The sequence below is a fragment of the Sceloporus occidentalis genome, unplaced genomic scaffold (assembly GCF_023333645.1).
Source record: "Sceloporus occidentalis isolate IW3139 unplaced genomic scaffold, rSceOcc1.0.p SCAF_282, whole genome shotgun sequence".
In the NCBI taxonomy this organism is placed as follows: Eukaryota; Metazoa; Chordata; class Lepidosauria; order Squamata; family Phrynosomatidae; genus Sceloporus; species Sceloporus occidentalis.
Window position 1 is genome coordinate 757,970 of NW_028317262.1, and position 71,321 is coordinate 829,290.

Below are 71,321 nucleotides of genomic sequence, written 5' to 3' on the forward strand. Positions count from 1 at the left end.
CTTTGGGCTGGCTATGGCCAATTATCGTTGGGGTGCGAGGGGGTGGGTCTCGGCACTTTTGGGTGGGGGGCGGCTTAGGTTTTCCGTTCTTGTTTATTTTCCTTTGCGCTGACTTCTCAGTATTGCCCTTTGCCCTCTGCTGTGCTACCTCTATGTGAGTACAGAGTTATGCGATTGCTCACTTTTCGGTCATTACGGGTTATGCTTATGCTTGTGTACTGGGGGACACAAAAAAAAAAAAAAAAAAAGTCTCATTTGGAGACATACCCCCTCGATTGCTGACCGTGCCTTCTTTTGGTTTTGGGGGTGGGGCTGTTCTGGGTGGGGGGGGGGATTTGCGTTAATGCTGCGATACGTTACCTTGTATACCGGGGACTGGTGGTTGGTCTCATGTTCTCTTTGGTTACTTTTGGAGTTTTTGTTTTGTTTTTTGCCGGATTCTTTTTTCGGTTGTCACTCTGCCTCTTACCCTAGGCGTCGTGCAGTGCTGGTGGAACGCTGTGGTCCTGCTGAATCTTATCCACTTAGCTGGGCGTTCAGGGGCCAGGTCTATTTTGCTTTCTACAGACGCCGAGAAGGCTTTTGACCGGCTTGACTGGACGTTTATGCTCGCGGTGCTTCGGGAAGTGGGTCTTGGTCCTCATATGATGGGTTGGGTATCGGCTTTATACTCTAGGCCTTCTGCCAGGGTCCCTATCTCCAACGGCACTAGGCAGGGCTGTCGGCTCTCCCCGCTGCTCTTTGTCCTTTCCCTGGAACCCTTTTTGGAGGCGGTGCGTACTAACCCGGATATTTCAGGGGTGATATGTGACGGTTTACAGCACAAGACGGTGGCTTTTGCGGATGATATGCTGTTTGCACTTATGACTCCCCACGTTTCGCTACCCGTGCTCTTCGAGGAATTTCGGCTTTATGGTTGCCTCTCTAATTTAAAAATTAATTTCGCAAAATCTGAGATATTAAACATCACCTTATTAGAGACCTTGCCCCCTTTGAGGCTTTGCACTCTAGGAACGCCTTGCCTCCCCACGGCGTTTCTTTGTTGTATCAGCTACTATTGTGCGTCGATGATATTCCTCTACCAGCATATGTGGGTAAATGGGAAACAGAGCTTGCTGTCTCGCTGACTGCGGCGCAGTGGGGTAAGATTTTTACTTTGACACATGGCTGTTCCCTAAACTCTAAGTCGCAGGAGATGTCCTTCAAATTTTTATCGCGTTGGTACTGCACGCCGGTCAGATTGCATGCTATGTTCCCAGAGAGCTCGAATCTATGTTGGCGGTGTGGACAGTCGGTGGGGACGGTGCTTCACGTTTGGTGGGATTGTCCTCTGATTGTCCCTTTTTGGAAAACTATCCATGGTATCCTTCCTCGTTTCACCGATTCCCCGCCTCCTTTCGCCCCTGCTAACTATTTGCTAAATCTTACCTCCCGACCTGTTTGTGTACCGGTGCTCGGTGGTTCAGCACCTGCTGAATGAAGCTAAAGCTCTGATTCCCCTTCATTGGGGTGCGTCATCTCCGCCCTCTATACGGGAATGGGTGTTGCGGGTTGAACATGTTCGGGAAATGGAGGAGCTGGTGGCCAGATCTGATAGTCTTAGCGAGCGGCATTGTCGTACCTGGTTCTATTGGTCCCAGTTCCTGGCGGATCCCTCTTCTCAACTTCTGTTTGGCTGATGTTCTCATTATTATTGGTTCCCTGTACTCCCCTCCAGGCTGCAGGTGTTGAGTCGTCTGTGCATCTTATTGGAGATACCCGGTGCCTTCTCCCCGTGTTCAGCACCTCAAGGAGCGAACCGCTTTCGGTGCATTCCGTTGTTTTACCCGCACTGTTCCCTGGGGGCGTCTTCCTTTTCCGTTGTCGCTATCCGGGTTTTTGATGGCCGTATTTTCTGCACCTCGTGGTGCCAGGGTATTTCTTATTGAGTTCCTGTTCCGGCGCTCTGGCCAGACTAGGCTGAGGGACGCGGGTATTACTTATTGCTTATTGTTTCTGTCTCTCAGGGTTGTTCTCTATTATGTCATCCTTGTGTGCAACGCTGTCGTAATTAATGTCATTGTTATATGCACATTCCTGCTGTGTCAGGATTTTGAGATTTATTGCTAGTCTTCTCAGTGATGTCCCCCCCCCCTCCCTCCTGTTCCCTCCTATTCCCCTTCTGTCTTGTATAACTTGTTTTAAAATAATAAACTTTGATAAAAAAAAAAATCAATATGCTAATTTTTAGTTTATTTAAAATAAAAACGTATAATTTACATTAAGATGTGTCATTAACGCTTATCTCTTTATCACAATGGCATTTCTCTATCCGCCTTCTTATTTTACTGACATAATTAAAGCTACAAGAACCCAAAACACATTATTTCTCAAGCTAAGTTTTAATACCAAAAAAAGTTCTACTAATAAATATTCATGTAAACTATTTTTTAATATTAAATAAAGGCAGAGAAATGCCTCCTGTTTATATTTTCTTTTATTTGCCAACCTGCACATCTCACCCCCCGCTTGCCACTCTTGCCCCAGCACTTTGCCCTACACCCACACGCTGCCCTGCACCCAGTCTCCCACTCTGCCCTGCACCCAGTCTCCCACTCTGCCCTGCACTCCCACTCTGCCCTGCACCTAGTCTTCCACTCTGCCCTGCACCCACACTCACACTCTGACCTGCACTCCCACTCACAGGTCAGGGAGGGAGAGAGCAGCGAAGTCTGTAAAACAAGCCAATAGGTCGGGATAGGAGAGGTCAGGAACAACGAATAAACGGCAGCGATACCTAAGTAGCTCTATCAAGCACAATAACTGAGCACTGAGTGAAGCTGAGGTTGCCCCAGGCGTGATGCCGTCGATGCACGTTCCCCGCCTACTCCATTCAGGAATCCAGAAGAGGAAGGCGGGGCCGCGCCCGTCTAAACACATTCACCGGCGCGGGTAAAGGGACGATGGAGGCAGCGGCGGCGTGGGAGTTAGTACCCGCCATCCGTGGGTACTCAGGTGAGTTGCTACGTTGCGGACCCTGACAGTGTGATAGCATGGATGTGTAAGTGGGGGGGCAAAGCTTGCCACAGGCAGGCTGTTTTGGGGGCAAAGATGGCAAATCCTATCCTTCCAATCTGGGTCCTAGGCAGGTCTGGGAGCCAGATCTGATTTGATACTAAAGGGGGGGGGGGTGTAGCTGTGGGCAATACGCAAGGGTGGGGGCATTAATTCACAAGCGGGTGCTGGCTGGGGCATCACATAAATCATTACTAAAATGGGGCTGTTTGGTGGGATAAATATACAATGTGGGGCTGGCTGGGGGCATAAATACGCAATCGGGGGCTCTCTGGGGTGCACAAATACATGTGGGGACTGGCAGCATCAATACACAAGAGGGCCAGCTGCGCCATCACATAAATCAATACCAAAGGGAAACCGTCTGGGTGCGGGTGTCAGTGTGGCAGAGCCTGTCCTGTTGTGTGTGTGTTTTTGGGTGTCGGTGTGGCAGAGCCTGTCCTGGTGTGTGTGTTTGGGTGTTGGTGTGGCAGGGCCTGTCCTGGTGTGTGTGTTTTGGTGTCGGTGTGGCAGGGCCTGTCCTGGTGTGTTTGGGTGTCGGTGTGGCAGGGCCTGTCCTGGTGTGTGTGTGTGTTTGGGTGTCGGTGTGGCAGGGCCTGTCCTTGTGTGTGTGTGTGTGTGTGTCTGGGTGGCAGAGCCTATCCTGGTGTGTATTTAGTCATCTGTTTTCTGGCACTTTACTTTCTGTAGGAATAAATTTAACTATTTAATTTTTACTTATCCAGAGATAAAACGCCCTCCTGAATTTGTAGTCACTTCAGAGGACAAAACATTCTAGGCCCAGAGATCAGTGAGAGCAAAATTGTGTTATTTACTCTATTTCAACCTGCATATCTTATTAAAAATGATTAGTGGCACTAAATTGTGGCTTCAGGGGTCCCGTGTATGATTACTTTTTTTTTATTGTTCTGATGTACTCCCGCTCCCATCACATAAGATTCTATCTTATACTATCTGCCGAGCACTGATGTTCTCTTTATCTAGTACACATGGATGTCGAGGAGTTAAGATTCTGTCCATTCTGTCTATTTTATTTCTTTCCAAAAAAGGCCCACCAAAATCCTCAGCACCAGGCCCATGATGCTCTTAATCCGGCCCTGGACTTATTACCTTTATAACATGCAAAAAAACAAAAAACATTGTGTATTTCTAAACTCAGGACACATATTAGAATTTATTTTGTAGGTTTTTTTTAGCTTTGCAGATAAGTAAAAGATTTTTCAAATAAAAGTGAGAATTTTTTAAAAGAAAAATAAAATCATATTTTATAATTTTGTATAGTAAAAGTAAATGACATGATACGATAAAAATAATAGTATCTAAAGAAAGCCTTTCCTTTGTGGATGCACTAAATGAGAAAGAAGAAAATTACAGCAACACTGCAAAGGTGTTACAACAGCCTTTGTCCCAACGTGTACTACAAGTCATTAAGGGGTTAATATTAAAGATTTAGCAAACATTCAAGCCAAATTCATATCTGTTATACTTTTCTCCTTTTAATTATTTCAATTAATTTCCTTCTAATCAAATCCTCGCCCAAACAGCCTCCTGCTGCTTCTTAACCCTTTGTAGTCCAAAACATTTTCACTAAGTACGCCGAGCAGGTCTAATTTAGTTTTCATGAAAAAACAAAAAAACACTTTTAAATTTTATACAACATAGTTATATTTTCTTATAACTACAAAGCAATTAATAAACACTATTCTCAAATCATATTTTATGTTAGTCTTGATATCTTTATATAATCATCTTAATCACTAAAATCACATTCAGAATCACTGTTCTAATAGTCTGGCTAGCTCTTCAGAATCCTCTTTTGTGCAATGCATGGTATAATAGCGACATCTAGTGGTCACCAGGAAATCCAACATTGGCCCACAATCGGTAAAATATATATATTCCACAAAAGGATTAATAGACTTTTTTTCTTCAGTTGAGGTTTTTGCCCCAAATATAATATTTTCAGGCTGCTGCATATTAGCTCTGTTGTCTGAGCCCAATCTACTAGACAAACTCCCCGACTGGATAAACCCGTCAGCTGTCTGCGATGAAGGGATCGGGAACAGACTCTGTATCCTTGATGTACTAACACTGTAGCTGCCGAGACGTAGCCAACGCAGCGCTGTAATTGTCCTGCAAAGGACAATGTGTGATATAGCCGGTACCTCAAACATTAGATGAGACTAATACATGCAGGGCCGGCCTTAGGTGTTCAGGCACCCTGTGCGGACTAGTTAATTAGGGAATAAATCTAGTTTTAATTAGAGATTATTTATGTGCAACATACAATATTAATATATATATATCGGCAGCAGGGTCTAATAATATATATCGGCAGTGGGGGCTAATATTAATATATATTGGCAGCAGGGTCTATTATTAATATATATTTCGGCAGCAGAGTCTAATATAATATATATCGGTAGCAGGAGCTAATATTAACATATATCGGCAGCGGGGTATAATTTTAATATATATAAGCAGCAGGGGCTAATATTAATATATATATCGGCAGCAGGGGCTAATAGTAATATATATCAGAAGCAGGGTATAATATTAATATATATCGGCAGCAGGGTCTTATATTAATATATATTGGCAGCAGGGTCTGATATTAATATATATCGGCAGCAGGGTATAACATTAATATATATCGGCAGCGGGGTCTAATATTAATATATATCGGCAGCAGGGTCTTATATTAATATATATTGGCAGCAGGGTATAATATTAATATATATAGGTAGCAGGGTCTAATATTAATATATATCGGCAGCAGGGTCTAATATTAATATTGGCAGCAGGGTCTAATATTAATATATATATGGGCAGCGGGGTATAATATTTATATATATCGGCAGCAGGGGCAAATAATATATATCTGCATCAGGGGCTAATATTTATATATATCGGCAGCGGGGGCTAATATTTATATATATCGGCAGCAGGGGCAAATAATATATATCTGCAGCAGGGTGTAATATTTATATATATCTGCAGCAGGGTATAATATTTATATATATCGGCAGCAGGGGCTAATATTTATATATATCGGTAGCAGGGTCTAATATTAATATATATCCGCAGCAGGGCATAATATTTATATATATCAGCAGCAGGGTGTGATAATATATATCGGCAGCAGGGTGTAATATTAAAGAAACTGCAAGTTCAGCTGTTATTTTGAAATCATATTTCAATCACAGTCTTTACTTCAAAGAGATAAGTATATATATTATATAGTTAAAAATGCATGTCTAGCGCATATATATATATATATATATATATATATATATATATTATAAATCCACCTGTGTGTGTGTGTAATGCACTTCATAGTGTCCTGGAATGGCAGAAATAAACTGTGGTCGCCCTATCAGCACCCCATTATAATCCTCCCCCCCCGCCTCATAACACACAGAAAGACAACTCCCATCATCCCTATGCCCGCAAATAATGACTCAAATTCCTAATAATCCTCTCAGGAGAGCAGCCAGTCCGCAGCTTCTCAATTTACAGGAAGTACTGTAGGGGCTTGGAACGCAAACCCGGAAGTTAACTGGAACACAAAACCGGAAGTAGTCTACTACATTGATGCTTGTTGAAACGCAGGCTGGGCAACCGAAAAGATTTCTCCAACTTACTTCCGGTGTCTGGATTTTTGGCGGTACCTGATCCTAGGAGCTGACACTCACCCTGTAACCCCTGGCAGGTGTGTGTACAGGTAAATGCTGGGGGAGGGGCAGTCTGGGCCCAGGAGCTGACACTCTCCCTGTAACCCCTGGCAGGTGTGTGCGTGCAGGTAAATGCTGGGGTTCTGGTTATACTCAGCTTTGTAACCATACTCAGTACTGATCTCCGCTGTGGCCGCTTTCTCCTTGATTTCTCCGTTTTCCTCGTTCCGGGGCAGGATATCGCGGCCGGAGCTCCGTCTGAGGTCTGTGTTTTCTTCCAGTTAGACCCGGACAGTCCCAGAGGCGGCTGCCGAGGGCCCTGATCTGGTCGAGGGGCCAATGCTCCTTCCTCAGTAACCCGGAAGCTGACAGGTGAGTGTCAGTCACGGAGGAGACCGCCCTATACAGTGACCCTGTGCCGGGTGATGTGACGGCTGCTGCGCTCTCTTTGGGGTTTTGTCTTTTTTGCCGTCACGTTATTAGAATTTGTGGTACAGGGAGGCGTCTGAGCGCCAAACGCGGTGACCCAGGAAGGAGTCCGGTTTAGGGCTGAACATGGACAAGGATCCGGTGACTGAGAAGATCTTGAGCCTCACCCTGGAGATCATCTCCCTGCTGAGCGGAGAGGTGAGGGGCCGGTGTCTCTGGGGCCAGAACATGGATGCCGTTATGTCCACAAACTGCAGCTCAGTTGTTTCTTTGCTCATCGATATTTCAATATCTTTCCCGATATACAGGATTATATGATTGTGAGGAAGCCCAGTGACTGCGTCCCACCCAGCGACGGCCCCCGTGTGTCAGACGGACCCCCCGGGACCCGGAGCCCCAGCCCGGTGCCTCCACCTCACTCGCTGACCCACGAGAGGAACCGCGAGCAGAAGATCCTGGAACTGACCAACAAGATGATGTCCCTGCTGACTGGAGAGGTGAGCGCTGCTGGGAACGGGACGTTATACAGTAACACCGAGGCGTGTGTCTGGATGGTGACGGCTCATTGTGTGTCTCAGGTTCCTGTGAGGTGTGATGATGTCACCGTCTATTTCTCCATGGAGGAGTGGGAGTATTTAGAAGGACACAAGGAGCTTTACAGGGACGTGATGATGGAGACCCACCAGCCCCGCGGCTCTCCGGGTAAGAGGTTTAATCCCTGCGGTCTGTGTGTAGATATTAAGGCATCTTCACTGTAACAAATAACGTGTAAAATGTGAGGTCCGTATAATAAATACTCGGCAATAAGGCAGCCGCGAGAGATCTCAGGAGCCGGGGCCGCTGTTACCCAACAACATGTGAGAGCCGGGGAGACAGCGGGGAGCGAGTTTGTTTCCGAAAACTGTTTAACCCTTTGTGGACCGGGGATTATTCATGCCCTAGTTCTGTAGTTTTTTATTTTGTGTTTATGGGCAGGTGTGTAGGAGGTCCTGGGAGGAGGTTAACATTAGCCTTTTTTAATCTCTGTTGCTATGGACTACTCTTCCAATGATGCTCAGCTAGCATTATGGTGGACACCTTGCTGGCTGAGCATCATGGAAATTGTAGTTCATAGCTAGTATCTGCAGCTTTAATGCTGCACTTCCCATTATGTGATTGAGGATTCTACAGGCTCTCGTGTCAAGCACCACTTTTACATGATAGCCAACAGGTCATTTAAGAGACTGATCTGATGTGACAAAGTACCGGTATGTCATAAAGAGATCTGTCCCTTTTTTCAAATCCTCCACGTTGAATCTATATGCTAAACCCACGTAAACCACAAATTAAAGTAACCAATATATATGTTTGTGTGCGTACAAACATTTATTATACATATATAATATATATAGATATATATATATAATTTCAAAAGTATTGTGACACTTCCTGTTGCTCGATGTTGTTTGGTTGAGGTGGCCTTTGTAACGGTGGGGAAGTAATGTGTAGAAGTTGCGGCGTCTCCGCAGGTAGAAGACATTTATCTGAAAGAGACTCTGAAATCTGCTTGTTTGGGAAAGCGGCTGCTTCACTTAATTTGATGATTTCTCTCCGACAGACGCGTCCGAGGTCAGAGATCGAGCCCCTAATTCTCCGCTGGACTGTAAGACGTCTCATTTTATTAAGGAGGAATCCGCCTCATGTGAAGAGACAGACATTTGTGACCCGGCGGAGTCTCCACAGACAGAGCTCACATCGACTCGTAATGAGGACGGACCCCCCTCAGATGAAGACGGAAATGTCTCAGCCCCCGATACGCACACAGAGCACGACGGGGGGGATAATACGTCTGTCCACGTAAAGGAGGAATCCGCTTCCAATGAAGATTATTGGATCCCAACCGAACCCAAGGGATCTACTTCTACTGATAAAACCCAAACCAGTAACACACATTTTCAGCGTGAAACACCCCCCGATGAGGGTACATATAGCTGCCCCGAGTGTCAGGAACGGTTTACCAGCGACTCTGATCTTCTTCTACATCAGACCATCCATGATAGATCGGCGGTCTCCTCTCTGGACTGTGGGACAAATTATCACTCTGAGCACATTGTTCATCAGCGTATTCACACGGGTGAGAAGCCTTATACTTGTTCACAGTGCGGGAAATGTTTCAAAAGGAACGCCAACCTTCTTCGACATGTCAGAATTCACACCGGGGAGAAGTGTTATTCCTGTGCAGAGTGCGGGAAGTGTTTTGCAGAATCCTCAGGGTTTGCCCTCCACCAGCGGACTCACACAGGAGAGAAACCATTTTCGTGTTCTGTGTGTGGGAAATGCTTCACTTGTAACTCGAACCTTCTTATGCATCTCAGAATTCACACCGGGGAGAAGCCTTTTTCATGTTCCGAGTGTGGGAAATGTTTTAAGAGTAACTCACACCTTGTTAAACATGTTAGAATTCACACCGGGGAGAAGCCTTTTTCGTGTTCTGAGTGCGGGAAACGTTTTAAAGAATACTGGAGCTTCATCTACCATCAACGGACTCACACAGGAGAGAAACCATTTCCCTGTTCTGTGTGTGGAAAATGTTTTAGCTGCAAATCAAACCTTAGTCGACATGTTAGAGTTTACACCGGGGAGAAGCCTTTTTGCTGCTCAGAATGCGGGAAATGTTTCACACAGTCCTCGAGTTTTACCGTCCACCAGCGGACTCACACAGGAGAGAAACCGTTTCCGTGTTCTGCGTGTGGGAAATGTTTTACCAGTAACGCAAGCCTTGTTCAGCATCTCAGAGTTCACACCGGGGAGAAGCCTTACAAGTGTTTGGACTGTGGCAAATGTTTTAGCACTAAAGCAAATCTCAGTAAGCACCAGAGCGCACACACGGGTTAGAAGTGTGAAAGAATTGTGTGTAATGGGACGGGGTCTTGTTAATATGGAGGCTTCTATTATTAATTATTCCTTTACTAATTCTTAGCATCTGAAACACAAAGCTTATGGAGCATATAGAGTTAACAATATAACTCAACAACACAGGTAATAAATCGTTTGATCCCTGACAACAGTCCTCTTTCTTTGCGGTTCCCAGGAACAGGTAGCGGACAGGTTTTTGTTACTAATAGCGGTGATTACATATCGCTCAGTTATATTTATATTCCGTGTGCTGCTTGGTCTTCTTTCTGCGTCGTTTTGTGCCGACCATGTCTATTTCCGTTGTGGTTTGGGAGAGAAACGCCACCTGTATCAGCCGCCATCTTCCCAGCTGGTGTGCGCTGTGTTTCTATTATTCTTGCCCTCAGCTCAGTCCTGCTCCTGGCAGTCTTTAACCCTTTAAGGACAGAGCTGGGTTTCTTTCTTTTTGACCAAGACTGTTTTAACATTTTTGCAATGTTGCTATTTAGCGGCCATTTTCTTCTCTCATTTACTGAACCCACACAAGATATATATATTTTGGGTTTGTTTCAGGCCAATAAGGGCTTTCTTGAGATGGTATCAAAATAATTGCATCTAATCTACTATAATATATATCTATATATAACTCTCACTCATCTACAAAAGCTGCTAAATTGATTTTCCTATTTGTCCCGAGTTTAGAAATACTCAATGTTTTTATGTTTTGTTTTCCAATAAGTAGTGTTGTGAAGAAAAAAAATGGTTTTGAAATAGTACATCTGGTTATCTTGCTCCCATGTGCTATTTGGGAAATCTTTGAAGCCGGTCAGTTAAGTTTTCCCTATCAAACCAGATAGCGTATTTGCCCATGTTAAAATCAGACCTCAGACCTATTTGACTATGAGACTAAGATCTAGATCCCCCGCAGTGCTGCAGGTGACCTGGATCATCCTGTCTGGTAACCTCCCCCCAAAACTTACCGGTGCTTCTGACTCCCTGGTGTGTAGTCGGGGCAGCGGGTAGCCGTCTACGCGATTCGCATAGGCAACTTCTGCTGCAGCTGGGAGGAGGTGCCGTTAGCAGCGGTGTTTGTCTGCGTCCATCTCGTAGACCTTCCCCTACTGTCAGAGAGGAGAGTTCCCCGCACCGCTGTACGATGGACACAACCCTGCCTGTGGGCTTCCCAAAGCCGCGTGCCCTGCCTGTGGGCTTCCAAGCCATGCTCCTACCTCCTCCCTTGCCGGTGCGCTTCCAGTTTCCTGTCTGTACTGAGCTTGACACCCCAAGTTTATATCCTGAACGATCTCCAAACACCTATAGATGGCCTAAAGAGGAGAGCAGCCCTGAACTTAATACATCATCAGCCTGCCAACGGCCATCTAAACCTGCCCCTGCAGCGAGACTCCTGCCTGATCCGGCACCCACAGACATCGCAATAATACGCTGGCGGCGGAGACACCTTTCTCACCATAAAAAGCCATATAGAATACATATAATGACATGGGGGGGGCTGGGGTATTATGGGGACCTGTGTAACCCCGTTATCCCCTGTAGCTCAGAGGTGTCCAGCTCTGGTCCTGAGGGCCGCAGACAGAGCGGGATTTTTGTGATTTCATTAAATAAGAATTATTTGGATGGCGCTGCCTGTGAATGATCTGCAATCCACACAAAACTTATCTGTGCAGCTCAGGGCCTGGAGATGTCACATGACTGCTTTATAAAGAGAATTACAACTCCTATAATCCTTAGCACCCCATTAGAATCCACACCCAACTTCTGCCTCATAACCCACACAAGAACTACAACTCCCATCACACACTTGTGTGCTTACACATAAAGCAAATGAAGAGTTTAATTCCTATCATCCAGATAACTCTCCGCCTGCCTCCCATCATGCACTGGGCTCTAACAACGATAAACCATCAATCTTAAAGAACCAAAGACTCCAATTCCCACTATCCGCGATTCTAGTAACACAGACAACTCCCATCATCCGTATGCCAGTTTGGTCTGAAAACCAAAAGGCCACCAATGACTCCAATCCCAGTAATCCTCACAGGAGAGCGGGCGCCCTGCAGAGTCTCGATACACAGGAAGTACTGCAGGGGCTTGAAATGCAAACCGGAAGTTAACTGAACCGCATACCCGGAAGTAACGTAAACACTGGCGACTGCGGCAATGCATCATGGGGAAGCTCCAGGAATTTTGCAGCTTACATCTGGTATCGCAGCTTGAGGAGAAATCTGTTCCTAGGAGCTGACACTCTACCTGTAACCCCTGGCAGGTGTGTGTGCAGGTAAATGCTGGGGGAGGGGCAGTCTGGGCCCAGGAGCTGACACTCTCCCTGTGACCCCTGGCAGGTGTGCGCAGGTAAATGCTGGGGGTTCTGGTTATACTCAGCTTTGTAACCATACTCAGTACTGATCTCCGCTGTGGCCGCTTTCTCCTTGATTTCTCCGTTTCCCTCGTTCCGGGGCAGGATATCGCGGCCGGAGCTCCGTCTGAGGTCTCTGTTTTCTTCCAGTTAGACCCGGACAGTCCCAGAGGCGGCTGCCGAGGGCCCTGATCTGGTCGAGGGGCCAACGCTCCTTCCTCAGTAACCCGGAAGCTGACAGGTGAGTGTCAGTCACGGAGGAGACCGTCCTATACAGTGACCCTGTGCCGGGTGATGTGACGGCTGCTGCGCTCTCTTTGGGGTTTTGTCTTTTTGCCGTCACGTTATTAGAATTTGTGGTACAGGGAGGCGTCTGAGCGCCAAACGCGGTGACCCAGGAAAGAGTCCGGTTTGGGACTGAACATGGACAAGGATCCGGTGGCTGAGAAGATCTTGAGCCTCACCCTGGAGATCATCTCCCTGCTGAGCGGAGAGGTGAGGGGCCGGTGTCTCTGGGGCCAGAACATGGATGTCGTTATGTCCACAAATTGCAGCTCAGATGTTTCTTTGCTCATCGATATTTCAATATCTTTCCCGATATACAGGATTATATGATTGTGAGGAAGCCCAGTGACTGCGTCCCACCCAGCGACGGCCCCCGTGTGTCAGACGGACCCCCCGGGACCTGGAGCCCCAGCCCGGTGCCTCCACCTTACTCGCCGACCCACGAGAGGAACCGCGAGCAGAAGATCCTGGAACTGACCAACAAGATGATGTCCCTGCTGACTGGAGAGGTGAGCGCTGCTGGGAACGGGACGTTATACAGTAACACCGAGGCGTGTGTCTGGATGGTGACGGCTCATTGTGTGTCTCAGGTTCCTGTGAGGTGTGATGATGTCACCGTCTATTTCTCCATGGAGGAGTGGGAGTATTTAGAAGGACACAAGGAGCTTTACAGGGACGTGATGATGGAGACCCACCAGCCCCGAGGCTCTCCGGGTAAGAGGTTTAATCCCTGCGGTCTGTGTGTAGATATTAAGGCATCTTCACTGTAACAAATAACGTGTAAAATGTGAGGTCCGTATAATAAATACTCGGCAATAAGGCAGCCGCGAGAGATCTCAGGTGCCGGAGCCGCTGTTACCCAACAAGACTTGCGAGTTTTAAAGATTCTGCCAGACCGGGAGCATTTAGAAATGGCGGCGTCTCCGCAGGTAGAAGACATTTATCTGAAAGAGACTCTGAAATCTACTTGTTTGGGAAAGCGGCTGCTTCACTTAATTTGATGATTTCTCTCCGACAGACGCGTCCGAGGTCAGAGATCGAGCCCCTAATTCTCCGCTGGACTGTAAGACGTCTCATTTTATTAAGGAGGAATCCGCCTCATGTGAAGAGACAGACATTTGTGACCCGGCGGAGTCTCCACAGACAGAGCTCACATCGACTCGTAATGAGGACGGATCCCCCTCAGATGAAGACGGAAATGTCTCGGCCCCCGATACGCACACAGAGCACGACGGGGGGGATAATACGTCTGTCCACGTAAAGGAGGAATCCACTTCCAATGAAGATTATTGGATCCCAACCGAACCCAAGGGATCTACTTCTACTGATAAAACCCAAACCAGTAACACACATTTTCAGTGTGAAACACCCCCCGCTGAGGGTACATATAGCTGCCCCGAGTGTCAGGAACGGTTTACCAGCGACTCTGATCTTCTTCTACATCAGACCCTCCATAATAGATCGGTGGTCTCCTCGCTGGACAGGGAGGAAACTTCTGACTTTAAATCTGAGTGCATGAGGCAACAGCGTATTCTAAACGGTGAAAATCGCTATTCCTGTTCTGTATGTGGGAAATGTTTTAAGAGGAACTCGCAGCTTGCTCGACACTTTAGAATCCACACTGGAGAGAAGCCTTATTCCTGTTCTGAATGCGGGAAATGTTTTAACAGTAATTCAAACCTTGTAAAACATCTTATAATTCACACCCAGGAGAAGCCTTATTCTTGTTCTGCATGTGGGAAATGTTTTAACAGGAACTCCAACCTAATTCAGCATCTTAGAACCCACACCGGTGAGAAGCGCTATTCTTGTCCCAAGTGCAGGAAATGTTTCAACAGTAACTTGCAGCTTCTTGAACATCTTAGAACTCACACAGTCGAGAAGCCTTATACATGTATTGTCTGTGCGAAATTATTTAATTGTAGCTCGGACCTTGATCAACATCTCATAATTCATACCCAGGAGAAGCCTTATTCCTGTTCCGAGTGTGGGAAATGTTTTAACAGGAACTGGAACCTTGTTCAGCATCTCAGAATTCACACCCAGGAGAAGCCTTATTCCTGTCCCAAGTGTGGGAAGTGTTTTGCTGTTACCTCAAACCTTGTTCGGCATCTCAGAATTCACACCGGGGAGAAGCCTTATTCTTGTTCTGACTGCGGGAAATGTTTTAACTGGAACTCGAGCCTTGTTCATCACCTCAGAGTTCACACTAGGGTGAAGCCGTAAGAGCGTGAGGACTGCGGCAAATGCTTCAACAAAAAATCACATCTGATTAGGCACCACATCACACCCAGGGCAGAAACTCTTTGTGTTATAAGTGCTGATGTGTGTTACCCAGCAATCAGACCTCGTTAAGCATCAGTGGGTTAATGTCGTAGACGAGTCGTATCCATGTTCTCTATAGAAAATGTTATGGACAGAAGAGCTCCCGATACCAGCATTTTTTTTTATTTTTTATATATTTTTACACAGAAATCGTTAGAGGTCCTCCTAGGGACCTCCTGAACATGCCAGTGATGTCACAATGACATCACAGCTCACATTATAATTTTTTTGTATTATTTATATTATTTTAATGATTTATTTAATATTATTTTTTAAATGAATTAACTTTTTTTTTTTTTTCAGCTTTTCTCTTTCAGGACGGGAGGGGGAGTGAGAGAGATGGCTTCTCACTCCCCTCCCCACGATCCCCCTGCACCGATCACACTGTGATCTCTATGCAGGTCCTCACAGACCTGCATAGAGATCGCAGCGTCTCTGTGCCTCATCGGAGGGCAGGATATCCCCGCAGGGGATATCCTGTCCTCCGATGACCTTCCGGGTTACGTCAGCATGCCGGAAGCTGTTATGTTATGTTTCAACATGCCGGAAGCTGTTACGGGAGATCGGGCAGCAGAAAGCCGGCGATGCCGGCTTCTGCTGCCAGGGGGGAGTCCAGGCTGTCAAACACAGCCTGGTCTCCTGTGCAGCGGCAGGGATGTGTCCCTGACGCTGCACGAAGGGCTGGACGTACCGGGACGTCCATAGGGGTTTCTTTGTGGGCGTTTTTTGGACGTCCCGGTACGTCTATAGGGGAATGAAGGGGTTAATCCCATAGAAAATTTGTGGAGGGAGCTGAAGGTTCGAGTTGCCAAATGTTAGCCTCAAAGTCTTAATGACTTGGAGAGGATCTGCAAAGAGGAATGGGACAAGATCCCTCCTGAGATGTGTGCAAACCTAGTAGCCAAGTACAAGAACCTCTGATTGCCGACAAGAGTTTTGCCACCAAGTAATAAATCATGTTTTGCAAAGGGGTCAAATACTTATTTTATTGAGTAAAATGCAAATCAATTTATAACTTATTTGAAATGCGTTATTCTGGATTTTTTTTTGTTATGCTGTCTCTCACTGTTCAAATAAACCTACGATTAAAATTATAGACTGGTCATGCCTTTGTCAGTGGGCAAACAAACAAAATCAGTAAGGGATCAAATACTTTTTTTCCCTTTACTGTAAGAAAGGAATAGGCAGGCAGGTAAGGAGTCTCCTCAGCAATCCACCAGTGCTCCCCCTCCCAAACTTAAACATGAGTCCTCAGCCTTAAAGGGTTACCATGACATTTCTCCCCCTTTGCAAGGAGACTAACACAAGAGGAGACCCCAGATGGGTTGACTCCGAAGTTAGTCAGTCCATCCAGTCCCAATTGGTCCCCTTGCCCAATTGCCCCTAAAAGGGTGGTGTTCACCAGGCCATCCTCTGCCTCTCCTGATGAACATACCTGCCGCTGGAGAGAAGTGCCGACTGACCCTTCTCCCTGTAGTACACTCAGCCTTTGGGGAGTGATGCTGCCTACATCCCCTCCCTGGTGCTCCGGCTGCTGCAGGGGAGGTGGACTCCCGGGTTCTCATCCTCCCGCTGGGGAGTGATGCTGCCTGCATCCCCTCCCTGGTGCTGCAGCTGGAGAGATGGGCCGGCTGTGCCATCTCCCGAGACCTCACTCAGCTGCTGGGGAGTGATGCCGCCTGCATCCTCTTCCTGGTGGAGATGAGCTGGTTGCGTCATCTCCTAGATGAAGAGGACAGAGGCTAGCGGGACTCTGCCCGTCTAGGCAACGATAGTCCTGTCAGTCAATTTAATTAGAAAGCGTCCCAAAGCTTGAGCTTCTAAAATCCTTTCCATCCGCTGTGACTCATCCAAGGATGAGGAAGGTATCCCGGTGGTGGTTTGAATATCCCACCGCTGCCACCAAATGTGACGGAGACCCGTACTCGGACTAAATAGCTCCCCCGTAGAGATCTTTCTTGCCGCTGAGAGCTTAATTGCTCAAGGGATTAACCCTTTATATTCCTCCCAAGCACCAGTCAAGATTTAATGTAGGGGTAAAACAGAGCTCTCTTTATTGAGGACAGCACAGTCATATATACCGTATTTTTCGCTCTATAAGACGCACCTGCTGATAAGACGCACCTAGATTTTAGAGGAGAAAAAAAAGGAAAAAATATTTTGAGCTAAAAAATGGGCTATAATACAGGAAGTCGTTGACGATCCATCTCGTCCAGGCGGCAAAGGCAATGATCCCTCGGTTTTGGAAGGTGGCGGGCCCCCCTCCTATCAGTGCGTGGGTGTCTCGGGTCAATTGTGTGGCGCGATTGGAGGATATGGTGGCCTCCTCCACAGGTCAGGAATACCATAACACCCTCAAATGGCTCCCGTGGTATTTCTGGGTTGCCTCACCAGGCTTTATTGCTGTATGTCCGTAGGGCGGAGGGGGGTCGTTGGTAGTTATGGGGCCTCTCTTTGTCCTCCCTGATGTTTTCTAGGGTTATTTCCTTATCTGCATATGTGCTTTTGCTAACGGCATCGGTCAGCGTGTCTTTCGCATGACTTTAGCGTGGACATCTTGGAGTATCTCTTGTTTCTGTTCTTGATTTGTTGTTTTTGGGTGTCGCCTCCCGTGCTGTGCGTTCTGCTCGACGGCAATGTACGGGCATACTATCCGTCTCTGTTATTACACAATGTTTCTTCTTTCTGTTGGAGTCTCTCGGACCCTGGTATGCTTATTGTATAAGGTTGTGTCTGATTACCTTCTTTATTATTGTATTATCAGGGATGACTCTGCCTATTTACATGCATGTAAGATATGTGATGTTTTTCTTATTATGCTTTTCCTGAATAAACGGAGATTTGAAGTAAAAAATGGGCTATAAAAAAAGGACATCATCCTCCCGTCACGCCTGCACAGAAAAAAGCTGGTCAGACATGATGGGAAGTGTAGTTGGACTACAAGCGCCGTACTGCGCATGCGCCGGCGCCATACGTGACACGGCGCTTGCGTCAAATCCCCCCGTCCTCTCCATCCAGTCCGCCCTTAGCCGTCGCAACGGACCAGAGAAGAGGAGAGGCGGCGACAGAGGCGGCGGTCTCCAGATGAAGACCTCCCCTGGACGGCGAAGCGAGACAGAGACTGTCCGGGACACTTTTGGTGAGTACCGTATTGGCTCGGATATAGGCCGCCCCCGTATATAGGCCGCACCCTAAAAGTTTGGTGCTTTTTTAAAGAAAAAGTTTTTTTCTTTAAAAAAGCACCAAAAAACATACTGCCACTCTGCCCCCCCCGCCCCCCGAGATACGCTGCCACTGTCCTCCCTCCCCGAGATACGCTGCCACTGTCCTCCCTCCCCGAGATACGCTGCCACTGTCCTCCCTCCCCGAGATACGCTGCCACTGTCCCCCTCTGCCCCCCCCTCCCCAACTTACCGGAGCAGACTCCCGGGTGTCTTGCGGGGCCGGCGGGGGACATCTACGCAATACAACTTCCGGTGCGGCACATCCGGCACCGGAAGTTGTATTGCGTAGACGTCCCCCGCCGACCCCGCAAGACACCCGGGAGTCTGCTCCGGTAAGTCCGCGGGGGGTGCAGAGGTAAAACGCATCCGCACGATGCGCTTAGACAACCTCCTGTGCCGGCACCCCCCCCCCCCGTGGGAAGTGCTGGCAGGGGAGGCTGTCTGAGCGTATCGGGGAGTAGGATGCAGGTCCCCTGCACCGCTGCGGGGGAGCTGTATCCTAACCCCGCTGCCTGCCCGGCGCCCGGGACTGCATGTCCCGGGCGTCGGGCGTTAGACCCCGAATATAGGCCGCACCCCCACTTTAAAGTCTTAAAGTGGGGGAAAAAAGTGCGGCCTATATTCGAGCCAATACGGTATATCGTTGCCCCCCCCCCCCTCCCTGCCTGCATCTTCGCTCCATAAGACGCGGCTGATTTTTCATCCTACTTTGGGAGGAAAAAAACTGCGTCTTATGGAGCGAAAAATACGGTATATATATATATATATATATATATATATATATATATATATATATACACAGCAAACATGATGGGATTATACCTTTAATCCTATCAACCACCAGACAGCCTGGCGCCACCATACAGTTCTATGGCCAGCAATGCCCACCTGAAAAAGAGTCACTATTTCAGGGGGTTCCCGTCAATCCCCGGGTACCAATGGAGAGCTCAGAGTCAGAAGATGTTATGATCCAAAATGTGACACAATCCGACGTCGGGACCCTGAGCGACAGCGCCAGAAACATCCCCGGGAATAGTCCACGCAGTAGCCGGGACAGAGTTGCAGAGCCGCGGCCGGTAATCCCTGGTCTAAAAGATTGGTAATAAGACCGGGGTTCCTGAACGAGCTCCATCTCCTTAACCACCACCGAGTGTTGTCCAACACAAGCTTCATGTATCCTCAAAAGAATGACGTAATGTGGCAAAGGGCGTCCGTAGTGACGTTGTTCCAATTGTCGTCAGGCAATGCTGCGGTTCCTAGCCGCCGCACAGTTCCATGAATTTGTGGCTAGGTCTCGGTCAGGCGCATCGAGCGTTTCCTGGTTTGTAGAGCCCCCGTAGCTGGCTAGTCCATGAGACTCTGGTTCCGGCAGACCAGACAGGGTTTCCCGGTCACCCTGTGCCCCACAATGAGCACAGGGTGACTTTGACATAAGCAGACTGGGACTGGGCGGGCAGGTAAGGAGTCTCCCCAGAAATCCACCAGTGACCCCCTCCCAAACTCAGACATACCCCCATAAGTCCTTAGCCTTAAAGGGTTACCGTGACAAAAAACAATCCACTGTAGTCACAAAGCTTCAAAACTTTTTTTCTACAATTTCAGATATCATCCTTCATCTTCACCCGCCTGTTCCTGCTGCTGACCATTATGTTTCTCAATTGCCACCTATAAAGGCCACAGTTCAGCAAACATTGTCAAAAGCTTCCATGCAAACTACATCAATCGTCATCATCTACTGCCACCTTCCTATTCCAGGTTACCCACCAAAAATATCAAGGTCCCATCAATGAAGCTTCATCCTCATGGGTCCTTTCTGAGTCCTTTGTTGTATCAATTTTTTTCCCCTGATAGCAAAATAGTAGCTTAATTAGGGTTTTTTTGCCATTTTTGGATCAAGAGTAGGAAGGTTAGGTAGAAGGGTTGAACTTGATGGACTTAGGTCTTTTTTTAACCTTATGTACTATGTAACTACGTAATCCTGTGAGTTACTTCTCCCCTCCAACATCCCTATCCCTGGGGTATTTTGGCCGGCCTCAAGGAGGGAGTAAATTCACACTCAGAAGACCCACTTGTGGCAGCCACCTAAGGGCCTGCCAGAGCAAGGTCTCCTCTAACAGCTTGCCTACCCGATGAGCAAATCAGGAGACGTGCCTGTGATTCACACTAGAGGGCGCGTCCACGACATACGGCAGAGGGCGGGGCAGGATCTGGGCCAAAATTGCAGCATACAGACATCCTATCGTGGCCCTATGCTATCTCGAGTTTTCTTGTTCTTACTCCTGGTGGAGAGAGGGTGATATCCCTCTGTTCACGTGCCAGTGCGCCCTGCCACAATGCCAGTTATACAGCAGGGCAGATGGTGTACTCCTTGGGATCCATCATCACTGGAGAGACGTCCTTTCTGCTCCTGTGGTCTGGCTTTGCTTCAGGTTGGGGCAAGATGCCAGTGGCATCCCGGTCAGGCCATGGGGCTACAGGTAGGCGGGGCAAAGATTAGTGGCTTGTGCCATAACTTGGGCTAGGATCCCAGAGGAATAGTCTCCATCGCACGTCCTTTTGAACCTCCATTTCCTCAGAGCTTCCTGCTGATGAGGTGCTCGATCAATCGCTCTCTATGAGCTCGGAGGTGATAGCAGATCCAAGGAAGTCTTATACTGGCCCTCAAGTGCTCCACTTTAATAGCGGGTACTGCTGCTCCATTCACCGATTTCCACTCCGGGACGTCTGTTAAGGGTGATCATCCCATCACTGCCACTAGCTATGGCGGAGCTCCAACACTGGACCAGAGTATCTCTGCTAAAGTCCCTCTCTTTTGCCAGAGTGTTCAGTGATAATAGCTCCCCACTCAAACATCAATCGAAACTTGATGAAGGCTGAAAACTATTATTTAGTTGCAGTGTAGACATTTATACACACAGACCTCGTTGAAATACAATATCCTCCACTCCCCCTGTCCTGCCCAGAGTAAATATTCTGGCCGTCTTTGCGGAATACGAAGGTGCTATAAAAATCAATAATATCTGTCTTCAACATTTGTCACAATTGATGTGTGTGGGTGTGAGCATGGATGTGTAATAAACATGTGCATTATTTTTCGTACAAACTTTATTTTTACTGAAGATTACCTGTTTCGTGCATTCGTATTAATCAACAATAACGATGGCGATGTCCAACAAAACGGACAAAAATGAATTGCAAAAGTGCTGAAAATTTGTCTTTTTGTCTGCATGCCCAGGCCTAGTGCTCTACTACTGCTGTCCTTAAGGGGAAACCTTTTTAAAAAAATGTCTATAATATTGGGGAAATCCAGTCCTGCTCCACGGGGCTGCGTGTACCTATGATGTGCCAGTGTTTTCTGCCCAGTGCTCAACTACTACTGCTGCTGCTGCACCTCTTTGATCGTCCCGGTCTGGGGGAAACTCCAAAATTCATCCAAAACAAACAGCCGGAAAAAAGTAACTCGTTGCCCAAAAACGAACGTGGAAAAAAAGAAAATTTAGTCCGAAGCGATTCTGCTCACCGTCCACAACTAATGTTTGTGTGTGAGCATGGATGTGTAAGTAGGATTAAATGGAGTGTGTGTGTTAGAATAAATGTTTACGTGAGTATGAGTAAGTCTGTTTACATTTGTGTACCAGGGTGTATGTTGGAAGGGGGGCAAGGGGCAAAGATGGCACAGACCATATAAAACCATATAGGATACAAATAATGACATCACAATAATATGCTGGGGGCGGAGATACCTTTCTCACCATATATACCCATATAGAATACATATAATTACATCACAGTAATTACGGATTTCTGGGTGATTACGGCGCCCCCCGAACCCGCCAAGGCTCTGTGCAGACTGCAGGGTCACCCTGTGTAATCCCCATTATACCCTGTAGCACCGCGGTGTCCAGTTCTGGCCCCGAGGGCCGCAGACAGAGCAGGATTTTAGTGATTTCATTAAATGATAAGAATTATTCGGATGGCGCTGCCTGTGAATGATCTGCAATCCCCACAATCCCTATCTGTGCAGCTCAGGGCCTGGAGATGTCACATGACTGCTCTATAAAGAGAACTACAACTCCTATAATCCTCAGCACCCCATTATAATACACACACACCCAGCTTCTGCCTCACAATACACACATGGACTCCAACTCATATCACACACCGGTCTCCTCTCACATAAAATAAATGAAGACTTCAATTTCTATCATCCAGACATTAACCGCCAAACATGAAGCACTAAACACTTTAACTCCTACTATCCGCATTCTTAGTAAGACAGACAATTCCCATCATCCAGATACCTCTTCGCCTGCCTCCCATCATGCAATGGGTTCTGACGGCGACTAGCCGATAACCAGAATGTAACACAGATTCCCAGTCCAACTATCCATGTAACTGAGACAACTCCCATCATCCGTATGACTCCAATCCCAACAATCCTCACAGGAGAGCGGTCAGTCTGCAGCTTCTCGATACACAGGAAGTACTGCAGGAGCTTGGAACGCAAATGGAACGCAAACCGGAAGGAACACCGAAAAGAGTAGCAAAGGATCCTGGGAAAGCCCAAGGAAGTTTCATCTCATTTCCGGTATCGCTGTTTGAGCATTGATGTGAACCCAGGAGCTGACACTCTCCCTGTAACCCCTGGCAGGTGTGTGTACAGGTAAATGCTGGGGGGAGGGGCAGTCTGGGCCCAGGAGCTGACACTCTCCCTGAAACCCCTGGCAGGTCTGTGTGCAGGTAAATGCTGGGGTTCTGGTTATACTCAGCTTTGTAACCATACTCAGTACTGATCTCCGCTGTGGCCGCTTTCTCCTTGATTTCTCCGTTTTCCTCGTTCCGGGGCAGGATATCGCGGCCGGAGCTCCGTCTGAGGTCTCTGTTTTCTTCCAGTTAGACCCGGACAGTCCCAGAGGCGGCTGCCGAGGGCCCTGATCTGGTCGAGGGGCCAACGCTCCATCCTCAGTAACCCGGAAGCTGATAGGTGAGTGTCAGTCACGCAGGAGACCGTCCTATACAGTGACCCTGTGCCGGGTGATGTGACGGCTGCTGCGCTCTCTTCGGGGGTTTTGTCTTTTTTGCCGTCACGTTATTAGAATTTGTGGTTCAGGGAGGCGTCTGAGCGCCAAACGCGGTGACCCAGGAAAGAGTCCGGTTTGGGACTGAACATGGGCAAGGATCCGGTGACTGAGAAGATCTTGAGCCTCACCCTGGAGATCATCTCCCTGCTGAGCGGAGAGGTGAGGGGCCGGTGTCTCTGGGGCCAGAACATGGATGTCGTTATGTCCACAAACTGCAGCTCAGTTGTTTCTTTGCTCATCGATATTTCAATATCTTTCCCGATATACAGGATTATATGATTGTGAGGAAGCCCAGTGACTGCGTCCCACCCAGCGACGGCCCCCGTATGTCAGACGGACCCCTCGGGACCCAGAGCCCCAGCCCGGTGCCTCCACCTCACTCGCCGACCCACGAGAGGAACCGCGAGCAGAAGATCCTGGAACTGACCCACAAGATGATGTCCCTGCTGACTGGAGAGGTGAGCGCTGCGGGGAACGGGACGTTATACAGTAACACCGAGGCGTGTGTCTGGATGGTGACGGCTCGTTGTGTGTCTCAGGTTCCTGTGAGGTGTGATGATGTCACCGTCTATTTCTCCATGGAGGAGTGGGAGTATTTAGAAGGACACAAGGAGCTTTACAGGGACGTGATGATGGAGACCCACCAGCCCCGCGGCTCTCCGGGTAAGAGGTTTAATCCCTGCGGTCTGTGTGTAGATATTAAGGCATCTTCACTGTAACAAATAACGTGTAAAATGTGATGTCCGTATAATAAATACTCGGCAATAAGGCAGCCGCGAGAGATCTCAGGAGCCGGGGCCGCTGTTACCCAACAACATGTGAGAGCCGGGGAGACAGCGGGGAGCGAGTTTATGCTCATGAGAACTGTCACTGGCAGATCTTCCATGTTGAATTTCTATCTGCTAAACCCACGTAATCCACATATTAAATAAGGGGAAAATTTATATATATATATATCTCCTCCCTTACATGTATACCATAGGAGGAGCCATTTTATCTCCTGGATGTGTGTGATTATTCCTCTCCATGATGTTATATCTCCCTTATTTTTAACACTTTGTAACGAGTGATATACCTGTTATGTGATGGGTGAAAATTTATCCACGATTGGGGGAGTGCTGCTGCTGCTGCTGCCTGCCTGCCTGGAAATCTGGGCAGACCAGGATTATTAAGGTAGAGCCCAAAGGAGCAATGATGGTGGCTCGACCCCACTATTGACAGGTTACTGGTAATTTCATTCCAACTTCCATAGGTGGCTTCAGGGATGGGGTGGACGGCTGCTTCGTTCCACACATAAGTTTCAACCAGCTTTGACCCTCTCCTAATGCTTTGAAAAATTTTAAAAACAAATAAATTTAAGCAAACAATCCAGCATTTACCCACAAGTCATAGGGCCTTCCAGGTCAGTTGCTGTTAGTGAAGGCTCTGTTGCAGTTTAAACTGCTGCAGAGCCAATCATGATCAGTAATGATGATCAGATTACTTCTAACCAGTAGGAGTTATCTCATTGTTATGACAGGCTCTTGATGTCCTAGACAGAGAGAGGTCATCCAATGATGAACAAAAAAGTAAAAAATACATCGATTTTTTTTTTTGAGCTGCATCAACTAATCGATACTGGAAATCGTTGTGAACAAATTTCATTATCCATTAGTTGAATCGATTTTATCGAATATAAGATGAAGGTTTTTTCGTTTTATAATCTTACCTCAAATAGAGGTTGGATCATAACACTAAGATCCAGATCCCCCGCAGCGCTGCAGGGGACCCGGATCCTCCTCTCTGACAGCCGGCGGGCGTCTGTATGATGCGCCCAGACAGCCTCCGCTACTGTCCTCGACTTCTGCTGGGGCTTCTGTGATGGAGCACCAGCGTGACATGACCTTCCGTTGCTCCACCATAGAAGCCCAGGCGGAAGTACCGGCCAGCAGCGGGGGAGGTTGTCTGGGGGGATGCAGAGTGACATATTAGGGGGCAGAGTTGCATATTTCTCAGTTCTTTTTATGCTGTTCTTGTTTTTAACATCCAGTTTATTTAATTATTTTAAGTAAACGAAAAATGTACATTTATTTATTTTTATCCGATTAATCGAAAAAATAATCGGCCAGTTAATCGATTATGAAAATAATCTTTAGTTGCAGCCTCAGAATTTTTTTATAAAAAATTGAACATTTTCACATTTAATACATGATTATTACTACCTGATGCTTATCAGTGACACTTTAGGTCACTGATTATTGCTTTAACTCACTGATCAATGTCAGTGGCCTAAGCCAGTAACAAGTGATCTGATACATTTTTTTTTTATTGTACAATATTTAATTTTGAACCTAATAAAATTATATTAGTAACACAAAAGCGGTGATGGCCGTCATTCTCTTCTAAAATAATCTGAAAATATTAGTATAACAGAGAAGCAGATTCTGCCAGACGGGGAGCGTTTAGAAATGGCGGCGTCTCCGCAGGTAGAAGACATTTATCTGAAAGAGACTCTGAAATCTACTTGTTTGGGAAAGCGGCTGCTTCACTTAATTTGATGATTTCTCTCCGACAGACGCGTCCGAGGTCAGAGATCGAGCCCCTAATTCTCCGCTGGACTGTAAGACGTCTCATTTTATTAAGGAGGAATCCGCCTCATGTGAAGAGACAGACATTTGTGACCCGGCGGAGTCTCCACAGACAGAGCTCACATCGACTCGTAATGAGGACGGATCCCCCTCAGATGAAGACGGAAATGTCTCAGCCCCCGATACGCACACAGAACACGACGGGGGGGATAATACGTCTGTCCACGTAAAGGAGGAATCCGCTTCCAATGAAGATTATTGGATCCCAACCGAACCCAAGGGATCTACTTCTACTGATAAAACCCAAACCACTAACACACATTTTCAGTGTGAAACACCCCCCGATGAGGGTACATATAGCTGCCCCGAGTGTCAGGAACGGTTTACTAGTGACTCTGATCTTCTTCTACATCAGACCATCCATAATAGATCGGCGGTCTCCTCTCTGGACAACGAGGAAACTTCTGACTTTAAATCTGAGCTCATTAGCCATCAGCGTATTCTAAAAGGTGAGAAGCCTTATTCCTGTTGCGAGTGCGGGAAATGTTTCAAGCGAAAGTCACATTTCGTAGTCCACCTGCGCACTCACACTGGTGAAAAACCATTTCGATGTTCAAAGTGTGGCAAATGTTTTGCGTGCACCACGACCCTCAATAAACATCTCAAAATTCACACCGGGGAGAAGCCTTATTCCTGTTCCGAATGCGGGAAGTGTTTTGTTCATTACTCTAATTTCACTGTCCACCTGCGGACTCACACAGGAGAGAAACCGTTTCCGTGTTCTGTGTGTGGAAAATGTTTTGGCAGTAACTCTGGCCTTGCTAAACATCTCGGAATTCACAGCGAGGAGAAATCTTTTTCTTGTTCCGTGTGCGGGAAATGTTTCAAACAGTACTCGTATTTAACCCACCACCTGCGGACTCACACAGGAGTTAAACCATTTAAGTGTTCTGAATGTGGGAAATGTTTTAACTGTAAGGCAAGCCTTGCTCGGCATCTCCGCGTTCACACCGGGGAGAAGCCTTATTCCTGTTCCCAGTGCGGGAAACGTTTCTCACACTTTTCAGGTTTTGCCGCCCACCAGAGAACTTACACAGGAGAGAAACCGTTTATGTGCTCTGTGTGCGGGAAACGTTTTAGTGGTAACTCAGGCCTTGTTCAACATCTTCGAATTCACACTGGGGAGAAGCCTTATTCCTGTTCCGTGTGCGGGAAATCGTTCACGCAGTCTTCCGGTTTTGTCCTCCACCAGCGGTCTCACACAGGAGAAAAACCATTTCCGTGTTCAGAGTGCGGGAAATGTTTTATCAGCAACTCAAACCTTGTTCGACATCTCCGAACCCACACCGGGGAGAAGCTGTTTTCATGTTCCGAATGTGGGAAAACTTTCAAAGAAAAGTCACATTTTGTAATCCATCAGCAGACTCACACGGGAGAAAAAACATCTCTGTGAGTTTAGAAAACGTTAACGTATTGTTTGGTTATGTTCATATCCCGTGTGCTTCTTGGCTCTCTTTCTGCAGTTTTGGTTGTAGTCGGAGAGCCTCCACCTCTATCGGCCGCCATCTTCCCAACTTGTGTGAGCTGTGTTTCTTTGTTCCTGCGCTCGTCTGAATTGTTCCAGCACCTGACTCACCGGCGTATCTCCTACTGATTTTCTTCATGTTTTCCCCTCACATTCGATTGTCTTTAACTCTTTCTGTACTGGGATATGTTTGAATTCAGGTGTTTTTTTTCCTCACTTGTTTAGCTTGTGTAATTAAAATTTGGACAAATGTTCGATATTATAAATATTACTAATTCATTTCTGATGTCCTGTTAAAAATAAATTCCGTTAACTCACACTTCTCTAGGTAAGCCTTTGGACAGAAGTAACCGCCTAAGCAGTCCTAAGACACGTATTCCTCCAATTTTGGGAGACAATTTAAAGGAATGCATTAAATCCTGTAAAACGTCGAGTAATCTAGTAAATCCAAGCATTGTGACATTTATTACCGATATTGTAGAGAACAAGGTTTCCAATTCAACCATTACCAAGACCTCTATAACCTACTGCCAGAGCCAGACAAGCAATGATATACACTCACTGGCCCCTTTATTAGGTACACGTTGCTAGTACCGGGTTGGATCCCCTTTTGCCTTCACTCTTCGTGGCAGACTTTCTACAAGGTGCTGGAAACATTCCTCAGATATTTTGCTCCGTACGGACATGATGACTTCATGCAGTTGCTGCAGATTTGTCGGCTGCATGTCCATGATGCGAATCTCGTGACTGCGGAGGCCATTGGAGTTCAGTGACCTCATTGTAATGTTCAAGAAACCAGTTTGAGATGAGCTTTTGTGACATGGTGCATTATCCTGCTGGAAGCAGCCATCAGAAGATGAGTACACTGTGGCCATAAAGGGATGGACATGGTCAGCAACAATATTCAGGCTGTTGAAAAGTTTAAACAATGCTCAATTGGTACTAAGGGGCGGAAAGTGTGCCAAGAAAATGTCCCCTCGCACCATTACACCACCACCGGCCTGGACCGCTGATACAAGGCACGATGGATCCATGTTATTTTCTGAATCAAGACTCATCAGACCCAGCACCTTTCTTCCAGTCTTCCATTGTCCAATTTTGGTGATTCTGTGAGAATTGTAGCCTCAGTTTCCTGTTCTTAGCTGACATGAGCGGCACTCGGCGGGGTCTTCTGCTGCTGTAGCCCATCGGCTTCAAAGTTCGACGTGTTGTGCATTCAGAGATGGGATTCTGCATACTTTGGTTGTAACGCAGGGTTATTTGAGTTACTGTCGCCTTTCTGCCATCTCGAACCAGAAGGCCCGTTCTCCTCTGACACCAGCAAGGCATTTCCGTCACACAGCTGCCACTCACTGGATATTTTTTCTTTTTCGGACCATTCCCTGGAAACCCTAGAGATGGTTTGGGTGAAAATCCCAGCACATCAGCAGTTTTTGAAATATGCAAACCAGTCCGTGTGGCACCAACAACCAACATGCCACGTTCAAAGTCACAGAAATCCCCGTTCTGCCCCATTCTGAACTTAAGCAAATTGTCTTGACCACGTCTCCATGCCTAAATGCTGCCATGCGATTGGCTATTTGTGAACCTAATAAAGTGGCCAGTGAGTGTATATGCTTCTCGATCACAGTGTAGGAGGCCAGAGGGGGAGGAGCTAGGACTGTAGAAGGTCAGAGGGGGAGGAGTTAGGACTGTAGATAGTCAGAGGGGGAGGAGTTAGGTCTGTAGAAGGTCAGAGGGGGAGGGATCTAGTGCAAAGGAATATGCATTTGAAAACAGTTGCACAAAATACTTTGCTAATGAAGCTTTGATCGTTTTCATCCCCTTCGTACGTGTATCCTCACCAGCCCGACATACTGAACACGTTCTCACCGTACTGCAACCGGGCGACCCTACGCATCAACCGCTGCAGACTCTGAACGCTCGAGCGCCGCACACGAGATTTTAACTTTTTTCTTGTTGTATCGGACTTTATATTTCATTCCCCGGTACGGACGTTTCCATAACCCGAGTGCTGCTACTTTCATGATTTTTTCTACTTCTGTTTCCAAAGCCTTCCAAAGAGAGAAAGCATTTAGCTGCGGGTCACCCTGTGTAACCCCGTTATACCCTGTATCTCAGCGGTGTCCAGTTCTGGCCCCGAGGGCCGCAGACAGAGCGGGATCTGCAATCCCCACAATCCCTATCTGTGCAGCTCAGGGCCTGGAGATGTCACATGACTGCTTTATAAAGAGAACTACAACTCCTATAATCCTCAGCACCCCATTACAATCCACACACACCCAGCTTCTGCCTCATAATACACACAAGGACTGCAACTCCCATCACACACCGGTCTCCTTTCACATAAAGCAAAACAAATCGAGTGCAATGCCTATCATCCAGATAACGCTTCCTCCTGCCTCCCATCATGCACTGGGCACCAAAGACTCCCACTCCCATTATCTGTCTGGCAAGAAAAAGAGACAACTCCCATCATCCGTATGTTAGTTTGGTTTTAAAACCAAAAGACCTCCAATCCCAGTAATCCTCACATGCGTCTCAATACACAGGAAGTACTGCAGCGGCTTGGAACGCAAACCGGAAGTTAACTGGAACGCAAACCGGAAGTAATGTATAACACTGAACATTGTAGAAACGCATTCTGGGGAAATCAAAGGAAGTTTCCGAATCGCTTCCGGTATCTCGGTTTGAGAAACAGCGTCACTCCAGGAGCTGACACTCTCCCTGTAACCCCTGGCTGGTGTGTGTGCAGGTAAATGCCGAGGGGAGGGGCAGTCTGGGCCCAGGAGCTGACACTCTCCCTGTAACCCCTGGCAGGTCTATGTGCAGGTAAATGCTGGGGAAGGGACAGTCTGGGCCCAGGAGCTGACACTCTCCCTGTAACCCCTGGCAGGTGTGCGTGCAGGTAAATCCTGGGTCGTTCTGGTTATACTCAGCTTTGTAACCATACTCAGTACTGATCTCCGCTGTGGCCGCTTTCTCCTTGATTTCTCCGTTTCCCTCGTTCCGGGGCAGGATATCGCGGCCGGAGCTCCGTCTGAGGTCTCTGTTTTCTTCCAGTTAGACCCGGACAGTCCCAGAGGCGGCTGCCGAGGGCCCTGATCTGGTCGAGGGGCCAATGCTCCTTCCTCAGTAACCCGGAAGCTGACAGGTGAGTGTCAGTCACGGAGGAGACCGTCCTATACAGTGACCCTGTGCCGGGTGATGTGACGGCTGCTGCGCTCTCTTTGGGGGTTTTGTCTTTTTTGCCGTCACGTTATTAGAATTTGTGGTACAGGGAGGCGTCTGAGCGCCAAACGCGGTGACCCAGGAAAGAGTCCGGTTTAGGACTGAACATGGACAAGGATCCGGTGGCTGAGAAGATCTTGAGCCTCACCCTGGAGATCATCTCCCTGCTGAGCGGAGAGGTGAGGGGCCGGTGTCTCTGGGGCCAGAACATGGATGTCGTTATGTCCACAAACTGCAGCTCAGATGTTTCTTTGCTCATCGATATTTCAATATCTTTCCCGATATACAGGATTATATGATTGTGAGGAAGCCCAGTGACTGCGTCCCACCCAGCGACGGCCCCCGTGTGTCAGACGGACCCCCCGGGACCCGGAGCCCCAGCCCGGTGCCTCCACCTCACTCGCTGACCCACGAGAGGAACCGCGAGCAGAAGATCCTGGAACTGACCAACAAGATGATGTCCCTGCTGACTGGAGAGGTGAGCGCTGCTGGGAACGGGACGTTATACAGTAACACCGAGGCGTGTGTCTGGATGGTGACGGCTCATTGTGTGTCTCAGGTTCCTGTGAGGTGTGATGATGTCACCGTCTATTTCTCCATGGAGGAGTGGGAGTATTTAGAAGGACACAAGGAGCTTTACAGGGACGTGATGATGGAGACCCACCAGCCCCGCGGCTCTCCGGGTAAGAGGTTTAATCCCTGCGGTCTGTGTGTAGATATTAAGGCAGCTTCACTGTAACAAATAACGTGTAAAATGTGAGGTCCGTATAATAAATACTCGGCAATAAGGCAGCCGCGAGAGATCTCGGGAGCCGGGGTCGCTGTTAAGAAATCTGCTTGTTTGGGAAAGCGGCTGCTTCACTTAATTTGATGATTTCTCTCCGACAGACGCGTCCGAGGTCAGAGATCGAGCTCCTAATTCTCCGCTGGACTGTAAGACGTCTCATTTTATTAAGGAGGAATCCGCCTCATGTGAAGAGACAGACATTTGTGACCCGGCGGAGTCTCCACAGACAGAGCTCACATCGACTCGTAATGAGGACGGATCCCCCTCAGATGAAGACGGAAATGTCTCAGCCCCCGATACGCACACAGAGCACGACGGGGGGGATAATACGTCTGTCCACGTAAAGGAGGAATCCGCTTCCAATGAAGATTATTGGATCCCAACCGAACCCAAGGAATCTACTTCTACTGATAAAACCCAAACCAGTAACACACATTTTCAGCGTGAAACACCCCCCGATGAGGGTACATATAGCTGCCCCGAGTGTCAGGAACGGTTTACCAGCGACTCTGATCTTCTTCTACATCAGACCATCCATAATAGATCGGCGGTCTCCTCTCTAGACTGTGGGAAAAGTTCTCACTCTAACTCTCCAATAGTTAAGCGCCAGCATATTCACAAAGGTGAGAAGCCTTATTCCTGTCCTGAATGCGGGAAACGTTTTAACAGGAACACACACCTTGTTGAACACCTTAGAATTCACACTGGGGAGAAACCATATTCTTGTTCCGTGTGTGGAAAATGTTTTATTAGTAGCTCGTACCTTTTTCAGCATTTCAGAATTCACACCCAGGAGAAACCTTTTTCTTGTTCTGAGTGCGGGAAATGTTTTCATAGGAACTCGCATCTTGTTCGACATCACAAAATTCACACAGAGGAGAAGCCTTATTCCTGTTCTGAGTGCGGGAAATGTTTTAAGCTAAACTCTCATTTTGTCCTCCACCAGCGGACTCACACAGGAGAAAAACCATTCCCATGTTCCGTGTGTGAGAAGTGTTTTAGCAGTAAGTCAAGCCTTGTTCGACATAGCAGAATCCACACTGGAGAGAAGCCTTATTCCTGTTCAGACTGCGGGAAATGCTTCAGACAGTCTTCGGATTTTGCCCTTCACAAGCGGACTCACACAGGAGAGAAAGCATTTCCCTGTTCTGAGTGCGGAAAGCGTTTTAACCGTAAATGGCACCTTATTCAACATGTCAGAATTCACACCGGGGAGAAGCCGTATTCCTGTTCTGAGTGTGAGAAGTGTTTCACGCGATACTCACATTTTGCCATCCACCAGCGGACTCACACAGGAGAGAAAGCATTTCCGTGTTCTGAGTGCGGAAAGTGTTTTAACCGTAAATGGCACCTTATTCAACATGTCAGAATTCACACCGGGGAGAAGCCGTATTCGTGTTTGGAGTGCGGGAAATGTTTCAAGCGATACTCACATTTTGTAGTCCACCAGCGAACTCACACAGGAGAAAAGGCTTTTCCGTGTTCTGAGTGCGGAAAGTGTTTTACTCGTAAATGGCACCTTGTTCGACATGTCAGAATTCACACTGAGGAGAAGCCGTATTCCTGTCCCGAGTGCGGGAAATGTTTCGCACAGTGCTCAGATTTTACCCTCCACCAGCGCAGTCACACAGGAGAGAAACCGTTTCCGTGTTCTGAGTAAAGTGTTTGGACTATGGCTTTAACAACAAAGCAAATCTCAGTAAGCACCAGAGCGCACACAGGTTACAAACTGTTTCTTGTATTAAGAGCATAAAAGGTGTCTTACATAGAAATCAAACCTCATGAGACATCAGTTGGTTCATAGCATAGAGAAGGCATATGCTTGTTAAGGACAAGTTTCGTGCTTTTTTAAATCAGGCAGCTCTGACTCCGTTTTGTGTTTGCGTGAGTATAACATACATGTTTTCCAGCTCGATGTATTTTGACGTTACATTGAGAACAAGAACCTGAACAATGGAAATTAGTCTTTTGTTCTCTACAACAACCTGGATAGTGGGAGTAGGAGTTGGCTACTTCCACAACAAGAGCCTGAATACAAGGACAATATGGTAGTCGTGGGGGTTGTATTCTGTGGCCACCAATTTAGAGTCAGAAGTTTATATATACTGGCTGTTCAAAACCATGAGGGACAGACCTTCCATATGGGGGGAAGAGCAGGCAGTACCAAGCCTCCAGGATGACCAGAAGTCCCTGTTCTCAATAGACAAGACCCCAGCTCTAACAAGACTTAAGGGGGAAATCTGTGTAAGGTCTGTGAGTGTTACAGGAGAAAATCCAGATACCAATCCGGGAAGCCGTATAGGACATCCTAACAACTGCTGCCCATACAGAGGAGCCTAAAGGAAGCAATCAGCACAGAGATGTCCATAAAGGATCGCAGTTACTGTTGAACTCATTCTCAGAGTCACAGGTGCCAAATGTTTTAAATGCACAGTCCTTTACTTTTTATCTTATTGTTATGAGGGTGGAAAAGTAGTTTATTGTAAGTATTTGTGTTGTATAAACTTGTGTTGTTTGTGTTTCTTTCCTCATCTCCCCGATTAATATTAAGAAATAGGTTTTTTTTCTACGTGGAGCTTTTCTCCTTCTGCTTATTAGAAGCATTCGGCCCATCCGGTCTGGCCAACCTCTGAATACGTTCCTTAGTCCCGGCCTTTTCTTATATCTAGCTTAGCCTTATGCCTGTCCCTTGTTTGCTTAAATGTCTTCACTGTATTAACATCTACCACTTCTGCTGGAATGCTATTCCATGCATCTTCTAGCTTAAGACTATGTCCTCTTGTTGCGGTAGTGTTTCTCCTTTTAAATAAACTTTCTTCCTTTATCCAAATGTTTCTATCGTATGCCCCGTCTGTCTGGTCTTCCATGCTATATATACAGCATATATGTATATAGCACAGTGTATATATAAATATATGTTAAGATCCTTTAACGTTTCCTGGTAAGTGTTTTTTCCTGTAATCCATGAAGCAGTTTAGTAGCCCTTCTCTGAACTTTCTCTAACACATCTATATCCTTCTGGAGATCCGCTCTCCCGTACTGTACACAATACTACAAGCGAGGTCTCAATGGCATGAGCTCTGCCCTCTCTCTACCACTAATACCTCTCTTTATACAGCCCAGCATTCCCTGCTGCTCTATTACATTGTCTTTCTACCTTTAATTCCCTGAAATAATTACCCCTAAACCCCTCTCCTCACATGTTGAGGATAGGACAGTACCAAATATTCTTTACTCTGCCGTCGGGGGTATTTATGACCTAGACACGTTACTTTGCCTTTATCCACATTAAATCATTTGCCTTTTGGCTTCTCCCTCCAGGAACATCAACCCGGCTGCAAATCTCTGAGCCATCAGCAACAAGACAGACCTATCCAGCAAGAACTTCTAATATCACTAATAAAAATATTAAGGAGATCGGGTCCAGATAGAGACCACCGAGCTTCCCGACGTAAAACCCAGGGCCTTAGAAAGGGTGCAGCTGCGAGGGGGCGCACAGCCACCCGATCAGCAGCTGCAGCCTCCAGGACTGGTTGGGGAGATGACAGATCTCTCTAACCAGCCCTACGTTAAGGTTGCCATCCAAACACATTGGGCAAACTGGGTAGTTGCCCAGGGGCCCAGAATTCTAGGGGACTCATGGTGAATCACACTGCTGCCAGCAATGTGATTCACCATGATGCCCCTAAAAAAAACCCTGGGCCGGTTTTTAGGGGACTGCTGAGGCAGCTGCACAAGTGGGCTTTCCCCAGTGCGCACCCAGGCACCATCAGCGCTGGTCTGGGGAGGTGGTGTCCGATGAGCAGGGCTGGATGGGGAGATCACAGTTCCCCTCTAACAGGCCCAACATTAGGGAGCGCGAGGTCTGTCAATTCAGACCTCGGCTTCCGCACTCCCTAATCACTACGTGCCGCCACTCTGCATCAATAGCCGACCCATAGTGATGAGGGAGCACTATAGCAGAGGCCTGGAGTGACAGACCTCATGCTCCCACCACAGGATGGAACATGGGAAAAGTAAGAGATGGGGAGAAAGGGGTGTAAGCGCAGTGTATGTGTAAGAGAAGTGTAGGTATTTATGAAAAAAGAATCAAAAATGACTTACTGTTGCCTCCTGACCACATATGTGAGATATGTCAGTGTTACCTGGTCATGAGAGATGCTGTCAGGTGTGTAGGGTTGGAGCACAGCGCAGAGAGACACCAGGCAAACAGCACATGCAAAGTCCGTATAAGCAATGGTTTATTCCACTGAGCAGTGAGAAAAAGGTATAATCAGTACCGTACAGCAATCCGTGGTCAGGGCTTTGAGAATATCAGCAAAGTCCATAAACAAGCCAAGGTCAAAGGCCAGAGAATCCAAAAAAACTAATATCAGCTATAAGGAAAATACAGGAGGGGATTTGAACAATCAAGTGACAATGCATGAGTGCTGGGGGTTTAAATAGTCTGCCAAAACAATGCTCCTCCCACCAGCTCCTAGAGATCCTCCCCTCACCTATAGGCACTAGTTAGTGACCTGTCAGTCACCACTTGTCCCGCCCCTGGTCAGGGGGTGCAGGACACGCCCCCCGCCATCACCTCATGCTCGCCGCACTAGAGGCCGGGGATGCGGCCTAACATAGGCCTGAGCGGTCCGCGACCGTGTGGTTCATGGACGAATCTGTGGACACGCGATGGTCTTCCTGCTGGGTAGAGACCCCCGCGGACGACGGGGGCATGAGGTAAGACCCTGACAGACAGCCAAATCATTCTTTGTGTATAGGTATGCATTTATAGCTGCTTGTATACGTCACAAACAAAACCGCAATGTGTGTTCAGCAATGTGTTTGTGAGGTTATTTGGGGGGCTAAAAGGCCACATTTGGGACATGCGCTGTTCAGATTTTTTAACATCTGGTCCTTCTGTCCCCATGTCCTATTTGAGACATCTTTGAAGCTGGCCAATTAAATTTACCCCATCAAACCATGTATATTTAAAACTAGACATTCCAATGTATTTCAAATGGTGGTATTTCAACTATTTCCACCCACTAATTCTACCACTAGCTTTTATCATTTGTGGTAGTAATTTTTTGAGGGTTTTTTTTCACAAACGTTACTTATAATAAATTATGAAGGATAAGAGCGTCCCGCTCCTGGGTTCGTATGGTCTATAAAAAAGGTTGAGAGGGAAATGAGGCAGTAGGAGAAGCTGTTTGGGTGAGGATTTCATTAGATTGATGTGATTTTTTTGGAAAATTCCAGTTAAACCAGGGCCTTAATGAGCCATATATTACAGTTCACTTTGGCAAAAACAATTCTGCAAGTGAAAGGTGGGCAGGGTTATGGGAAATTACTTGCAGCCTCATTAAAACATCATCTGTTTTCCCGGCTTTTAGCTAGATTTGGGGAATATCCTCACATTTACTACACCAGTGGGGTCACCAAGGGCTGGAGAAGCAGTGCCACAATTCAAACACTCTACAGAGAATTCCAACTAATTGTTAACAAGAACTTACAAAATCGGCTTCTTTTTCTGAGCCACACCGTAAAATCACTTAGTATAATCTGTAATATTAAAGGTCCAGGAATAATTAGTTTAAACCAAAAACACAGAAAGGCCACATGGGGAACTAAGAAAGGCTCCTCCTAGGTAAGAAGCTACACATTTATGACGATGCTAGTGGCCACTTGTACGAACTTTAAGAGAAAACCAACCTGAAATTACCACCAATTACCTCCATCGCTGGTCGTCCTATAGTATCTTGTATCTCTCATCTGTGTGTTTAGATATCAAAACCATTTTATTAAAGAAAATAAACTGGTTTGGTCTAAAGTGAATCCCAAAATGCTGTTATAGGGAGGTCCATTCAAAATATTTCCTTCAGAGAACATGGATAGGACTTGTCTACGACACGAACCAACCGATGTCTAATGAGGTCTGACTTTTGGGTAACACGCCTTTCACGTTTCACGTACAAGAAAGAGTTTTTACCCCGTGTGTTCTCTGGACACAGATGCTTTTTTTTAAACTATAAAATCTGCTGCAGTCCTCATACTCTTATAGCTTCTCCCCGGTGTGAATTTTGAGATGTTGACCAAGGTTTGAGTTACTTTTAAAACATTTTCCACAGTCAGCACAGGAATAAGGCTTCTCCCCAGTATGAATTCTGAAATGCTGAACAAGGTGTGTGTTACATCTAAAACATTTCCCGCACTGAGAACAGCAATAAGGCTTCTCCCCGGTGTGAATTCTGAAATGTCGAGCAAGGTTCGAGTTTACAGTAAAACATTTCCCGCACTCGGAACAGGAATAAGGCTTTTCTTGAGTGTGAATTCTGAGATGTCGAACAAGGTATGAGTTCCTGTTAAAACTCTTCCCGCACTGGTGACAGGAATAAGGTTTCTCCTGTGTGTGAATTTTGAGATGTTGAACAAGGTGTGAGTTACTTTTAAAACATTTCCCGCACTCTGAACAGGAATAAGGCTTCTCCCCAGTGTGAATTCTGAGATGTTGAATATGCTGATGCCTAATGAGCTGAGATTCAGAATGAGAAGTTCTCCAGCAGTCCAGAGAGGAGGCCGCCGATCTATCATGGATGGTCTGATGTTGAAGAAGATCAGAGTCACTGGTAAACCGTTCCTGACACTCGGGGCAGCTATATGTACCCTCATCGGGGGGTGTTTCACGCTGAAAATGTGTGTTACTGGTTTGGGTTTTATCAGTAGAAGTAGATCCCTTGGGTTCGGTTGGGATCCAATAATCTTCATTGGAAGCGGATTCCTCCTTTACGTGGACAGACGTATTATCCCCCCCGTCGTGCTCTGTGTGCGTATCGGGGGCTGAGACATTTCCGTCTTCATCTGAGGGGGATCCGTCCTCATTACGAGTCGATGTGAGCTCTGTCTGTGGAGACTCCGCCGGGTCACAAATGTCTGTCTCTTCACATGAGGCGGATTCCTCCTTAATAAAATGAGACGTCTTACAGTCCAGCGGAGAATTAGGGGCTCGATCTCTGACCTCGGACGCGTCTGTCGGAGAGAAATCATCAAATTAAGTGAAGCAGCCCAAACAAGTAGATTTCAGTCTCTTTTAGATAAATGTGTTCTACCTGCGGAGACGCCGCCATTTCTAAACGCTCCCCGTCTGCCAGGATCTGTTTCCCTGTTATACTAATATTTTCAGATTGTCTTAAAAGAGAACGGCGGCCATCACCGCTTTTATGTGTTACTAATATCAGTTAGTGAACTGCCTACAGCTTGTGTGATGTCTTCCTCTTGGAGATATTTAAGGATCACGTTGGGGAAGATTAGTGGCAGCCTGTGGCAGAACCAGCATGATCTGATCGATTCCCCTTCCTGAAGTTTTCTACATTCTCCTCCCCAACCCTTACAAAGGCTGCCAGAACCAATCAACATCAAGTAGCAGGAAACAGTACAATACGTTAGGAAGTTTCCCTTTAACAATAGGGGAGAGAGAACTTTTGTTCTCATGATCTGCATTATTATTCCTCCTCATTACATTAAAATGGCCGCTCCTATAGTCTACGGTTTCTTTACATATATATTGGTTCCATCTGTGGATTACATGGGTTTAGTGTATAGAGGTTGAACATGGAGGATCTGAGAAAAGGGGCAGATCTGCTTTAATCAGCGACAGTTCTCAAGGTTGCCTTATTGCCGAGTATTTATTATACGGACCTCACATTTTACACGTTATTTGTTACAGTGAAGATGCCTTAATATCTACACACAGACCGCAGGGATTAAACCTCTTACCCGGAGAGCCGCGGGGCTGGTGGGTCTCCATCATCACGTCCCTGTAAAGCTCCTTGTGTCCTTCTAAATACTCCCACTCCTCCATGGAGAAATAGACGGTGACATCATCACACCTCACAGGAACCTGAGACACACAATGAGCCATCACCATCCAGACACACGCCTCGGTGTTACTGTATAACGTCCCGTTCCCAGCAGCGCTCACCTCTCCAGTCAGCAGGGACATCATCTTGTTGGTCAGTTCCAGGATCTTCTGCTCGCGGTTCCTCTCTTGGGTCGGCGAGTGAGGTGGAGGCACCGGGCTGGGGCTCTGGGTCCCGGGGGGTCCGTCTGACACACGGGGGCCGTCGCTGGGTGGGACGCAGTCACTGGGCTTCCTCACAATCATATAATCCTGTATATCGGGAAAGATATTGAAATATCGATGAGCAAAGAAACATCTGAGCTGCAGTTTGTGGACAGAACGACATCCATGTTCTGGCCCCAGAGACACCGGCCCCTCACCTCTCCGCTCAGCAGGGAGATGATCTCCAGGGTGAGGCTCAAGATCTTCTCAGTCACTGGATCCTTGTCCATGTTCAGTCCCAAACCGGACTCTTTCCTGGGTCACCGCGTTTGGCGCTCAGACGCCTCCCTGTACCACAAATTCTAATAACGTGACGGCAAAAAGACAAAACCCCCAAAGAGAGCGCAGCAGCCGTCACATCACCCGGCACAGGGTCACTGTATAGGACGGTCTCCTCCGTGACTGACACTCACCTGTCAGCTTCCGGGTTACTGAGGAAGGAGAATTGTCCCCTCCCCCAGCATTTACCTGCACAGTCCTGCCAGGGGTCACAGGGAGAGTGTCAGCTCCTGGACCCAGACTGGCCGTCCCCCAGCATTTACCTGCACACACACCTGCCAGGGGTTACAGGGAGAGTGTCAGCTCCTGGGGTAACGCTGCTCCTCAAATCCCAATGCAAGCATCCCCAGGATGCGTTTCTACAGGCTTTAGTTATAGGTTACTTCCGGTTTGCGTTCCAAGCCCCTGCAGTACTTCCTGTGCATCGAGAAGCCGCAGACCGGGTGCCCTGCTGTGAGGATTACTGGGATTTGAGTCATTATTGGCGGACATAGGAGTGCTAGGAGTTATCTATTTCCTGTTTAAAGCTATCAGAGCCCAGTGCATGATGGGAGACAGGTGGAGGGTTAGCTGGATGATAGGAATTGCACTTATTTTCCTTTATTTGAGAGGAGACAGGATTGTGATGGGAGTGGTAGTCCTTGTGTGTATTGTGAGGCAGAAGCTGGGTGTGGGGATTATAAAGGAGTGCTGGGGATTATAGGAGTTGTAGTTCTCTTTATAAAGCAGTCATGTGACATCTCCAGGCCCTGAGCTGCACAGATAGGGATTGTGGGGATTGCAGATCATTCACAGGCAGCGCCATCCAAATAATTCGTATCATTTAATGAAGTCACTAAATTCCTGCTCTGTCTGTGGCCCTCGGGGCCAGAACTGGACACCACGGCGCTACAGGGTATAACGGGGGGTTACACAGAGTGACCCTGCAGTCTGCAGAGCCTTGGCGGGTTGTGGGGGGCGCCGTAATCACCCAGAAACCCGCTTCCCCAAAGAAACAAACGCTTTTCTGGTAAGTTGGTTAAAAGCGAGATCCCAGAAGATCTTCCGCTGCAGCCGATGTCACCCCCGGGGCTCTGTACTTTTTATTTACGGGAAACGGCTATTATGCGTGAAGCTGCCGGCGTTTGGGGTGTATAGCTGGGTTTTACCTAATTTCCATCTAGTTTGTCAGAGCTGCCTCTCCCAGTAAAAGCACAGACTGAGGTTGCGGTTCCCAAAATATACTTTATTCAAGAGATAAATAACATCCCGCGGCTGCAAACATTTGGGAATGTTATGGTGGGTACAAGCTCTTATGCGAATGATCTGGCCGGCGTCTGTCTCGCAGGATCACCGTATTTACAGGCACAGACTGCGGTCTAAAGAAAACAACCCGTATTAATATGTAAAGGGTTAACAGACAGTTCCCGTTTCTTCACACAAAGGGCCGGCACGGGCAGCTTTTCCTAATATAATACCTGCCAGGGTCAATGTCGGAAGGCGGCTGGCTAGTGTGCTGCGAGGCGCTATATACGAGACGCTATAACTCATATATATATATATATCGCGCGTTGTATTATGTTGTCTAAAAACAGCACTGGCTGCACGCTCACTTCTCTATTCTTTCTCTAACGCTTCGCTTGACTTCGCTTGGAATCCAGACAGGTGTTCTTTAGTTTCTGCGGTTAGATTGTAAAGGTTAGGGTTAGTTCTTTCTAATTCCTCCCCACTACATACATTAGTATTTATCTTGCAAATGACCTACAGAACTCCGATGCGAGTCAACGGGAGACTGAAATAAATGGGACGAGCAGCAGCCAATCACATGGATGTTTCCATTCACTGAATCGAACAACAGCGCTATATGTATAAAATCAGCAGGAGCCGACGTGACACATCCAGACTTATTAACCCAGCTGCAGTTTAATGTTAGAATGGGGGAGAGCGCGGCGGCTGCAGTTTAATGTTAGAAGAATGGGGGAGAGCGCGGCGGCTGCAGTTTAATGTTCAGAAGAATGGGGGAGAGCGCGGCGGCTGCAGTTTAATGTTCAGAAGAATGGGGGAGAGCGCGGCGGCTGCAGTTTAATGTTAGAAGAATGGGGGAGAGCGCGGCAGCTGCAGTTTAATGTTAGAAGAATGGGGGAGAGCGCGGCGGCTGCAGTTTAATGTTCAGAAGAATGGGGGAGAGCGCGGCGGCTGATTAAAAGGTAGGAAGGCATAAAGAAAAATCAAGGAGGGTGGCGGGTGAATAGTGAGGGGCATTAGTAGCAGAAAGGGAGGGGTTAGGGTTTTGCCCCTTGACCAATCTCAGGTTTTGGAAAGCCCATCTCCACTGGAGAGCGAGCAGAGGAGGCGACTAAAACGGGGCATGGTGTGAAGCATAAAACTGATCAGGAAAGACAGGAATCTCAATATGTGCGGGTTAAGGGAGAGAGGAGAGGGCAGAGAAAGAGTGAGAGGATGGGAGAGAGAGCGTGAGAGGATGGGAGAGAGAAAAGAGACCTTTAAAAACATGAAAACATTAAAGAACAGAAAGGGAGTTTATTGCTGACGAGGAGAAATGTTACAACAAAAGGCCATAAAATGAAACTAGAGGCTTAGATGGAATTAAAGTAGGGGTGGGAGAGCCACCCCACAGAAGTGGTAGAGGGTAATACAGTGAGGGTATTAAACATGCACGGGATAGACATACAGCTCCTGAATCAAAGTCAAGACCACGGATTAAGACAAGCGCAACGGCCAACTAGATGGCCTGGATGTGGCTGATCTGCCCTCAGGTTTTATCGAGCAATTCTTCTTGCGTTAGGGAAATCAGTATACGTGGTGGGGGATTAAATCAGACAGAATCATAATTCTCTCATCCCCAGCAACTAAAGAAGATCTATACGTATTTACACACAAGTGAAACGCGTCGGAGTAAAACATCTAATGGAATCAAATAATATAAATCGCTATAAAAATACAAAAACTATTTTGAGGGTGTTTTAAGGTCTGCAATGTGCGACGTCACACGGGTCTTGGAGAAGAGAAACCTTGGAGCCATCTCCCGGTTGAAATCTACTTAACCAGACATAACACTCGTTCGGTGCTTATGGTTTATGAAGGCGGTCGCGCATGCAGACACTGTGTCACACACTGTGCGTTTTCTGATGCGTTACCAGGTCTGATTTCTTTGGAAAGCAGGCTGTGCATTCAGAGCATTCATGGCTTTTCTTCCCTGTGTGCGTTTTCTGATGCGCAATCAGAATGGAGTTCTTTGTGAAACGTTTTCCACACTCAGAGCACATGAACGGCTTCTCCCCGGTGTGAATCCGCCGATGGGCAACCAGAAGAGAGTTCTTGACGAAGCGCTTCCCGCAGTCAGAGCAGCCATAGGGTTTCTCCCCGGTGTGGATGCGCCGATGCGTGACAAGATCAGATTTAATAGCGAAACGCTTCGTGCACTCCGGACAAGCATACGGCTTCTCCCCCGTGTGAATCCGCTGATGGTTAACGAGATCGGACTTTTGGATAAACCGCTTTCCGCAGTCGGGACACCCAAACGGTCTCTCCCCCGTGTGGATTCTCAGGTGGGTGATCAGATTTGTTTCTTTAGAAAAACATTTCCCGCATTCGTAACAAGAGTACGGCTTCTCTCCCGTGTGAACTCGAAGATGTGAATCTAGAACAGATTTACGAGCAAAGCATTTCCCGCACTGGGGGCAGGAAAATGGTTTCTCCCCTGTGTGGGTCCTTTCGTGTATAACCAGACCCGCCTTATAGGAATACTCCTTTCCACATCGGGAGCAGCTAAACTGCTTCCGCTTGTGAACAGTCTGATGCTCTGCCAAGTCCCACTGACTGGTGAAGCTTTTGGGACAGTGCGGGCAGGGGTATCTGCTCTCTGATTGGGCGGGTGGTTGGAACGCGGCGTTACAGGTTTTGTTGCATCCTCTAAGACCAGCACGTTTACGTAGCTCGCATCTGGTCAGAGTAGAAACGTCTCCACCATCGCACGAGTCCTCAGATTCCTCTTTAATTTGAACAGCTATGTACTCTATCTCCGTGTCTTCTTCAGGTGTAGAATTACCTTCGACTTCTTCCTCCTCGCCGGAGTCTCCGGATTCACACTTGATTCGAATCGCTCCGCATTCTGTTGTATTAATGTCTCTGTCTTTTTCGGCCTTAATATTATTGGCCACGAGGTCAGTCTGAAAGGATTCTGCGTTATATTCTCCCTCGTCATCCTCCAACAGCGTAGAAAATGGATCCGGGAGATCTGTTGGGCGGAAATATATTTGTATCGTTTTCCAGAACAGGTATTTTCGATGGGTTATTTGCCTGTATATACACGTAATGCCGACAACTTACCTTCATCACTAGGAGAGGGCACGCCACGCGTCATGTCACCACACTTACCTGGTGAGAGAAGGGGCTGCTTGTTTTCCATCGCCATGTTCTCATACAGATCTCGGTGTCTCTCCTGATAACTAATCATCGCCTCTGCTTTTATGAAGAGACAGGGTTAACAGGACTGCGCTCCCAATTCATAACACTGCGGCACCTGCCAACTCCGGTGATGACGAAGCCCCGCGTCACCGTAAGTTACGTGGTGAGGTATTAGCCCACGTTTTGTGAATTCCATCTGTGAGTACACCGCATTGGGCTTTTACTTACTACAGACAGCGCTGTAGGAACGTCCGCCAATAAATCCAGTATACAAATCGGCAATAAGGACCCAAAATCATCTGTGGAATGAGGTTCCGGGGCCCCTGAAGAAAAGAAGGCGCACTGTTAGAGAGGATACCGTAATATGGGGGTGATCTGATTTAATGACTGAACCCAGTTTACGCCAGTATAACCTCAAACCAATCCGAATCACACAAAGAACATAATCTGATTTAATGAGTAAACCCGGTTTCCACCAGTATAACCTCAAACCAATCCGAATCACACGAAGAACATAAATCCTTACCGTGAAAACGGAATTAGGGTTTCATCAGCATCCGGACATCCCAAACGAATTTAGTCCGATTTAAGTAGTAGTGGCCACGATCCACCTCCGGGTTCTGAACACAGAAAAACGAGCCCACATGACATCAGCGAATGCGTCCCAGCTTGCGTTCCACCCCACGTCTGCTGTTACCGCCTATCTGCTATCGCAGCTATTCGCCCAATTCAAACATGGCTACCACGTAACAACAGCTTGAGTCCGGAAGTCACCCCGAATCCAATGCACAGTAAGAAACGAGGTGCGCGTTTGGAGATGAAGTGCGCAGTCGCGCATGCGTCCTGAAAAACTATACGAGTCTGCGCAATGTAGGCTGCGTCCTCAACGCATATGCGCAGTAGAGACGCAATGAAGGAAATTGAGCATGCGCACTCTAGCCCTGTGTGCAAAACGCCTGCGCAGTGTGTTCTTCGCGGGGTAGAATGCGCACTCGCAGTGTGAAGTACAGCGCTTCCGTGGACGGCAAGCTGCGTGACCTCCGACTTGGAGGAATTTGCGACCGGGAGGCGGAGAGACGGGAAGGTATGAGTGCCCGGTATGTTATAATGCAGCCCGGCACCCCAATATGCAGGCCGAGCTATTTCAATTTACAGACGATGTTTATGCCCCGGCATGCTTTAAGTCGAGGGAGGGGTTTATGTTGCGTTCCATGTGATTGGTTACATTACTTTGGAGTGGAGTCCCACATTCCTAGGGTTGCATTTACCCCCTGTTGGGATCATTTGTGGCCTCCCTGACCCACTGAACAGGATTTAATGCTGAGCATCCGCATCCTCCATGTAACAGGATGTCAGGGTGCAGAGTGGGGTTTTGGGGGGTCAGTATAGTGAATGGGAGTGGGGTATATGGAACGACACATCTTACCACTATCCTCATCAATGGTGTCAGAAGAGCGCCCCCAATTCAGCTCCAGTAAAATAGCCACGCAGGATTGGGGTCCTGAGGATTATATATCCTATAGGGCTGGGACCCCCAATATTTCTAGTGTTTGCTGGGTGTGTGCTCTCTGCCCCCCCTCCCCAACTGCAAGGGGACGCAAACCAATGCGATTTAACCCGTGAATCTCCTTCCAGCTTCATGCTAAAGCGAAACCTGTACGTTGAGGAAGATGACAGAGAAGACATTATTACCCCCCTCTGGGATTATCTACCCGCTGAATGGACAGGTAGGGACGTTATTACCCCCCTCTGGGATTATCTACCCGCTGAATGGACAGGTAGGAAGGTTATTACCCCCCTCTGGATTTATCTACCCGCTGAATGGACAGGTAGGAAGGTTATTACCCCCCTCTGGAATTGCCTACCATCTGGACAGGTAGGGTATTATTACTCCCCCTCTGGAATTATCTACCTGCTGGGTGGACATGTTAAAACCCCCTCAGTAATCACCTACCGGGTGAATTGACAGATGGGGACATTATTATTATCGGGGGTACCATAAGGGGTTGGTGAAAACTTGCTGTTGATTTTCTGAGTTGCTGAAGATTTTTCTGAAGAAATGACTCTGAACCTCTCCATTTAGGGCCGGTGCGAGTTCGAGGAGGTGGCCGTTTACTTCTCCGAGGAGGAGTGGGGATGTCTAACGGGAGAAGAGAAGGAGCTTTACAAGGAGGTGATGATGGAGAATTACTGGACCCTCCGCTCTCTGGGTGAGGATCTCCCACTTGCAGTCTGACGTGTAACGTGTGATCTCACGTCCTGTAAATCATACGACGTCCGTGTAGCGTTTTTTGATCGAGGTGCTGATCTTGTCCATGATTTCACTTTGCGTTTACAGGACAGATCAGGGCGACACCTCCAATCATATCTGTTATTGAACAAGGGAAAGAGCCGTGTGTGAGGGGTCTCCGGCCTCCCAGCGAGACAGACGGACCTTTAAATATCCACCACAGTAAGTACCAAGCTGAGTAGTGAAAGTACGTGTAGAGGGCCTCAGTTTTTGCATGCTGGCTTCTGGACATCATACGTCCTCTTCTGAGAAGAGTGGGGATACAATGTGCCTAAAGGGGTGTTGGCGCCAGAATGAGAAGGCAACTGGTGTTAGTTGAATGTGTGTAATGGTATGGTGAGGTAGGACCCCAGATGGCGGAGTGGGCCAGGCCAAACAGGAACCAGAAAGTCAGAGAACCAACCGGGTCAGACAGGTAATCAGGATAAGCCAAATCAGAATCCAGAGACGAGGTCAACAAGCCGAATCAATACCAGACGAGCAGGAATCAGGAGCCGAATCAGAGAGACAGGAACGAGGTCAACAAGTCGGGTCAAACCGGAGCAGTCAGTAACAATCTAATGCACAAGCAAGCAGCAAAATACACCAACCAAGGGTGACCCAGAAGAGGAAGTCCCAGGTAGAAATAGGGAGAGATGGAGGTGTTTCCCCGCAGGTAGAGGTCACCCGAGGTTATAAGAACACGTTACAGATGTAACGTGTAATATTATGTTTTGACCACACGGTGGCGCTGTGCTACCTGGTGAAGACGCCGACCGGGTAGCGGTGGTACTCGCTGCCCGGGAAGCCGGCCGAGGAGGAAGCGTTGCGGGACCGGAGAGGCAGGTAAGTCCTTACAATGTGTTTCTCTAAACTCGCTTGGTCCATGATCAGCCTAATCCTATTGCCCTGTTTTCAACAGCTGAAGCAGACGGTGTAACTACAATCAGACAGACTGAGACTGCTCTATCTCCAGCGTGCTTAAGTGACAGCTCCGATGCTGCACGTTGCTGTGCAAAGCGAAGACGGAGTCCGTGTATCGACCAACGCAAGAAAATGAAGGCGACGAGCTCTGTGCCCCAGGAATCGACTTCTCAGCAACTTCACATCTCTAGACCGGCTGAGCAGCCTCGTTTTGACAAGGAGCCAACATTAGAGAGAGTCCTTCCTGAACATTCTACATTCACGGCACGGAACGCACATCCATCTGTGTGTATTAAGGAGGAACCAGAAAAGGACAATCCGGCAGAAACATCGTCTTCCCCAGCTTCCCGAGCACACGCGGAATACACATCTACTCAGATTAAACAGGAACCAGCAGAAGACAATCCTGCCCCAGCTCCTCGAACACACACAAAATACACGTCTACTCAGATTAAACAGGAACCAGCAGAAAATCCGGCAGAAACATCTTCCATAACCCCTAACCCCTCTATAGCTTCCACACCAGCAAGACATCCATCTACCCTCATTCCGGAGGAATCAGCCATTTATGAAGAAGGGAAGGTCACAAATGGTGAAGTTAATTCATCAGCGGAACAGACCCCGCGAGAATACACATCAACCCACATCAGGGATTTGGGTTTCTTTGTAAGAATCCTGAAAGGTTTTATATTTGCTGAGAGCGAGGCGTCTCCTACCAGAAATTCAGATCTTGGTATGCGGCCGAATGATCCCGAAAAGACCCGGCTGCCTTCTGAATGTAGGATAGTGTTTTCTTCTAACGGAAAGAATGCCCCCCACCAAGTAATTCACACGAAAGAAGCCTTTTCCTGTTCAAAGTGTAAAGAAAACTTTCAAAGTAAATCTGATCTGGAGACACACAAGGAGATTCATCTGTTGGAAGAAGGCTTTAGGTGTTTGGACTGCGGGAAGTGTTTTGACCACCGGTCCAAGTTAGCCGAACATCTCGTAAGTCAAAACCTTGCTTCCTCAGACTGTGTGAAGAAGGATCGCCCTAACGCTACCCATTTCAGAAAAGCCCTGCATATAGAGCAGCAGAGAACAAGCAACGGGGATCTTGTGACTTATGTGTCAATGAAGACCACCTCAGACAAGGAAAGGAACTTTGCAGGTGCTGAAGGTTGGCCACCCGCAGAACAAACACCGGCCACTGTTACCAGCAGTGATAAAACCACAGAAAACCCTGATTCCGAGTGTCACGAAGAACCCCACGGGGAGAGCAGTCATGGATATTTTACCAGAAGCGCAGGTCACGTTATTGACCAGGACAGCAACGAATTAGACAAGTGGCTTTCAGAGTATGAGAAAATGTCTTCCACGCCACGTCATATCCGCCGCCAGAGGATTCACAACCAGAAGGTCTATCCTTGCTCAAAGTGTAAAAAGACCTTTGAACAGAAATCAAACCTTCTTGCGCATGAGCAAATTCACCTGAGGGAAACCATATTCAAGGGTGCAACCCTCAGGAAACCTTTTGGTTACTCCGCTTTGTCTAACACTGGGGAACATGGTATCGACGGCACGTCTGCAAGCAAAGAAAATTGTTTGCCGGTGGCCTCTTTAGGAAGCGGTGTATCCGTAGGTCCACACCAGCCAAAAAATCAAGAGGTCAGGCGGCTGCACACAAGTTCCGACGGTCAGAGGCGTACAAATGGTGATGCCAACAAAAAAGAGAAGCTGACGTGTCTGGTGTGTGGGGAAAACTTTATCTATAACTCCGACCTCCTTTTACATCTGAGAGCTCACTCTGGAGCAAAGCCCCCCGAATGTTCCGGGTGTGGGAAGAGCTTTAAGAACTACGTGGACCTTGTCATCCACCAGAAGACCCACAGGGAAGGAAAAGAAAGCCCTGGGAGTGGAAAGTGTTCTGTCTGCCACAAACCATCAGGCAGGAGTGGAAGCTGGTAACCCCCCAAACTCTTTACATCTTATGAATCAGGACTGTTTCCTGCAGCCTCGTCTTCCGACATCGGAACAAGCACGTTTCAGCTGGGCTCGGCAGAATGAAAGCTTTGATATGCCCCAGCACAGGGTTTACAGTCCGCGGATCTTATAAGTGCACTATAGATTTTATTATGCGTCTCATGTGGCAGTCTCTGGGCTCATCTCCCATGTTGGGGTGATGGTGTCCTCCCTGCAGTCATAATAACGGGACTGATATGTTTTAACAAAGTGTATTAAAGTACCCTGGCAAGTGCAGATTTATTAGGACACACTTATATTCCCCATGTTACTGCCCAGCACATGTGGGGGGCATACGTAGCCGAGATGGTCCAGGGGTCTGTTGCGGAGGATGGGATTGTCATCACTATTTATTGACTAGTAGGACATTTGTAAATACTGTATATATTAAGTGTATTCTCTGTACATCTTTCCCTTACAAAATATTTTACTGAAATAAATACAAATGCGTAAGAATCGGGTACAGGTTCTGGTATTTTCTTAAACCCTTCCGCTCGCACTCTGAGGGATGTGATTTATTGAGACGGGAGGTCTGAATCTTTGCAAACTATAAAAAGGTCTACAGCAGGGCGGCCTTTCTTCGGGAACAAGTCAAATGTCGAGTGACAAGTAAATCAAAAGAAAGAGGGAAGAGCAGCAGCAGCTGCAGTTTAATGTTAGAAGAATAGGAGAGAGCGCGGCGGCTGCAGTTTAATGTTAGAAGAATGGGGGAGAGCGCGGCGGCTGCAGTTTAATGTTAGAAGAATGGGGGAGTGCGCGGCGGCTGCAGTTTAATGTTAGGAGAATGGGGGAGAGTGCGGCGGCTGCAGTTTAATGTTAGGAGAATGGGGGAGAGCGCGGCGGCTGCAGTTTAATGTTAGTAGAATGGGGGAGAGCGCGGCGGCTGCAGTTTAATGTTAGAAGAATGGGGGAGAGCGCGGCGGCTGCAGTTTAATGTTAGAAGAATGGGGGAGAGCGCCGCGGCTGCAGTTTAATGTTAGAAGAATGGGGGAGAGCGCCGCGGCTGCAGTTTAATGTTAGTAGAATGGGGGAGAGCGCGGCGGCTGCAGTTTAACGTTAGAAGAATGGGGGAGAGCGCGGCGGCTGCAGTTTAATGGTAGAATGGGGGAGAGCGCGGCGGCTGCAGTTTAATGTTAGTAGAATGGGGGAGAGCGCGGCGGCTGCAGTTTAATGTTAGAAGAATAGGAGAGAGCGCGGCGGCTGCAGTTTAATGTTAGAAGAATGGGGGAGAGCGCGGCGGCTGCAGTTTAATGGTAGAATGGGGGAGAGCGCGGCGGCTGCAGTTTAATGTTAGTAGAATGGGGGAGAGCGCGGCGGCTGCAGTTTAATGGTAGAAGAATGGGGGAGAGCGCCGCGGCTGCAGTTTAATGGTAGAATGGGGGAGAGCGCCGCGGCTGCAGTTTAATGTTAGGAGAATGGGGGAGAGCGCGGCGGCTGCAGTTTAATGTTAGTAGAATGGGGGAGAGCGCGGCGGCTGCAGTTTAATGTTAGAAGAATGGGGGAGAGCGCGGCGGCTGCAGTTTAATGTTAGAAGAATGGGGGAGAGCGCCGCGGCTGCAGTTTAATGTTAGTAGAATGGGGGAGAGCGCAGCGGCTGCAGTTTAATGTTAGGAGAATGGGGGAGAGCGCGGCGGCTGCAGTTTAATGTTAGAAGAATGGGGGAGAGCGCCGCGGCTGCAGTTTAATGTTAGTAGAATAGGAGAGAGCGCGGCGGCTGCAGTTTAATGTTAGTAGAATGGGGGAGAGCGCGGCGGCTGCAGTTTAATGTTAGTAGAATGGGGGAGAGCGCAGCGGCTGCAGTTTAATGTTAGGAGAATGGGGGAGAGCGCGGTGGCTGCAGTTTAATGTTAGTAGAATGGGGGAGAGCGCGGCGGCTGCAGTTTAATGTTAGTAGAATGGGGGAGAGCGCAGCGGCTGCAGTTTAATGTTAGGAGAATGGGGGAGAGCGCGGTGGCTGCAGTTTAATGTTAGTAGAATGGGGGAGAGCGCGGCGGCTGCAGTTTAATGTTAGTAGAATGGGGGAGAGCGCAGCGGCTGCAGTTTAATGTTAGGAGAATGGGGGAGAGCGCGGCGGCTGCAGTTTAATGTTAGTAGAATGGGGGAGAGCGCGGCGGCTGCAGTTTAATGTTAGAAGAATGGGGGAGAGCGCGGCGGCTGCAGTTTAATGTTAGAAGAATGGGGGAGAGCGCCGCGGCTGCAGTTTAATGTTAGAAGAATGGGGGAGAGCGCCGCGGCTGCAGTTTAATGTTAGTAGAATGGGGGAGAGCGCGGCGGCTGCAGTTTAACGTTAGAAGAATGGGGGAGAGCGCGGCGGCTGCAGTTTAATGGTAGAATGGGGGAGAGCGCGGCGGCTGCAGTTTAATGTTAGTAGAATGGGGGAGAGCGCGGCGGCTGCAGTTTAATGTTAGAAGAATAGGAGAGAGCGCGGCGGCTGCAGTTTAATGTTAGAAGAATGGGGGAGAGCGCGGCGGCTGCAGTTTAATGGTAGAATGGGGGAGAGCGCGGCGGCTGCAGTTTAATGTTAGTAGAATGGGGGAGAGCGCGGCGGCTGCAGTTTAATGGTAGAAGAATGGGGGAGAGCGCCGCGGCTGCAGTTTAATGGTAGAATGGGGGAGAGCGCCGCGGCTGCAGTTTAATGTTAGGAGAATGGGGAAGAGCGCGGCGGCTGCAGTTTAATGTTAGTAGAATGGGGGAGAGCGCGGCGGCTGCAGTTTAATGTTAGAAGAATGGGGGAGAGCGCGGCGGCTGCAGTTTAATGTTAGAAGAATGGGGGAGAGCGCCGCGGCTGCAGTTTAATGTTAGTAGAATGGGGGAGAGCGCGGCGGCTGCAGTTTAACGTTAGAAGAATGGGGGAGAGCGCGGCGGCTGCAGTTTAATGGTAGAATGGGGGAGAGCGCGGCGGCTGCAGTTTAATGTTAGTAGAATGGGGGAGAGCGCGGCGGCTGCAGTTTAATGTTAGAAGAATAGGAGAGAGCGCGGCGGCTGCAGTTTAATGTTAGAAGAATGGGGGAGAGCGTGGCGGCTGCAGTTTAATGTTAGATGAATGGGGGGGAGCGCGGCGGCTGCAGTTTAATGTTAGTAGAATGGGGGAGAGCGCGGCGGCTGCAGTTTAATGTTAGAAGAATGGGGGAGAGCGTGGCGGCTGCAGTTTAATGTTAGAGGAATGGGGGAGAGCGCAGCGGCTGCAGTTTAATGGTAGAATGGGGGAGAGCGCGGCGGCTGCAGTTTAATGTTAGAAGAATGGGGGAGAGCGTGGCGGCTGCAGTTTAATGTTAGAGGAATGGGGGAGAGCGCGGCGGCTGCAGTTTAATGTTAGAAGAATGGGGGTGTCAGGATTCCAACCATGTCATATAGGTGTTATATCTCCTGTAGCCTTTGGGTGGGTATATATCTCCCCCCCGGCAGGCTGCAGCATGCGGGTATATACTCGTTTCAGGTCATGAGTTATTAGCTTCACTATACGGTTTTAATGAAAAGCTTGAAAGTTGCCCCCGTGGCTTGGTATAAGGGCCCGTCCGGGAAGCGGGCGCTCGGGGAACCCTCGGCGGCCTCCATTAATACGGCTACCGCACCCTGACTCTATCCGCGAGCTTCTGGAACGCACGGCGCTGAAATGATATCACACGCAGGAGCCTCAAGTGAAACGCATAATAAGGAAACGAGGTGGAACGCAGAAACCGGAAGTGGATTTGACGGCACACAGGAAGTAGTCGAGGAGCCGGGCTTTGTCTGCCTGTTCCGCCTGTGGTTATTGGCAGAGTTCTGGGGGATCGTGCTTCAGGTTGGTGCCCTTCTTGTCCGGGGACTCGGGATGCATTTGGATTCATGGATATGGATTCGGGGAATGGGCGGGAGGTGGAGGCTCGGTGTGGCCGGCTGTCAGCCCTGTTATAACGTGGGTGGGATCCCAGTCATACGGAGGGAGGCGGATCCTTCCTGTAACTCTGAATGAATCCGGCTCAGTCATAATCCGAATTATATATGAGTGAGGGAGGAGGTGGGGGGGACTTCGTACTCCAACTTAATTGATATGATTCAGGCTGTGACGCCATTCCTTGAGGGAGACTGTCCCCTGACTGTGTACTCCCATGAGGAATGCTTTAGAGGGGAGGAATAAATCTTAAGGAGCTGGTGGGGATCTGAGCGGGATGGGGCAAAGGTCTCTACGAAGGATGCTACGAATGTCTTCATCACAAATTCAAGATACGTCGGGTCTGGAGGGTATTCCTCGGAAATGTCTCAGGTGTGAGATCTAACGAACTCGTCTCCCCCTTCCAGGCCGCTGTTACCCAATATCGCCCACGCAGGGAGGGTCCGTCTGCCGAGCGACCATGAAGCAAGACAGTAACCGGGTGACCGAGAGGATCCTCAATCTCACCCTGGAGATCATCTACCTCCTTACCGGAGAGGTGAGGGCTCTGCTCCCGCCGGCTCTGGGGGGCTCTGCTCCCGCCGGCTCTGGGGGGCTCTGCTCCCTCGTCGTCGTCATCCCCGTTTTAGTCGCCTCCTCTGGACTCTCTCTCCGTTATCCTTCTGGAGATGGGGTCTCCAGCGCTGTCCCCACTTCTCTAGGTGAGGTCTGACCAGAGCTCTGTAAAGTAGGAGAGCCCCCTACGCCTTCCTGCCACTAAAGCCCCTCGCTCTTCACTCTGCGCCAGAAATAATCACTCTGTTTAGTGAATAAGACCCATTTGCCTTGTTTCTCTTTGAGGACTATACTGTCGTGAAGAAGTCTGGGGCCGGGATTGTTCGGCACAGCAACCTGCGATCCTCCAGAGCCCAGAGCCCCGGCCCGGCGCCTCCATCCCTCTCAGCTTTAAAAGCCAGTAACCATGACAACAGGATCCTGGAACTGACCGACAAGATCATTAACCCTCTAATTACCGAGGTGAGTGCCGCTGGGGAGAAAACGTGTCCTGCTCCGGCCTGGTGCCGACGGTCACCTCGTCCTCGTGTGTTTCAGGTCCCTGTAAGGTGTGAAGACGTCGCCGTTTATCTGTCTGTAGAGGAGTGGAAATATTTAGAAGGACACAAAGACAATTACAAGGATGTGATGACAGAGACCCCCTGCGGCTCGCCAGGTAGGAGGAGGTTTTTCGCTTTATAGCTTTATTCCCCCTACAGAGAATGTCCTTTAATACCTTTAGTTCTGTAATGACAGCCTGGATTCCCCTCTGTCAGCAGAAGCCACCATCGCCGGCTCACTTCCAGCTCCTCGGGTATAGCCCGTAATGATGCAGAGTGTGGGCTTTGGCTGAGGTTTGGATAAGTGATCTGTGGCAGCGCATGTTCTCCACCCTGAGTGAGGCTGCTGGTTTTATTATTTAGGAGATGCGCATGTACCTCCCGTTACTCCCAGAGCGGGCACCGCATCATGTATCCACCTCATGCTCTCTCCATCTCTTACTCCGAGTCTTTCTCCAACAGGTGCATCCGAGGCCTCCCAGCCCAGCGCCCCTTCCAAACGTGAGGGCAAAGATCAGAACATTCCCAGAAATGACCCGGCGGCTGCCCAAGTCTCACACGTGTGCAAGAGGAGGAAACGGCAACGGAAGAGTATGAGAAAAATCAGCCGAGAATCTCCCGCCGATGAAGATGGAAACCTTACAGACGCTGCACCCGACGTGTGTCCAGAGCGTGCTCAGGCTTTATCGAGGCGGGTCAGAGAAGAGTCGTCGTCAGGCGAAGACGGCAGTGAGCCCAGAGAAGAGACGCCATATTTATCCGGTCTGTCCAGAGACGGCACAGCCTCGGGTGATGAGGGAGGCGTCATAGACATTGATGCTTATACCCCAGCAGAGCACATGGAGGCAGATTACGTCACTACGCTGGTTAAGGAGGAATCAAACTCATGCGAGGAAGTCATATCTGGAGACGTTTATTCCACCTCAGAATGTACCTTCGGCCGCCTCAAAGCCGGATTAGCCTCCCGCGAGGATGGAGATGTGACGGACGCCGAGGCTTACGCCCCGATGGACTATCCGTCTGTTTATGTAAAGGACGAGTCTGCGTCGTGCGAGGAGGGACGTTTCCCGGAGTTTTACTCGTCTGCGGAGCATGCGGGATTCCCAATGACGCATCCGATGAGGAGCCGCAAACTGCTCCGTGGCGCTCAGAGTAAGACTCTGTTTGCTGCAAAGTACAAAGAGTTTGAGCGTTTCGGTGACAAGTCGCCCTCCACTTCTTACGATATCAGGCAGCCGCCGGACATGCTGTACGACTGCTCCGAGTGCCAGGAATTCTTCACTAGCTTCTCTGATTTTCTTAAGCATCAGAACGTCCACAAAGCACGGAATCCGGTGCTGCCATCCTCCGAATACGGAAGCTACCTGTGCTACGAGCCGGAGCTTGGCCGAGATCCAAACGTGGACGACAAGCCCTTCATCTGCAGCGATTGCGGGAAGTGGTTTCGCTCGAATTCTGATCTCCGCAAACACCAGAGGATCCACACCGGGGAGAAGCCGTACGTGTGTTCATACTGCGGCAAATGCTTCACCAAAAACTCCCACCTCGTTCGGCACCAGCGGATCCACACGGGAGAAAAGCCCTTCGCCTGCGCGGACTGCGGCAAAGGCTTCACCAACAAATCCAATCTCATCACCCATCAGCGCATCCACACCGGGGAGAAGCCTTATTCCTGTGTCGTGTGCGGCAAATGCTTTGGTGGCAAAAGCGATCTCAACAGACACATTAAGATCCACTCGGGAGAGAAGCCCTTCATCTGCTTCGAATGCGGCAACTGCTTTGGGCGTAAAACCCAACTAAACAGCCACCTGAAGACTCACGTCCGAGAGAAGCCCGTGAGCTTTGAGTGAAGCTTTGAGAACGTGGCTGGTCATCTCAGACTGGTGTCCTCGTTTTAATCTCTTTGCGGGCGCTGACCGGCAGTATCCATCGCTGATGTACGGGATTGGATCGCTTTAGGGTTAGTTTCGCAGGCAGGGTCCGTGCCTCCTAAGATAATGAGATACCGTTCGTGCCGTCCCCGTTACAGCTTCCGCGTGTAGAGCATTTACTGCCCTAAAGTATGTAACCGGAGAAGAGACGGGGTCGTGGCAACAACGTGTATTTTATGTTTGCTGTCATCGTGATGGTCTGGCTCCGGTTATTGCCGGCTTGGGTGGATGGAATCCAATCTCTTTTAATTTTTTTAAATTTTAATAACTTTTGTGTTGCTTGATAAAAGCAATGATGTAAAGTATTCCGCGACGCAGATCATTTACCCCTCGTGGTATAAAATGAGAATATCTTCTCTGTAATATATTTTCCGCCCCATCTCTCTGGGATCAGCTAGGGGGAAATGGTGAGATAATGGCAGCGCCTCGCATGACCTGACGCAAACCGCAGGGCTTTGGCCTAAGAGCTGAAATGGCTCTTACAATCGCTTCATTACTCCATAGCAGGCTGTGTGGGTGGCCGGCTGAGAGTAATGAGACCTGTTATTCGTGGCACGGTAATTTAACCGTAACGTGTGAACCGAAGACACGGGTGGGTTTGCCGGGTCCGATTGCTTCCTCTGTTTCTTTCCATTAATATTTTTGTGTAAATTGCATGAGATTTTTTACGAGTAATCAATGAAACGTAGAATTCTGGCCGACGGGTTCTATCTCCTTTTCTACAAGTAACCGATGACGTGTATAGACTGGCGGCTGCCCTGAGGGTTATATCGCATTATATGGTGATAGCGCTTGTGCTGATATATATATATATGGTATGTGTGTGTGTATATATATATATATATATATATATATATATATATACGTACACGGTGTGTGTATGTATGTATGTATGTGTGTATATATATATATATATATATATATATATATATATTATATTTTAAATTGTATTTATTTATCGTTTTTCATAAAGTTAATTAAACTTTTTCCATTACCACAAAATGATCCCCCGTGTGCGTTTATTGGTGTATATAGCACCGCCGTATTCCGCAGCGCTGCACAATGTGCGTTTCTTGGTGTATATAGCACCGCCGTATTCCGCAGCGCTGCACAATGTGCGTTAATTGGTTTATATAGCACCGCCATTCCTCAGCGCTGCACAATGTGCGTTTATTGGTGTATATAGCACCGCCGTACACGTTGCGCTTCACTTATTTTTGGTTTTCTATATCCTTTTACCTGACACTGGACTCTCTTATTGAGACTGGGGTGTCGCATAAGGCTTTATTGAAGGGAGCAGCAGAGAAGCAAAGGGGTCACTCGCAACCAGAAATCCAGTGCAAATGAACAGGTCCTACGGGCCGGGGCTGATGGGGAAACGGTGAGGTTTCTGTGTTTGCTTTTGGGAGAAAGGGCAGGTTCTGAGGGACGTGGCAGGTAAATGGGCTGATTTCCACGTGTGTGTATCTATGTATATGTTAGATTATGACTGTCCATGGGAGGTAGCAGAAGGAAGATATTTGGGATCCAGAATCCTCCATAGACGGCTCTCCTTCACCCGGCGCATTTAGCAGCTGCCGAGGCTTTAAACAGCAGAGCTCAGAACAAACGGAAGGAAGGAAGGTGCGGCGTGTGAGAGTGCTGGGTATGTGTGTATATGTATATGTATATGTGTGTGTATATATATATATATATATATAATTAAAAGGTAATAAAGCCAGCACTCACTGTCTTCAATAGTACTTTTATTGCAAGACACTAAACTTACTGATGTTTCAGTCCAACCTTCATCAGGACCAACAAGTATTTGTCACCATATTTATGTTTTGGTAGGAGTGCAGGGCTATTTGTTATTTCATATAGATATCTATCTATATCTATATCTATACAGTATCGTGCAAAAGTGAATACACCCCTCACATTTGTGTAAATATTTTATTATATCTTCTCTGCTACAACGTAAAGCAGTGAGTGTACAGCCTGTATAACAGAGTAACTTTACTGCCCCCTCAAATATTACTCAACACACAGCCATTAATGTCTAAAACCTCGGCAACAAAAGTGAGTACACCCCTAGGTGGAAAAGTCCAAATTGGGCCCAATTAGCCATTTCCCCTCCCCGGTGTCATGTGACTCGTTAGTGTTACAAGGTCTCAGGTGTGAATGGGGAGCAAGCGTGTTAAATTTGGTGTTATCGCTCTCACGCTCTCTCATACTGGTCACTGCTCTAAATAAATATGGCCTAAGTTACAAGAAGATCGCCAAGACCCTGAAACTGAGCTGCAGCACGGTGGGCGAGACCATCCAGCGGTTTCACAGGACAGGTTCCACTCAGAACAGGCCTCGCCACGGTCCGCCAAAGAAGTCGAGTGCACGCGCTCGGCGTCATTTCCAGAGGTTGTCTTTGGGAAATAGACGTATGAGTGCTGCCGGCATTGCTGCAGACGTAGTAGGGGTGGGGGGTCAGCCTGTCAGCGCTCAGACCATACGCCGCACACTGCATCAAACTGGTCTGCATGGCTGTCGTCCCTGAAGGAAGCCTCTTCTAAAGATGATGCACAAGAAAGCCTGCAAACCGTTTGCTGAAGACAAGCAGACCAAGGCCATGGATTACTGGAACCACAACCTGCGGTCTGACGAGACCAAGATAAACTTATTTGGTTCAGATGGTGTCAAGCGTGTGGCTGCAACCAGGTCAGGAGTACAAAGACAAGTGTGTCTTGCCTACAGTCAGGCATGGTGGTGGGAGTGCGGTGGTCTGGGCCTGCATGAGTGCTGCCGGCACTGGAGAGCTACAGTTCATTGAGGGAACCATGAATGCCAACATGTACGTGACGTACTGAAGCAGAGCATGATCCCCTCCCCTCGGAGACTGAGCCACAGGGCAGTATTCCGACTTGATAACGACCCCAAACACACCTCCAAGACCACCACTGCTGTGAAGCATGGTGGGGGTCACTGGTGTTTTTTTTGGGGGGGGCTGTAAAGGCACAGGGAATGAAAATCGCAAGATGAATGTGTGTGTCTGTGTACACACACACGTGTGTATATATATATACACACATATATACACACATATATATATACATTTATATACACACGCACACTATATACCGTATATATACGTGTGTGTAAATGAGTCTGTACACACACGTGTATATACATACATAGACACATGTATACACACAAATTTATATACACGCATTTATATACACACACGCTATATATATATATATATATATATATATATATATACAGACATGTATATAAACACTATATATATATATATATATATATATACACATTTATATACACGCACACTATATACTGTATATATACATACATCGACACATTTATACACACAAATTTATATACACGCATTTATGTACACACACACTGTATATATATATATAAATATATATATATATACAGACACATTTATATACACACACTATATGAATATATATATATACATGAGTGTGTGTGTCTGTGTATATGTGTTTGTGTACACAGACACGTGTATATCTATACATACACAGACACATTTATACACACACAATACATATATATATATATACTGTGTACGCACGCACGCTATGAAAGAGAATGAGGCGGATGAGACAGGCCGGAAGTGCGCTGCACGCGGATAGTGGGAGTGAGGTGGAACGGGACGGAAAGTGCTAATATCGCACAGCGGCGCTATGAAACGCAAACACGGAAGTCCGGTGGAACGCAAACCCCGGAAATTACTTCTCCCCGCTTGCTCCGCCCCAGCTCCCTGCTGCTGCGGGCCAGTGATCTGGATTCGTACAGGGATCTTGCGTTTTAAGGTCTGGATCCTGGAATCTGGGATGAGTCTGGATCGTGCTGGTGGGATTTGCCTCCGCTGTGAATAATCTGATTGGTTAGTAGGCGCTGGGCCCCTGGGCAGTGAATATCAGGGTGTTGGTTTATGATGGGCCCCTGGGCTGTGAATATCATGCTGTTGGTTTATGATGGGCCCCAGGGCAGTGAATATCATGCTTTTGGTTTATGATGGGCCCCTGGGCTGTGAATATAAGGGTGTTGATTTATGATGGGCCCCTGGGCTGTGAATATCGTGGTGGTAGTGGGATGATGGGCCCCTGGGCTGTGAATATCATGCTGTTGGTTTATGATGGGCCCCTGGGCTGTGAATATCAGGGTGTTGATTTATGATGGGCCCCTGGGCTGTGAATATCGTGGTGGTAGTGGGATGATGGGCCCCTGGGCTGTGAATATCATGCTGTTGGTTTATGATGGGCCCCTGGGCTGTGAATATCAGGGTGTTGATTTATGATGGGCCCCTGGGCTGTGAATATCACGGTGTTGGTTTATGATGGGCCCCTGGACTGTAAATATCATGGTGGTAGTGGGATAACGGGCCCCTGGGCAGTGAATATCATGCTGTTGCTGGATGAGGCCCCCTTGGGCTTTTGGCTTCAGTCATTAGCAATAATATTATAAACCCAGATCATGCTGGCAGATCGGCCCCAATCCGGCCATCTGCTGTTCTTGTTTTTCCGGCTGTAACGACTCAGAATTTAATCAGTCGTTGGTCTCGTCTTAGATTTGGGAGTCATGTGTCTATCCCATGCGTGTTTAATACCCTCACTGTATTAACCTCTACCACTTCTGCTGGCAGGCTGTTCCACTTATCTGCCACTCTCTTAGTAAAGTGGGATACATGTATCTTGTCCAACGTTGTGTTTTTTTTCAGGCTTTTTACTAGAGGCTGATCCAAAATCACAGATGATGGAGAAAGAATCCAGCCTGCTGGCAGAGAAGATATTAAACCTCACCCTGGAGATTATCTGCCTGCTGACTGGAGAGGTGAGGTGGAGGTCCCTGGAGGGCTTTGTAGAATGGGAAGAGGTCGAAGGAGTATTTCTGGGCGATTTACATGTTTGTGTCCCAAACTCCAGACAGGATCGGCCATAAATCCTCTGTGAGAGACCTCGGTTCAGGAGATGCGTATTTCTCCCGAAGGTCTCTTTGTGTTCTTGTTGATATTTATTTGCTTGTAATGTGTAGGAATATGTTGTCATGAGGAAGACCAGAGGTTGTCTTATAAATGGCAGCTCTTCCATTGTGTCTCGTCCAACAATCCACGAGAGGAACCGCGAGCAGAAGATCCTGGAACTGACCCACAAGATGATGTCCCTGCTGACTGGAGAGGTGAGCGCTGCTGGGAACGGGACGTTATACAGTAACACCGAGGCGTGTGTCTGGATGGTGACGGCTCATTGTGTGTCTCAGGTTCCTGTGAGGTGTGATGATGTCACTGTATGTGCCTCCATCAGAGAGCTAGAGAGTGCAGGAGGACCTAAAGACCCCCACACAAAGGTGAACAAGGGGGACCACGAAACCGTCAGCTCGCCAGGTGAGAGGAGGTTTAACTGCTTTGCGACCTTGGTAGGTACTTTACCTCCTATAAAACGGCCCTGGATGACCAAGGGTGTTATGATACATCCGACAGGGACCTTCCCCTGCTGGTATCTTTCGACAGTCTGGGGTCTTCCTTGTAACATTGCTAGCTTCTCGCTGACCAATCCTGAGTAACAGAGCTTGGAGCGATCACCGGTTACAGCGGATTAAGCGGGAATGCCTGAACAGAAGTTCAGGTTCACAAAGGGTCTGTCAAGAGCTCCCCCTGCAGGCCGTTTACAAAAAATTCAATACTTAGCAGTGATGTCACCATCTAGCTCCAAAAGAGATCAGTCTAAAAACAGTAATAATAAAATAAAAAATTGTTGCCCCGGCACCTTTTACCCCTCCCACTAGAAATATACATTAAAAATAACCCCTTCTTTGCCCAAATTCAAAATGAGGTAAAATAGTGTAGGATGTAGGGGAGCATTTTACTCTCTATGCATGTGGGGTATTATTTTACAGGAGATGTTGAACATAAATTGGGATTTTTGTTTTTTTATCAGTGGCACCTAATTCTATTTTTTTGGCTGTTTTTGCTATGGTTAATAACCATCGTGTTTGTATATAGAGCGCCTTATGTGACCTGTAGCAAAAAATGACCGATTATCTTTTCGTTCCACAGATGAATCAGGGTCGTTGGATCAGTCACGGGAGCCACACAGCAACGAGTTTACCGCAGATTGTGTAAATATCAATGAGAGGACTAAACATATGAAGGCTCCAAAACACCTAAAATCTCAGACACAAGGTGCTCAGGCCACCCCTGCTGGAGCTCCAAGCCCTGTTTCAGCCTCGCATGAAGACTTTCCAAACATTAACATCTCTCCATCCCCCAGACCTTCACGCGTGGAGTCACCTCATGTTAAGGAGGAATCATCGACCATGTGCAATGGAAATAAATTCCCTGGGGCCACAGAACAAAAAGATTATACCGCGGTCTGTATTAAGGAGGAACCGGCCTCACATCAAGACATCAGCCCCTCTGCGACAAGAACTTCTACTCCCACCCGGCCAGATCTAACATCTCCTCGTGTAAAGGAGGAGCCTGCCTCGCGTGATGACGGAGATGTCGCCGGTATTTCTACCCCCGCAGAATACACGTCCATTTGCATCAAGCAGGAATCTGACTCAAGCGATAACCCCAACATTTATAGATCCCCAGACCGGACACGGAGAGCATGCGCATCAAGAAACACTGACGGTGAATCCACGTGTCCCCCCACAGACACTGTTTACAGCTGCTCCGAGTGCCCAGAAATGTTTAGTACTAGAGCTGGGATGATCGGGCACCGGCAGGTGCACAGGATGGGGGTTTTGTCCTGTTCTGAATGTGGAGAACAGTTCTGTGATGAGTCCGAGTTGATCTCCCATGAAAAAATTATCCACGTGGGGAGCCCTTCCTTTATCTGTTCCTACTGCGGGAAAAGCTTCAAAAAGAACTCCCACCTCTCGGCCCACCAGAGGATTCACACAGGGGAGAAGCTCTTCATCTGTTCTTACTGTGGGAAGCTTTTCACCAAGAACTCCCACCTCGTCAGACACTGTCGGATCCACACGGGAGAGAAGCCATTTTCCTGTGCTGAGTGTGGGAAGTGTTTTAACAGGAAGACGAATCTCGTCACCCACCAGAAGATCCACAGTGGAGAGAGGCGCTTTGTATGCCCCGAGTGTGGGAAACGCTTTTATTTTAATGCCGACCTCAGCCGCCACCAGAAGACTCACATGGGAGAGGAACCCTTTGAATGCAACAAATGCGGAAAATGCTTCACTAAGAAGCTACACCTCGTGGCGCATCAGAAACTCCACTCCGGCGAGAGACGCTATGACTGTACCGACTGCGGGAAAAGCTTCACCAATAACGGCCATCTTCTTCAGCATCGAAGGACGCACACAGGAGAGAAGCCATTTCCGTGCGTGGATTGTGGGAAGTCTTTCATCAATAAAGCCAACCTCGTGGCGCATGAAAAAATTCACGCTGGGGCTCGATGTGTAATCTGCTCGGACTGCGGGAAATGTTTCAGGGGTAATGCAGACCTCCACAAACACCAACGAGTTCACTCAGGAGATAAGCCGTTCGTTTGTGGTTATTGCAGAAAATGTTTTACCAAAAAGTCCCATCTGGTGACACATCAGCGAATTCACACGGGGGAGAAGCCGTTTGCGTGTCCAGAGTGCGGGAAAGGATTCACCAGCAAAGCCAACCTGATCACGCATCAGAGGATCCACACAGGAGAGAAGCCATTCTCCTGTGCGGAGTGCGGGAAAAGCTTTGGGGGCAAGAGTGACCTCAACCGACACAAGAGGATCCACACAGGGGAGAAGCCGTTCTCCTGCTCCGAGTGCGGTAAGCGCTTTGGACACCGGAGCAATCTGAACAACCACGTCAGGATCCACATTGTGGAGAGATCGCTTGCTTTCCACGGACTCGGAGCTGCTGTGTTCACTGAGTAGCCAATTCTGATTGATTCTGATGCTTATTGCTGTATGTCATTGATACGGGGAGGAAGGAGCCCTGAGTTTTAGCAGTGGGGCGGAAAATCCGGCAGAATCAGCGGATTCGTAACAAGCACTCCAACCTGCTTTAACCAACAGGACACTGGTGCTCTTACCTGTGCACTTTTCTGTTTCTGCCCCAATAGCTATAAAATATTCACATGCAAGTAATATAGAAAGCCAGACCCTGCTGGCGGATGAGCCCCGTCCACCCCATCTAGTCTGTAAAGACTAAAACCTTAAATAATTGTTGAGCCATATACATACGCCGTGCATGTTTAAATGACCCTATGGCCTCTTGTCTTGTGTTTTATGTTGTATGAAGTTGTCCATGAACATTTCCATAAACAGGCTTCTGGTAACAGCATGTAACCCTTGGGTGACTCTCACCGCGCTGTTCCTGCCTCTTCCTCCTTCTAAGGGTCTACAGACAAAAAGTTCTGTGGCGTCAGAATTCTTGCTTCCTGTCTGAATAAAACTAACTCGGCAAAAGTGGTTGAAGATGCTCAAGAACACACATCTAAAGCCCCCATAGGTGCATCATGTAGTACTCAATTTGTCAACTGCCCCTGCTGCCCTCTGCCTGCTCCCCTGCCTGCTCCTGCTGCCCCCCTGTCTGCTCCTGCTGCCCCCCTGCTCAACGTCTGTTGCCCCCTGACAGAGGCGCCATGCCTGCTTCTTCTGCTTCCCCAGTTTAACTTTCCTCCGCAGGACTACACTTCCCGGTAGGCAAGGCGGCGATCACGTGACAGGATGTGCGTGACGGTTCCGGCTGTGGTCCTGGTGGGTGACGGGTACCCGTAGGAGAAGCGGCGGCTCCGGTAGCAGCATGAACCCCGAGAGAGACTTGTCTCCCCAAACATCGTGCGGGCTCTGAATGACAAGATGTACGGAAAGCGGAAGGTGGCGGCCCCGGAGAAGTGAGATGCCGCTCAGCGGACAACTGAGGGGGGAACCTAAGTGAGGCTGAGCTGAGGGGGAGAGAGTGTGGAGGGGAAAGTACACTATAGCTGACCCCCTGTATCTCTCTGCCACCTATAGCTGTCCCCCCCGTGTCTCTCTGCCACCTATAGCTGTCCCCCCCGTGTGTCTGCCACCTATAGCTGTCCTCCCCGTGTCTCTGCCACCTATAGCTGTACCCCTATGTCTCTCTCTCTCTGCCTCCTCTAGGTGTCTCTCTGCCTCCTCTAGGTGTCTCTCTGCCTCCTCTAGGTGTCTCTCTCTCTCTCTGCCTGCTCTAGGTGTCTCTCTGCCTCCTCTAGGTGTCTCTCTCTCTCTCTGCCTCCTCTAGGTGTCTCTCTGCCTGCTCTAGGTGTCTCTCTGCCACCTGTAGCTGTACGCGTTAATCCACGCTTCCTCAACGCCTAGGATGATGAAGTAAAAAATGTTTGAAGAAACCAGCCTCGCGGGTAAAGCCAGTCAAAAAGCTGTCTGTATTGTTAAAGTTTTAGCGGGCCAGGCATAATAGGTACGTGGGAAACAACACAGTCAAGCTGCCTGGTGGTGTAACGGGTAGATGTGATGCCTGCGGTGCTGTGGAGCACAGGTTCGATTCCTGCTAGAAGCACCTTGCATGCTATCTAAAAATAAACAAACACCAAAATGTTATATTTTTACATTCATTATATTTACATTGGGGACAAAAAAAACTAGGTGCTCCACCTCCTGGTTCTAAGTCCCATTCGTCCTGACCCACACTTTGTTCACACTCCACCGTTCATACTCATACTCCGTTCACACACCACCGTTCACACTCATACTACTTTCACACTGCACCGCGCCACAACCACAACCACTCGCCAGGACTCACAGAGATTAGAACCAGGGACCAACTTCATGGCAGGCAATGCACCTAGCACCGAGCCGCAAGAGCAGCGACCCGAACTAGCTCGTCCATGATAGATATCCTCACATCCGCCGCTCTAAAACCTAAAACACACATACAGCCCCTATAGTGCTGTATACTGACACGGGGACTGAACCAGAAAACTTCTGGCTCGTAGGTTAGGCGCCTAACCTCTACACCACAAGATAGATAAATGGTGTTCTTCCCCATGGTTATTTAATGCCTATTCCTGACTCACATATACGCAGCGGCAGGCATCATATATCTATAGGGAGGTAAAGCAGCCAGCTCTCTATTGGCCTGATGGGTAGTCGCGTGACTTGCCATGCTGAAGCGCTGCTGGTTTGATCCTGGGTGACTCTCTAGTAAGTGTTATAGCGGCTGACGTGCAGCACAAGCATGTTAAACACCACGCACGGCATTGCCGTGGTTTCAGGATATCAGCTACCGTGCTATATATCCCAAAACGGGATGAAATCCACCAAAATTGAGATGGAAATAGAGTGATATTTAGCAGCTGGTCTTGCCATTTTCCAGGTTCGGAGGAAAAAACTATTCGCTAGGAAACAATGTAAAATATGAACAATATTTTACACACACTCACCTACAACATTGTGATGTCACTCACACAACTCCCTCATGTTGTCATCTTGATTTTGTTACAGGCACTCAGCATCTTCTTAAGGGTACCACTCACTGCCCTTCACTCACGCTTACTCCACACGATGACGCCAAATGATAAATCACAGTCACACCATTAAAGATGACATGTAATTACAGAGTATGTCCACACGACGGCACCAAAGTACAGCAAATTCCAGTGTAATATTGTTAATGGAACCGTCCTGCGCACCAGTGACCAGCAGGGGTCAGCATTTTCACGACATACAGTTACATATGATATATATGATTTATTTAATGCCAGACAGAAATATGAACATTCTTTATGTGGAAATAAACAGTTTGGCTTCACTGTGTAAAAAGCTCACTAACGGAGCAAACAAGTCATCAGGTTGGAAAAGATTTGCCGCTTTAGAACTTCTAGATGAGGATATTGGGACAGCAACAAACACCGAAGAAACCATTCAATGTATCAAAGTATTTCTGTAAAAAAACACACAAAAACAGGCAAAATCTCCACCCCTTTCTGAATTGGCCACAGGAACGTGCAGCAGGATCAGCGCACGGAAATGCCCTGGGTGATCCACAGCAAACATGGGACTGGGCAGCCAGCAAGCTGAGGCTTGGGACACGAGACGGCATTGGAAACAAGTCCTGCTGTGGTTGGACTTTACGCCAGTATCCGTCAATGAATACTGCAGGGTGCGGCCCACGAGCCCCTAGAAATGAAGTTGGGGCCACTAAGCTATTAACAGCTAATTGTAATTATTGTGGTGTGAGACGACGCGGTCAGCAGAGGAAGGATTCTTTGGTGTCCGTCCGAGTTTTCATTGGCTGCCCCGGTGCCTATTCCATCAAGCAGTCCAAACTATTTTGTAGTTGGCGCAGTGCAGGTAGCACAGGCGTAGGCTGTTACTAGCGTTCCCTCTGACTCAGGCTGGGATCACTTGCTGCAGCTCCTCGTCACTCGGTCGGTTGGTCATGATGTGTCGAAGCAGGTCCTGCGTGAAGAAGGGAATCTCAACGTTCTCCAAGGCTGCAAACTTCCTGAGACCTTCTACATCTTCGTACGACACCTGAAGTAGGAGGACATGCGTGGAACACATTTCCATAATGAAGCCGAGTGCCCGCTCTGAGTCTTTCTCACACACCGAGGCCAGGCTTACTGAGCCTTACTTACTTACCTTTCCAAGAGCAGCCAAAAGGTGGAAATGAATGGTGCGCGCCCATGCCACAGGATGCGCAAAATTCCATCCAGGTAAACCTGATCCTCCCGGAAGCAACCTGCAGGCATTTACAAAACGCACGTCGCGGACTCATCTGCATAACATTCCGCAGCGCTGTACACTCCGAGACAGGAAACACAGCGTGGGGGAGACTGGCGGCCGAGCGCGGGGGAGACTGGCAGCCGAGCGCGGGGGAGACTGGCAGCCGAGCGCGGGGGAGACTGGCAGCCGAGCGCGGGGGAGACTGGCAGCCGAGCGCGGGGGAGACTGGCAGCCGAGCGCGGGGGAGACTGGCAGCCGAGCGCGGGGGAGACTGGCAGCCGAGCGCGGGGGAGACTGGCAGCCGAGCGTGGGGAGACTGGCAGCAGACTTTTGCAGACAGCAGAGCAGACAGACAAGCGGCAGTGGAGTGTGGGGAAACTGGTAGATGGCATGACAGAGCGGGGAGACATAAGAGGACACTTGCAAACGGCAGCGGAGTGTGGAGAGACTGGCAGACGGAGCGGAGTGTGAGGAGACTCTCGGAGGGTGGCGGAGTGTGAAGAGACTGGCAGTGGACGGCAGAGACGGGCAAATGGCACCTGCTCGTGGGATTTTATACTCACGTAGCAACGAAAGCGATCAGGAGCGATAACAGTTCTGTCTCCAAAGGTGATGGAAGCACAGAGTCCGGCTCAAGGAGATCACACGATGCCAAATACTGAGAACACAGAAATAATACACAATGCAATGGTTACACATTAACACTTCCCTCTCTGGCAAACTACTTTGGAATTCATTTAATATACATTCTCGTACCCAAAGGAAGAAGGAAAAAAACTCTGCAGGCTGCTGACTAACTATACATTAAAGTATACCACATACAGGGCAGGCTCCTTAATTGAACTATACATTTATAATTAAGTTAGAGGTTTAAATGCAATTTAAGGACGTTTTACCTCACTGCCTAAGTGGTAGATAAATGGAACAGCCTCCCAGTGGCCATAGCTTGTAATAATATTTGGCGTTCATTTTCTCAGTAAAGCTGCTATGGCGTTCTAATTTCTTATCCTATAGCGCCCTCGTGTGGACATAGTGTGATTGCACCCCGTTTTGAAAGCTCTGCTGCACAGGGTGTAGATTTAGTGTAGCTTGTGTCTCGATGGATGGCTTTTGTGACATTTAATGAGCAGCAATGTCCTGCATAAGTTTATTTAGCTGTTATATTATTACCTCACAGACTCGACAAGCGAAAGAAATTGAATAAACCACATATATCTTCTTGGAACACTCAGCGACGATCCGCCACGTCAAAACAATTAGATGCCGTCGGCCATCTTGGAACACCCAGATGTCGTCGGCCATCTTGGAACACCCAGATGCCGTCGGTCATCCTGTAACATCCTGTTGCGGTGCGCCATCTTGGAATACCTATAGGTTATTCATAGGGTTAATTAGGTTATTAAGTGTTTGGGTATTTTATTAGCTCGCACATCTAACGTGTTTATAAAATTAAATAAAACACATAGGCCCCGGTGGATTTATATTAAAGCCCTTGTGTAGCAATGAGAATTTCCACTTTAATTTTATATTTACTAATTTACATCGTGCTCAGTCGGTTCTGCTTTTTGTCCACAGGGTGGCAGTATATCCCACATACAGCCTGCAGTGCAGACTTTCCGCCAGCAGATGGCGCACATTTTTTTGAGCTTTACCTTGAATACTGCGTCTGCGTGTGATTTTCAGTTGATCTGTACCGCCAATGCTGTGTTTCCTTGGGTTATTTATTTACTTTATACCTGAAAATACACAGTGGAGGAAAAGAGAGATGCGTCACTGTGATGGAGGGGATAGACGGACTCAGGGGGATTGCACAGGTAGCCTGAACACTTAAAAGCCAGTCCTGGTGACACCTGAAGCTGCCATTCTCCGGTGAGCTGACCAGCAGTGACTGACTGTGTGTGACTGCGTGTGTGTATGATGATGTGATTTTGCAGAATCAATTGCAGTCCATGCAGTGTCAAGGTAGGGGGAAAATGGTCTGGTAGGACTCTCAGTGCAGGATTAGGTTCGGGATAAAAATCCTGCATGGGGCAGAAAGGTCAGGGTTAGGTTAAGGTGTAGATGCAGATGGCTGTCTGCTGCAGCTTTAGGCTTCATCCTTGATGGCAGCAGAGACTGGCAAGATGGCAACGGAGTCTGGGAGACAACAGCAGAGTCTGGGGACACTGACAGAAGGCGGCGGGGTGTGAGAAGACTGGCAGAAAGCGGTGAAGACAGACAGACGGCGGTGGAGTTTGGGGAGACAGGAAGGTGCCATCAGAGTCTGGGAGACAGCAGCGGACGCTGGCAAATGGCAATGCAGTCTGGGGATGCCGGCAGATGGCAGTAGAGTCTGAAGAGACTGGCAAAAGGTAGTGGAGTGTGGGGAGACTGTCACGCAACAGCAGAGAGGGGCGAATGGCAATGGAGTCTGGGGAAACTGGAAGATGGCCTCAGAGTCTAGGGAAAAGGCAGTGGAGACTGGCAAATGGCAGCGGAGTGTGGGGAGGATGGCAGACGGCGGCGGAGTGTGGGGAGGATGGCGGCGGAGTGTGGGGAGACTGGGAGCAGAGTGTGGGGAGACTGGGAGCAGAGTGTGGGGAGACTGGGAGCAGAGTGTGGGGAGACTGGGAGCAGAGTGTGGGGAGACTGGGAGCAGAGTGTGGGGAGACTGGCAGACGGCAGCGGTGAATGGAAAACAGCAGTGGAGTCTGGCAGATGGCAGCAGAGTTTTGGAAGACTGGCAAATGGCAGCATTTGTGTGTGTGGGGGGACTCTCAGAGTGCAGCGGAGATGAGCAAAGGCACCGGCTCGGTTTATCCAGAGATTTTCTACTCACACAGCAATGCACGCGATCAGGAGCCATAACAGTTTTGTCTTTGGTCTAGCACGGTGTCTGGCTCGGGGAGACCACACGATAAAAAAGGATGATAACACAGAAATAATACACAATGCAATGGTTACACACTGTAATTGGTTCACCAAGAGAGCTGTAGTAACTCCCAGAGATCACCCACATGTATCCTTCCTGTCCCCGGAATAACTTCCAGCGCCAGCCAGCATGCGCACCTTGGAACCCTGCTATGTGCACCCAATAAGTAGACACAACTACCTTGGATTGAGTACAGCAGGAATGAACAGTTTATTGATGTAAAACAGACTCATATAGCCACAGAACTTCATTAACATAAATTAACATTGATAAACAGGTACATGTAGACAAAACCCAACCTTTAATCCCCTTTAGCTACTGAATATCCCCCTGGCAGCCATCCTGTTAATGGGATTCGTTTACACAATGGAGTTCCTGCCTGTGTAATCTGTGTATGGAAGCCAGGCTGGAGCCATCTCTG

The 71,321-nt window shown here is 48.2% G+C and overlaps 3 protein-coding genes across 3 annotated transcripts; 2 read left to right on the plus strand and 1 right to left on the minus strand.

The window, feature by feature from the left end:
- Positions 1-7,283: 7,283 nt before the first annotated feature.
- LOC149275537 (uncharacterized) lies at positions 7,284-10,031 on the plus strand. Its single transcript, XM_089504655.1, has 4 exons — positions 7,284-7,355; positions 7,466-7,654; positions 7,736-7,859; positions 8,755-10,031. The coding sequence occupies exons 1-4, from the start codon at positions 7,284-7,286 to the stop codon at positions 10,029-10,031; spliced, it is 1,662 nt and encodes a 553-aa protein (XP_089360781.1).
- Positions 10,032-12,828: 2,797 nt separating this feature from the next.
- On the plus strand, positions 12,829-27,340 carry LOC149275538 (uncharacterized). The gene is made up of 10 exons (XM_089504656.1): positions 12,829-12,900; positions 13,011-13,199; positions 13,281-13,404; positions 13,709-14,904; positions 16,630-16,756; positions 23,133-23,223; positions 23,383-23,479; positions 23,590-23,778; positions 23,860-23,983; positions 25,875-27,340. Exons 1-10 carry the CDS (start codon positions 12,829-12,831, stop codon positions 27,338-27,340), a joined length of 3,675 nt encoding a protein of 1,224 aa, XP_089360782.1.
- A 15,580-nt stretch (positions 27,341-42,920) lies between these two features.
- On the minus strand, positions 42,921-44,227 carry LOC149275539 (uncharacterized). Its single transcript, XM_089504657.1, has 2 exons — positions 44,143-44,227; positions 42,921-44,050 (listed from the first exon to the last, which is right to left on the minus strand). Exons 1-2 carry the CDS (start codon positions 44,225-44,227, stop codon positions 42,921-42,923), a joined length of 1,215 nt encoding a protein of 404 aa, XP_089360783.1.
- Between the last annotated feature and the right edge of the window lie 27,094 nt (positions 44,228-71,321).

What these genes read in the sequence shown, in the direction of transcription:
- LOC149275537 (XM_089504655.1), top strand. Translation starts at nt 7,284, where the DNA reads ATGGACAAGGATCCGGTGACTGAGAAGATCTTGAGCCTCACCCTGGAG. An exon ending in TCTCCCTGCTGAGCGGAGAG is followed by an intron (nt 7,356 to 7,465) that starts GTGAGGGGCCGG and finishes CCCGATATACAG; the next exon opens with GATTATATGATTGTGAGGAA. An exon ending in CCAGCCCCGCGGCTCTCCGG is followed by an intron (nt 7,860 to 8,754) that starts GTAAGAGGTTTA and finishes TCTCTCCGACAG; the next exon opens with ACGCGTCCGAGGTCAGAGAT.
- LOC149275538 (XM_089504656.1), top strand. Translation starts at nt 12,829, where the DNA reads ATGGACAAGGATCCGGTGGCTGAGAAGATCTTGAGCCTCACCCTGGAG. An exon ending in CCTAGATGAAGAGGACAGAG is followed by an intron (nt 16,757 to 23,132) that starts GCTAGCGGGACT and finishes GTTTTCTTCCAG; the next exon opens with TTAGACCCGGACAGTCCCAG. An exon ending in TGTCCCTGCTGACTGGAGAG is followed by an intron (nt 23,779 to 23,859) that starts GTGAGCGCTGCG and finishes TGTGTGTCTCAG; the next exon opens with GTTCCTGTGAGGTGTGATGA.
- LOC149275539 (XM_089504657.1), bottom strand. Translation starts at nt 44,227, where the DNA reads ATGGCGATGGAAAACAAGCAGCCCCTTCTCTCACCAGGTAAGTGTGGT. An exon ending in GCCCTCTCCTAGTGATGAAG is followed by an intron (nt 44,051 to 44,142) that starts GTAAGTTGTCGG and finishes TCCGCCCAACAG; the next exon opens with ATCTCCCGGATCCATTTTCT.